Source organism: Equus caballus, chromosome 25 (assembly GCF_041296265.1).
Source record: "Equus caballus isolate H_3958 breed thoroughbred chromosome 25, TB-T2T, whole genome shotgun sequence".
Taxonomy (NCBI): domain Eukaryota; kingdom Metazoa; phylum Chordata; class Mammalia; order Perissodactyla; family Equidae; genus Equus; species Equus caballus.
Window position 1 is genome coordinate 16,875,226 of NC_091708.1, and position 72,089 is coordinate 16,947,314.

Here is a 72,089-nt window from a genome sequence, read left to right on the forward strand (position 1 = left end):
TACTTCATAACATATATCAAAACTGAACCATAGATATAAATATAAATGCTCAAACTATAAGGCTTCTGGAATATTTTCATGATTGTGAGATAGGTGAAGATTTCCTATACAGAATCAAAAAAGTTCTAATTACAAAAGAAAAACAGTGATAACTCAGACTTCATGAAAAGTAGAACTTCTGCTCAATGAAAAACACTGGATGAGAAAATGAAAATGAAAGTTTTACTCATGTGGAAAATAATTGATAAATTACAGAAGGCTTTTATCTAGAATATATAATCTTCTACAAATGAGTAATAAGAAGTTAAACAATCCAGTTAAGAATGGACTAAAGACTTAAAATATTCACACAAGAGGGGAAATCATCCTTTTAATGATAATCCCTAGGGTAAAGCCATGGAAAATGTCATTGAAATTAAACATCTACTTATTATTTTCCAGTCTCTATCTTTGTTCACAGTAGGTCATTTTATGTTTTAATAGTTCTATGATCAATGAAAAAAATACAGGGCAGAGTGATGCCAGCATCATGCTGGATTGAGTTGTTCCCTTTGTCTCTCCTTTCTAAGCTCCAACTGAACAGACCACCCATCATCCAGCAGAGGATTCCTACACAATACAAGAACACAGGAGGATGCCTGAGAGATCCACACAGCTATACATCTAAAGGTGGGTGGTCTGATCCCCAGAAGGCAGTGGAACTAGGTGAGCAGATGCCCCTGCTCCCCAGCAGCAGCTATCTAGATCATGAATCCTCACAAAGCCACAAGTGAGACTGTGAGTGGGAGTGGGGGCAACCTGGTACACATACCAATGCTTTTGTAGTGGTAACCCGGCCTGTGGGAGCACCTACTTACTGAGGTGGCCCCACTTGCATGAACGCTACCCACTGAGCAACAGGGACCTGCCAACCAAGCACAGAAATTGGACCAGACCACTCTCCAAGCAAAGCACCTGGCCCACATGAAGACATCTCATTTTCCTAGCACAGCAGTCCAGTTGAACTTACCAGCCAAATGCAGCACCCCAGCCTGCATAAAACCACCCTGCCTGTGCAAACACTCACCACTGAGTGGTGATGGCTCTGCTTGCATGAAAGTGTCCCCTCCCACTGAGTGCAGAAGCTCAGCTGTACCCACCCACAAGCCCACTGACCAGCCCATGTGAAGGTGCCCCTAGCACAGCAACTCAGGCAGACCCACCTGCTGAACACAGCAGACCTGCCTATGTGAGGATATCATGCCCAGTGCTGTGGCCAGCTTGCACCAATGGAGAACAACCCAACCAGCACAACTACCAGCAGGCAGGGCAGGGTCAGAAAACAGATCCCCTGCAGCTCCCCATATGGTGGCAGTTGTAATTTGCAACCTGATACTACTATGAATACAATCTAAATGGCAGAGAATTCAAAATAGCTGTCATAAAGAAACTCAATGTGTGAGAAGAAAACAAAAAGACAGTTCAATTTGCTCTGGAATAAAGTTAATGAACAGAAGGAAGACTTAACCAAAGATATTGAAACATTTAAAAAAACCCAGAAATTCTGATATGAAGAACACAACTAATGAGATAAAAATAAGGTAGAAACCATACGAAATAGAGTAGACCTTATAGAGGACAGAATTAGTGAATTGAAAGATAGAAATCTGGAAATGCTTCAGGTGGAGTAAGAGAGAAAACTAAGATTTTTAAAAAATGAAGAAATACTTCAAGAAATACATGACTTAATTAGGGAAAGTAACATATGGATTATAGGCATCCCAGAAGAAGAAGAGAGGGAGAAAGGATCAGAGATCTTGTTGAAAGAAATAATAGAGAACTTCCCAACCTGGAGAAGAAACTGGAGTTACAAATACATGAAGCCAATAGAACTTCTAATGACATCAATGAAAAGAAACCTTCTCAAAGTCATATAATAGTAAAAATGCCAAAAGTCAATAACAAAGAAAAGCTATTAAGGTCAGCAAGGCAGAAGTAAACAACCTACAAAGGAGCCCCTATCAGGCTTTCAGCATATTTCTCAGCAAAAGCCTTACGAGCTAGGAAAAAATGGAATGATAACTCAGGCTAGGCTTGAGCTGCCGTGCTAGGTTGGAGGGGCACCTTCACATGGGCTGGTCAGTGTGCTTGTGGGTGGGTCAAGCTGAGCTGCTGCACTCAGTGTTGGGGGCACCTTCATGGGGGCTGAGCCATCACCACTCAGTGGGGAGTGTTTGCACAGGCAGATCAGCAGATTTCTCAGCAGAAACTTTATTGCCTAGGAGAGAATGGAAAGAACCACAGCCACTTTCAATATACTGAAAGACAAAAAATTTCAGCCAGACATACTCTATCCAGTGGAATTATCCTTTAGATATGATGAAGAAATAAAATCTTTCCTGGGCAAACAAAAGCTAAGGGAGTTCATTGTCACTAGACCTGCCTTATGAGAAATGATTAAGGGAGCCCTCCCCCCTGAAACAAAAAGTAAAAAGGTTTTCAAAGCTTTGAGCAAGGAGAAAAATAGACAGAAAAAATCAGAAAACTTCAGCTGTCTATCAAAACAAGTTAGCAAACGTTTAATTATAACACAAAAGATAAAGGGAAGAAAGTATCAAAAATAACTAAAAACACTTCAATTTAGGCACAGACTCACAAGACAAAAAAGAATTTGTGACAACTATAACTCAGAAGAGGAAGAGGAAAGACGTGGAACCTGCTTAGGCTAATGGATATAAGAGGCTATCAGATAACAGACTATCTTATCTATGAGATCTTTTATACAAACTTCATGGTAAGCACAAATCAAAAAATCAGAACAGACCCACAATTCATAAATAATGAGAAAACCATCACAAAAATCACTGAAATGTCAATCAGAAATACAAGGGAAAATAAATAATGGGAATATAGAATAACTGCAAAACAAGAGATAAAATGGCAGTATTGTGCTCTTATATATCAATATTCACTCTAAATGTAAACAGATCAAATTCTGCAATCAAAAGACATGGAGTGGCTGGGTGGATTAAAAAACAAGATTCAGCAATATGCTGCCTTCAGGAAATACATCTCAGCACTAAAGACAAACATAAGCTCAAAGTGAAGGTATGGAAAATGATACTCCAAGCATATGGCAAGCAAAGGAAAGTGGTTGTAGCCATACTTAGACAAAGCAGACTTCAAGATAAAGAAGATAATGAGAGACAAAGAGGGGCAGTATATAATGATATAATGCCATTCCACCAAGAGAACATAATACTTATTAATGTAGATACACTTAATACATGAGCACCACAATATATAAACCAATGTTAACAGATCTAAAGGGAGAAACTGAGAGTAACACAATAATAGTAGGGGACCTCAACATCCCACTTACATCAATGGAAACATCACAAAGAGAGAAAATGAACAACGAAAGAATGCTTTTAAATGAAACAGTAGACAAGATAGACTTAACAGATATGTATTTAGACCATTCTATCTAAAACTGGCAGAATACACACTCTTCTCAAGTGCACACAGAACATTCTCAAAGATAGACCATATGTTGGGAAACAAGGCAGGCCTCAATAAATTTAAGAAGATTGAAATGATATGAAGCATCTTTTCTGACCACAATCCTATGAAACTACAAATCAATTACAAGAAAATAGCTGGGAAAGTCACAAATATGTGAATACTAAACAACATGCTGCTGAACAATCATTGGATCCATAAAGAAATCAAAGGAGAAATCAAAAAATACCTGGAGGCAAATGAAAATGAGAAGACAATATATCAAGTCTTAAGAGATGCAGCAAAAGTAGTACTAAGAGGCAAATTCATAGCAATACAGGCCTACCTCAACAAACAAGAAAAATTTCAAATAAGCAATCTTAAACTACACCTAACCAAACTAGAAAAAGAAGAACAAACAAAGCCCAAAGTTAGCAGAAGGAGGGAAATAATAAAAATTAGAGCAGAAATAAATGAAATAGAGACTAAAAAAAAAAAAAATAGAAAGGATAAATGAAGTTAAGACCTGGTTCTTTGAAAAGTTAAATAAAATTTAAATTCTTTAGCCAGACTCACTGAGAAAAAAAGCAAGAAAGGCTCAAATAAATAAAATCAAAAATGAAAAAGGAGAAATTAAAACAGATGCCACATGAATAGAGAGGATTGTAAAAGAATGCTATGAAAAACCATATGCCAACAAATTGGGTAACCTACAAGAAATGGTTAAATTCTTAGAATCATACAAACTTCCAAAACTGAACCAAGAAGAAAGAGACTCTGAATAGAACAATCACAAGTAAAGAGATTGAAACAGCAATCAAAAATTTCCCCCAAAACAAAAGTCCAGGGTCAGATGCTTCTCTGGAGAATTCTACCAAACATTCAAAGAAGAATTAATATCTATCCTTCTCAAGATTGGATTCTTGCTAATTCATTCTATGAGGTCAATGTTACCATCATAACAAAACCATACAAGGACAAAAAAAAAAAGAAAGGAAAATTACAGGCCAATATTGCTGATGAACATGGATGCAAAACTTCTCAACAAAATATTAGGAAATTGAATACAGCAATACATAAAAAGGATCATACACCATGATCAAGTGGAATTTATACTAGGGATGTAGAGATGGTTCAACATCTGCAAATCAATCATTGTGATACACCACATTAACAAGATGAGGAATAAGAATGACATGATCATCTCAATAGATGCAGATAAAGCATTTGACAAGATCCAGAACCAATTTTTAACAATAGCTGTCAATAAAATGGGTATAGAAGGAAACTACCTCAATGTAACAAAGGCCACATATGACAAACGTAAGCCAACATAATACTTAATAGTGAAAAATTGAAAGACATCCCTCTGAGAATTTGAATAAGACAAGAGTGCCCACCAACACCACTCTTAATCAACATAGTTCTGGAGGTTCTGGCCAGAGAAATTAGGCAAGAAAAAGAAATAAAAAGATATTAAAATTGGAAAGAAAGAAGTGATACTTTTGCTATCTGTGGATGACATAATTCTATAGATAGAAAACTCTAAAGAACCCACCAAAAACTATTAGAAATAATCAACAACCACAGCAAAGTTGCAGGGTACGAAATCAACATACAAAACTCAGTTTCATTTTTATGCACTAATAATGAACTAGTAGAAGGAGAAGTCAAGAATACAACCCCATTTAAATTTGCAACAAAAAAGAATAAAATATCTGGGAGTAAATTTAACCAAGGAAGTGAAAGACACATACACCGAAAACTATGAGACATTACTGAAAGAAATCAAAGAAGACATAAAAAATTCCATGCTCATGGATTGGAAGAATAAACATAGTTAAAATATCCATATTACCTAAAGCAATCTGCAGATTCAATGCAAATCCAATCAGAATCTCAATGACATGTTTCAAAGAAATAGAATGAAGAATCCCAAAATTAATATGGAACAACAAAAGACCCCAAATAGCCAATGTGATTCTGAGAAAACAGAACAAGACTGGAGGCATCACAGTCCCTGACTTCAAAATATATTATAGTAATCAATACAGCATGGTACTGGCACAAAAACAGATACACTGATCAATGGAACAGAATTGAAAGCTCAGAAATTAGACCACACATATATGGACAGTTAATCTTCAACAAAGGAGCCAAGAACATACAATGGAGAAAGGAAAATCTCTTCAATAAATGGTGTTGGGAAAAGCAGACAAGCCACATCCTAAAGAATGAAAGTACACCATTGTCTTACACCAGACACAAAAATAAACTCAAAATGGATTAAAGACTTGCATGTAAGACCTGAAACCATAAAACTCCTAGAAGAAAATGTAGGCAGTACACTGTTTGACATTGGTCTTTTGAGCACTTTTTGAATCCCAAGTCTACTCAGGCAAAAGAAACAATAAACGAATGGGACTACACTAGACTAAAAGGCTTCTGCAAGGCAAAGGAAACAGGAAACAAAATGAAAAGACAGCCCACCAACTGGGAAAAAATTGCAAATTATATATCCAACAAGGGGTTAATTTCCAAACTATGTAAAGAACTCATATAAGTCAACAACAAAAAAAACAAACCACCTGATCAAAAAATGGGCATAGGATATGAATAGACGTTTCTAAAAAGAAGATTTACAGATAGCCAATAGGTACATGAAAAGATGTTCAACATCACTAATTATTAGGGAAATGCAAATCAAAACTAAAATGAGATATCACCTCACAGTCGTCAGAATGGCTATAGTTACCCAGACAAAAAATAACAAATGTAAGAGAGAATGTGGAGAAAAGGGAATCCTCAGATACTGCTGGCGGGAATGCAAACTGGTGCAGCCACTGGGGAGGTATCTCAAAAAATTAAAAATAGAAATACCATACAATCCAGCTAACTCACTGCTGGGTACTTATCCAAAGAACATAAAGTCAACAATACAAAGAAACATACTCATCTCTGTGTTCATCGCAGCATTATTCACAATAGCCAAGACTTAAAAGCAACTCAAGTGCCCATCAGGTGATGAATGGATAAAGAAAATGTGATATAGACAGAAAATGGAATGTCACTCAGCCATAAAAAGACAAAATTGTGCCATTTGCAGCAACATGGATGGACTTTGAGGGTATGATGTTAAGTGAAATAAGCCAGACATAGTAAGATAAACACCATACGATTTCACTCATATGTGGAAGATAAACAAATACATGGACAAAGAGAACAATTAGTGGTTCCAGTGGGGAATGGGGTGGGGGAAGGGTGAGAGTGATAAAGGAGCACATATGTATGGTAACAAATAAAAACTAGCCTATTGAGGGTGAGCGCAATGCAGTCTAAACAGAAACTGATGTATCATAATCTATTCCGAAAATTGCACAATGCTATAAACCAATGTGACTTTAATAAAATAATTTTTTAAAAACCCACAGGAACATGAACAACTGGAAGCTATTTTGAACATACAGCTTTGGATTGTATATATGTGTGTACATACGTGTACTTTTTAATTTCACTCTCTTTTAATCATATGTTTTAAAATAATTGTCATTCATATATTTATTTGATAAGTATTTATTATGCAAACTTTATATTTATAGGAAACTTCATACATTCTCATTATTATAGTAGCAAACACATTAATTGAAGACATATTAACTATAAAAATTGTGTTATTAAATTTCTTTTATTTTCTTAATTTGAGTATTGGGAGAAAAAATAGCATATATATATTTATCAGTTTTCTACTAAATATTTGACTATGAAGCTCTAGTTTTTCTTCTTTCTCTTTCTACTCCTGTCTCTTCCTTTTTCTTATTCCAAACATGAGCAAAAATCTCATTACTATTTAGGGTTTACAAGCAAGTACATAGGAGCACATTATTTTTTCATTAATCAAGAAACTCAGATCAATAAAATTCAGATACATGAACTTTTGGATTTATTAAACTAATTTCCCTAAATATAATAAAGAAATTAAACCAGTTAAGACAAATTGGACTCCTCTCTGGATCACAGGAGAAACTTTATTAAATAGATATAATCTTCTAATGATAGATAAGAAGAAGAAAGAGGACAAAAAAGGAGGAGGAGGGGGAAGGGGAGAGGAAGAAAGCACTTTGGTGAAACAAGTAATGGATAAGAGCTGAAAGTGAGAACTACAAACTTTCTCAGACCTGGTCACACATTGGGGCTGCAGGAGCTGGCATTGAATATATCATGTTAGCGAGACATCCCAAGACTGAAACCTTCTTTTAGTTCTCTTTCAGAGCAGGGAAAGATAGAGATTACATGTTTTACTCTGAGATGAGAAATACTATTTCTACCTTCTTTCATTTCCTCTCTCATTACTTCCATCCCTCCATTCCTCCTTTGCTCTCTCCTACCCTTCCTTCCTTCCCTCTTTCCTCCCTTTCTTCCTTCCTTGTCTCTTCTCTCTTTCTCTTTCTGGTGATAATGAGGAACTCATTCTGTTAGGTAAATGAGAACAGACTGACTATTAAAAACATACCTCCTGCCCAGAGATCATTATCAGCAGCAATATGTAATTCAGTCAGGAAAAATGGAAGATACTATGAAATTACAGACACAAATGTAATTGGATCTATTTAATAAAATGAAAAATACTTCAGAGAAGAGATGACATTGAGATAGACTTGAAATATTTTCTATACTCCATATTCCAAAGTAGTTAATAAAATTCCAGACAGAAAGAATGACATGTATGGCTACCTAGGGATGCAAAAGCACATAACTGAGTATACAATATGACATAATTCTAAATATTTGTTTTATGTATACATTTAAATGTATATACTTGTATATTTATAGATTCATATATAACTTGAAATGTAATTTCAACTGCCAATTTAAAGTTTATTGCAGTTTTGTGTATTTAGTCTTTATATTTATGTATTTATTACATTGTAATAATTTATTATAGATTAATGTATTTATTATTAGGCTGAATACATCAAATTATTAAAATGAAAAGTTTTCAAAGTTTTAAATATGAAGATACATGCATAGGGCTTCTTATGCTCAAACAAAATGTAATTGACAGACTTCAAGTGATATTATTTGATTTTAGTGATTTTTTTGACAGAGTGGTGTTACCAGGATGGAAGTATTTATAGCTTTCTCCCAAGACTTACCAGAAGCTTAACAGTTTGCAAGTTATATTCTCAATTACCATATATTGGTTGATTTTTCTTTTTACTTATTCTAATAAGTAATTGACTTGTTCCAGATTTTAACACTTACAGCACTCTAGCAGAATTGTAGCTGTTTTTAGCCTGGTCTTAAAACTATCTAGCGACCTATCTGTCTATAAATTTGTTATATCAAAAAAGAATAATAACTCACTGAATAGTAAAGAGCTTGAGTAGAAAACATATTGAAGCCCTGGTGATGAAATCCTCTCAATTTAAGTAAAATCAGTCACATTCTCTAATTAAATAAGATCATTTCACAGTAACAAGATTCTGGCTCCTGAAATCGGAAGTTTGACTATGTTACGTTTTACTTAGTAAGTGAATTATTTCTATGACAGCTTAATTCTGCATTGCTTGCTATTAAATATTTAGTTTACATTTTTGTGAGGCTCCCTCAGGGACCTCATTGTGTGGTGCACCTTTGAAAGAAAACACTTCCTAACGATGACACGTGATGTGGAGATGAATACATGTTAAAAGCTGCAGTTCTTAAGAGCGTGAGCTTTGAGGCTAGGTATACCTGTGCAAATTGCCTTCTCCATCTTTACTAGTTGTTACTCTTGAACAAATTGCCATAGACTCTCGAGGTAGTTGCCTTCCTTTCTCCCCATGGGCACACGTAAATCATAATAGCCTTTCCTTCCTGAGTCGTCATTGCTTATTTGAAGCTCACGCCATCCAACAACACAATGCATCCTCTCTCTGCCTGACTGCTGTTATCTATAAACACCAGATCACAGCTCTCTCCTGTTTGAAGACCTTGGTTTGTGGCTTATTAACTTCCTCCCTACTCCAACTCCAGTCTCAGAAATTTAAATATTTACATGTATGAAATATGCAAATCCAGATTCCTCGTTTATCTCTTTATCCTCAATGATATTTTGCACTCTCCACCTCAGCCAGTTACTACTGTAGTCATAATCTGGTTTAGCTATCACTTCCTCTCAAATCTTGATTTCAAGTATCCCAGTCTCTAACTAGTACATTATATCTCTCCTGATAACCTGTCCAAGCATCTCAATGTGAAAAGTCTTTGACCCCATCAAGAGCTCCTTTCCACCACCATCCCCACCCTTGTCACCAGCTGCTAACCTCAACTGGCTTTCTCCTTTTCTAGTTGTGCTTCTATGACTTCTCATTAACATCACCTCTCTTTAAATGCACTGATGAACCAATAGTTGCATAAGATATCTCCATCTGCCTTCTTTACTTTTCTACCAGAGTATATGAAAATTGCTGTAGAAAAAAAAATCACACAACGGATTTAACTGGTTTAAATGACGGATTTATAAATTTAAATTTCCACTAAGACTACACAGCTATCCCACTATTACATTTCTCGAATAGACTTGTTTTGCAATCTCTAACATCAAAGGTCAGCACACTAGTGAGCCAGCCAAATGGTCCAGCTGTCGGTCTTTGTAAATAAAGTTTTATCAGAACACAGATACACCATTCATTTTATTTTCTATGGTTGCTTTTGCCCTACAATGGAAGACTTGAGAAGTTTTAACAGAGATTTCATGGCGCACAAAGCTGAAAATATTTACCATCTGGTCTTTTACCAGAAAAAGTTTGCCAATCACTGCTAATCACAGTTTTATGTCATTTTTTTGCTCCTGAAATTTCCCATGCACCCTCCAGCACTTTCTCCACTTTCATTTAGAAAATCTGTCATACATATGTAAATTTACTCATCTCGTCATCACAAACTTATTTCCATTTCCCTCTATTTTCCGTTTCTTCACTCTAGATTAAAGGAGGAAGTATACTTCTTTCTACAAAAGGCTCATCATACTTTTTGTGCTCTGAGTCTTGTGTTTTCATTATTCTGTCCCTCTCTTTCTATCACACCTTTTCCTTTGGATCTTGATTATTGGAAAAATGTAATAGATGTAAAAGAAGAAAAAGACGATTTTTGTTTGTTTCCTAGGCACAAGACTAATCTTAGAAAAATTTACCTGTATCTATATTTCCTTGTAAGCTTCCAAGTTCCCGGTGACTCTAGAATGCTATAAACCTGAAGGGGACTGATTGATACATGCCATCAGAGTAATCCAAGATCCAGTAATCCTACTTCTTCTACTTCTCCCATGAACAGTTCCACTTCTCAGTGACATTGATCTCATCTAGACTCAAAAGGAAAGAAAGCTGACTGAATTACTTCATACGAGTATGGAAGGCCAACAATTTCTCAATTGAGAAAGATGTTTCATTTGAAAAGAAAAGACTTGTTATTCAAAGGAATTTCTAGCTAGTGGAACTTTTGGAATAAGACAACAGAAACTACATTCTAGGCAATGTAAGGTGAAATTTTATTTATCTATCTATTTATTCATTCATTCATTTAGCTACAGGAGGGGTGTCACATAGGCCTTTACAGGGGCATCTAATTATAACCACTATCTATTTCACAATAAAGTAAATTTTAAAAATTATTATTGCAACAACAACAGGAGCAGCATCAATGACTAACATTTACTGTTTGTTAGACACTGTGCTAAGTACTTTATATGTTTTATCTCAGTTGATCAACAACCCTATGAGGTAGGTATTCTCAATATGCCATTCTCCCCATGAAGAAAAAACAAGGTGCGGACAGGCAACTTACCTAAGATCAGTCAGTTAGCAAGTGGTATTGTAAATCAAGACAGTCTGATTCCTGAGTTTCCTATATTTATCATTGCACTATATTGACTCCTACATCTCTTATGAACTCACCCAAACCACCCAACGTCACCAAGAAAGTGATTTCAGGACGTCATCAGTACCCAGATTCGGAGAGAGTAAAAAAAGGGCTCTGAATAAGTATGCTAGGGTTATAATAACAATAGCTAACATTAATTGAACCCTTAACATGGATTTATTCATTTAACATTCACAATAAACTCTTTGAGGTAGATAATTTTATTCTATTTTTTATGTTTGGAGAAATTAAGTCACACCCAGATTAAATAACTTGCTCAAGATGACACAGCTAGTAAAGGAATCATGAATTGAAATCAGTCTGATTTCCCCAGCCCAGTTTCTCAGTCTCTGTAATACTTAGCTGTATCATGCCTTGAGTGTCACATTTTATTTTTGATTCATAGTCTTAGAAACTTAAGGTAATGAATATTGAGATTGAAAACTACTGATTATATATATATATATATATCTCATATAGATATCTGGCCTCCAGTGGACTATGTTGCAACACTGTTTTCTCTAGATCTACATACAATGTCACCCAAGGCAGAAAATGACAAGCAGTGTGATGGGAAAGGGTCATCTGGGAAAAGGAACTGATCTGAGTAGTTGAAGTTTGTTGTCACAGAGAATTACAAAATGCCATTCTGGAGGGCTTTGAAGAGCAGAAGTCATGGCTAAATTAATTATCTTTTTTATTCTACAAGAAAACCCAGGGAAAGTAGTATTATTGTCATTTGGGGAGATTAAAAGACTAAGCCAACAATAAGTAGTGGTAAAAATTTAAACACAGCTCTAACTCCAAATACTGATATTTTAATATCTGAAGTGCTCTCAAAAAATGAAAAAATAGCTAAAGAGACCATTTTAGGATTCATTAAATTTATAAAGTAAACAAAAACTGAATGGAACAATGAAAGGAGAAAGATAAGACTTTACAAAAAAAGATTACATTATCATTGCACCACTCTTAAAATTACAAAGGATTCAATCAGATGAATTTTTAAAAACATCATAGTAAGTAGTTTATAAGAATCATGTTTCGCAATTCATGGTAAATCAATAAAACTTTGGAAATAAAAAAAACATGAGGGAAAATAACAAGAATTATTTTACAGGAAAATTTAGGAATTCTACTCTGTTCAATTTAGAACACGACAATGTCCTTTAGGAGGTAGATAGACATATCAGCAAACTAGGTTTTTGTTTTTATTTTGAAAGGCGTATAGGATGAGCATGTAGCATTGTAGCATAAGTTAAAGACAGGTTCTTACATAAAAGGGAAATTTAGAGAGGAATATGATAAATATGTGGTAGTTATATGTGGAATGGAGGGTGGGGTATAAAATTAAGGTCCATGAAATGGTAAAAATGTAAGTGAGATCAACTGAGACTTAACCAACAACCTAAAATTCCCTGGGAATAATAAAGAAAGTAGCATAGCGTCCTAGGTCAGAGCATGAGCTTTAGCATCAGATTGCCCAAATGAAAAATCTTCACTCTACCATTTTTAAACTGGATCATAGTTTCTAAAGTACCAAATCTCTCTGAGTCTGCTTCTTCATCTATAAAATGGGACTGGTAATAATAGCATCGACATCATAAAGTTGATATGCACATTGAGTAAGATAATATATGTAAAATGCTTGGCTTCATGTTTGGCATATGATAAATAATCAGTAAATTGTATATGTAGAGAGAGAAATCACTGGGGCAAGATTTGGCTTGGCTGAGCACTCCCTCACTTTGCCTAGATATTCTTCCAAGAATTGGAGTGAAAGTAGAATCTTAATTTACAGAGAACAGGGTGATTATGGTCTGTGATAATGATCCTTTTGAGTCTGAAAGGAAAAGGAGGTCAGGCATTCAGGCTACTGTTCCCCTGTTAGCAATACCTACTTCCAGGAGATCTGTATTCTGGGGCCTCTTATATGCTCACTCTCTTTCTTTTTCTCCATCTCACACATGCATGCACCTGTTATGTATCTATTAGTTTACAGGTCGGTTATATTTCTGTATGTGATTCGACTCTGAAATTTATCCAGCATTCATTGAACATATACTTACTGCACGTCTACTACTTCATCTTCTTCTCCTCCTTCTTCTTCTTCTTTTGCTGAGGAAGTTTCACCCTGAGCTAACATCTGTGCCAATCTCCCTCTATTTTGTATGTAGGTCACTGCCACAGCATGGCTGCCAATGAGTGGTGTAGGTCCAGCCTGGGAACCAAACCCAGGCTGCCGAAGTGGAGCACATCAAACTCAATCACTCAGCCATGGGGCCGGCCCTTGGATGTTTACTTCTTGATGGGCGTTATACTAGGCTCTGGGGAGCAAAACAGATAAGGTATGTGCTCCCCTGGTGCTTCTAATCTGGTAAAAAAGAGAAAAATTTAAAAATAAAATAAGTATATAATATACGAAGTAGCTACATGATCCTGAAGACAAAGCAAGGGGATGGAGAATTGTGAGACAGAGTTTGTTCATCTAGGCTGATCAGGGAAAACCTCTGTGTTAAGGTGAGGTATGAAAATATGGAAAGCTGAGGATGGGCTTGGCTTTTAATAATATACACAGAAACATTTAAAATAAAAGGTCTTTGAGAAAAGATTGAAACAGTCATTCAGAGAAAAGCAAGGTATCATGGGGATTAAGGTCGTAATAAACTCAGTTCTTCACATGAAGATTCCCAGTTTCAGTCTCTCATGGGGCCCAGCTATGTTTCCTGACAACACATCATTCCATTGTTTTACCCTTTGTCATTAAGCTGGCTGTTGATTATTTGCAGCCAAATGTTACATGAATATACAGTCACATTTACATAGGTAAATAATGCTCAATTTGATTTGCACTTCATGGAAGGCTCTTATTTTCAGGCCAGGGTTCATGGAGACATACTGAGAAAGGGACACGAGTGAAAGACATTTTCTATTATTCAAATCTTCCCTTCTCTTTTAGTCCTTCTTCAGGAAACTTAGACTGTACTTGAGTCTTCGATTCTCCTTTCCTTTAGGATGTTCTCCTCTCCACCAGCACCCACCCCCTCTCATACCTCCCACCACCCCCCACCCACCACACATGCACGCATAGATTTCCTGGGCTCTCATTCAACTGGACGCCTTGTTGGAGTAATGCACCAGTTTTTCAGACTCTTCCTGAAATTTTTTAATCATAAGATGGCCATGATTTTTTATTAATCAATACATTTTTAATAAGAGGTTAAACTTAAAGTAATCTAAAATTCCTTCCTTTACTATACCCTCAAGGGAATTTGGGTAAAATTAAATAAAGTTAGTAAAGAGCTCCAGTGCAATAAATTGAAATAGGATATTTCCAGCCTGAAGATGGAAGAGGAAGAACAGAAAGAGCAGAAAGGGTTCTTTGCCGTTTTTCTCTAGACTTGGTTACCTGAGTTTTGGTCTCTCAACTAAATGACAGAAGGGAAATAAATCTGGGAAACTAACTAAACACTATCCTTTAATATATGTGTAGAATAGGGCACAGAAATTCAACTTGAAACCTATTTTTACCAGCAAAACAGGTAATAAATGTGAGACCAGGTGTCTTTGTTTTGTCTCTCTTGAAATAAAAATTTCCTTGTTCTTGGCACATACTAAGACTTCTATGACCGTTATCACCCTTATGATCATCTCTATCATCCTCACCATCCTCCTCATCATCTTTGGTATGTGTTAGCTGGGGATAAGGTTTCAAGAAGTAGTAATAAGGATCAAAGAGAAAAAGTTTTCAGGAAGCGCTATGAGTTAATTAAATGGATGCAATTCCAATTGAATGCAATTTTCCGATGAACCTCTGAAAGTGAAACACCAGAAACTTATTGGGCTTTTTAACACCATAGATTACCGAATTTATCAAGACATTGTCCCCACAAAAATAATAACGCTACATTATGCTTTGTAAAATTTTATAATTTTACCTAATACTTCCACATATCTACTTTTTACTAAATATATGAACAATATTACGAGGGTTATTGTTAAAATTAGAAGTTCAACTTTATAGGGAATATTGCCCAAAAATAGTAATAATAATGATAACAATTATTACAATCACCATAATAATTTCTTTTTTGGAGTTCAAATGTACCAAGCATAGTTTTAGTTTATCCATATTAAGTCATTTACTCCTCACAAAATCCTATGAAACCAGTATGGGGTTTTTTTCTGTCCATTTTACAGATGGGAAAGCTGAGGCAAAGACACATTGAGTAACTTGCCTAATGTCTCAACAAAGTGGAGAACCTCAGATTTTCACAACCAGGCAATCTGGTTCTATAGTTGATGCCACATAGATGAAATATGAATACCAAAACCCCAATGGTAAAGACACAAGAAGCTGCAGTAAAGTAATTTAAACATTATGTAACTCCAGTTTAACTAAAACAGTAACTCTCTTTGGGACTCTTAGGTCGTGCTTTCATTCTACTCACTCAATAATGGCTACATAATATGCTTTGGGTGGGGATGAGGTAAATAGGCAACGACAACCTTTTCTGAGTAAGTAAATATTTTATTTTAAGATGGATAACAGGGGCCAGCCCCGTGGCCGAATGGTTAAGTTTGCGCGCTCTTGCTGCAGGCAGCCCAGGGTTTCGCAAGTTCGAATCCTGGGCACAGACATAGTACCGCTCATCAAGCCACACTGAGGCGGCATCCCACATGCCACAACTAGAAGGGCCCACAACTAAAAAAGTACACAACTATGTACTGGGGGGCTTTGGGGAGAAAAAGGAAAAATAAAATCTTAAAAAAAAAGATAGATTTAATAGATTCAAGTACTTGTTCAGACACACATTAGATTTTTCTTTTGTATTCTATTAAAGTTCTTTGAGCCTCATCAGGAATAGTGGAATTATGATATTATCTACATTTAGGGTTGCTGTGAATCTTAAGTGAGAGGAGGTCTGTGGAGAACAGGGTGCCTAGCCTGTAGCAATTGTTCGATGGAAATAAGCACTTTTCCTTAACCCTTAGTCAGATTTCAGTTTTAGTAACTAAGCTCCTAGTAAAACTTGAGAATAAATGTAATAAGATTTTTATAAATGATAAAGTCCTATGTGAAGTCCTACGAACTGCCAATCAATATTATTATTCTTATCATATTAAGCCTTGTTAAGTTTAACAGATCATGGTGTTAATATGCACAATATGTTTCTGATGCTTTACTTTCAGAGATTGTTCAGTAGGGAACCATAACCTTTTGGAATATGTTCCTTTTAATTAACTCATTTTTATCTAAAACCATTTGCTTCTCATTAGACATTACTGTTAATTCCTGACACTAGTGTTGTCTAAGCCAACAGTTTTTTTTGCCAAGTTATCTGAGCAATTCCTCTTCTCTCTCTTCTTTTCTAGTTATCCTTTTATGCCCTTGTCCAAATTTTAGACTATGATAGGAATGTTCCCAGAATATTACTAAGCATTTATAAGCTCTTCTAAATTTACATGAGGTTCAGGAATTTTCTGACAGGTGTACTGAGAAATGCACTCATTAGAAGTACAGAATATTGGATCTAGAATAAAATTTAGACATATATTAAGTCGACATTATCCATTTACTGTTAATTAAACTGATGCCTAATAGTTCTATAATGGAGACAGTCTAGCACCATTATGAACATATCTGCATGTCAAATCCCAGCTCCACCATCTCTGGCTGTGGGTGCCTGGGCCAGTTACCTAACCAGTCTTAAATTATGTTCTCCTCAGCATCAAAATAATAATAAAAGTACACTCACCATAGGGTTGCTGTAAAGATTAAACAAGATCATATAGGCATCTGACACATATCAAGCAATAGGCAAAATTTAACTAATATTATTTTCATTAATAGTATAGATTATCTAGCTAGTATTACAAAGCACTTTTGCATATATTATCTCACATATGATAATCCTGTTATTTGATAGAGAAGATGGCATAAATCTCACTTTATTGGTAAAATCACTTGTTAGTAAATAATGAGGCTGGGACTGGTACTAGAATCCATATTTCCTGCCTTCTAATCCTTTTTGTACTTTAAGTATTCACTCACATGTCTTTTGACTCAGTTTCTGGACACAGTAGTACATTCTGCAGATATCTAGACAACTCATCTAAGACAAGTTTCTTCCCTATCTTTCAAGCCAAATGTTCATGATTATTCCTTTCACTTGACTTTTCAATGTCTCTGCAAGAGTTGCTCTTAACTGAGAGGCTGGGGCACAAACAAGAGTTAAGGTTGACTAAATAAGCCCTTTCATATATCTTTATTACCTACTCAAACCAAGACATGGGAGAGTCTTGCTAAATATTTTGGAAATAAATATCGTTTGAAGCTAATGACTAATAAGAAAAAAAATACAATGGAATTAATCCACGCAACAAACATTTTATAGGGACCAAATGAATATTTTTGCTAAGCAGTTCATTCAGTTGGAACACAAGTTTAAATTGTTGAAGTCATGATGACGTCCATAAAAGAATTTCTCTAACCAAACCTTTATGAATGATATAATTTTAGACTCTATTTACTATAAATGCTCTTCTAAAAAAATTCCATCAGTGTTCCTAATTACATTTAAAGGCAAGACTCTAAGTACCCATGGTTAATGCAATTCTGGTGATTCCATGTTTTCAGGTAACTCTGAAACCGGGAAGCACAAGACATTTTTCAGCAGAGTTCATTTTCATGAGACTGCATAACAGCTTTGCTGACAAAACAGGTTCTAATAATTTGTGCCTGCAAGGCTTTTTTAAGTCTTTCCATACTGAATCACTATGTAGCTGCGAAAATGCTTTTCTGTATGAAAAACGGCCCAAATTCTACTCTCAGTTATACATAGAATCTATGAAAACACTGAATATCCAATAGATAAACAGACACATTTCATGTTTCAGTTAACAAGAAATCAAATATTGATAATCTCCAGGGAAACTCAAGAGACTATTCATAGAGTACACTCAACTGTAGTTACATCAGATAGCCATCCATTTGTAATCATCCAAGAGCTCACATCTCAAAGCAGTATGCATTTATTTTTATATAAAGTAAGTCAAGACTTGACCCATGGTGTGTAAAGTGAAAAGCAATGCCAAAAATCACATTGCTGAAAAGAAACTTGATTATGAATGGAAGGATATTTGAGCCCAACTATTTTTCCTTAATCTTCCTTAAATATAATTGATATACCAACTTTATTATTAAAAGTGTTTATGAATATATAAAACATACCATTTGAAACATGCAAAAAGTTGTCTGTGAAAATATGTAAAAAATAATATGTCACTGTCATCAACATAGATAAATTTGTAGGGGAGTCCAAAGTTATGCCTTGAGTGTGTGTGTATTTAATACAAATTGTTTTATATACTATTATATTTAAATAAATATATATTTATGGTTTATTATAAATGTATATATTTATTAACAATAGACATTTATTAATTTATGTACAATTATATATCATGTAAATAATGCAAAAATGAAATATGAATGCATTTTATGAATAATACATAAATAATATGCTCAATTGAAAAGTATAAACCACCCATGTATCCTCTAGTGGTGAGGGAGCAGGTGCTGATGTGTGGGGTTTTCTAGAATATACTCTAACCAAAAGGAAAAGAATTTAAATTAAAGAAAAATTCACAAAGTTGCATAATAAGGCAATGGATGGTAAATACTAGAGAGCATTAAAATAGAATTGTCTAATGTAATTTGAAAGACAAACTTTATATATATGGAAAATAAATAAAAGACGATAGATGATAGCTAGAGAGACAGATAGGTAGGTAGATAAAGGCATCTAGAAGGATACCAACCAAACTTATAGTAGAAAGAAATATATTTGGAAAAAACTAAAATGGAATAAGGACAGATGTTAATTAAATAACAACTATAGAATTGTGCTAAGGAAAACTAACCAAAAAGTTGCCAAATTCTGTAACTCGAAGAATTAACTCCACTGAACATGTAAGAAAGAGAAAATTTTCGTGTAATATAAGATCTTCAAGCTCATAGAGAACAATATAAAAATTTCCAAAACTATTTTATGAAGCCAGAATTAACCTAGCTTAAAAATTTTTAAATTAGAGTTGAAAAATAAAAACTACCTTCTAATCTTATTTGTGAGTTCAGATATTTTTTAAGGCCGACATATAATTATTAGCAAAATATACCCATCATATGGAGCTGTCTATATGGCAAACAGTGATTTAAATTGTGAAAAAGATAATCGTGGAGCTGGCCCCATGGTCGAGTGGTTAAGTTCGCGCGCTCCGCTGCAGGCGGCCCAGGGTTTCCTTGGTTCGAATCCTGGGCGCGGACATGGCACTGCTCGTCAAGCCACGCTGAGGCAGCGTCCCACATGCCACAAGTAGAAGGACCTACAACGAAAAATATACAACTATGTACCGGGGGGCTTTGAGTAGAAAAAGGAAAAAAATAAAATCTTTAAAAAATCTTAAAAAAAAAAAGATAGTAGGAAATAGGGGTCACAGAAATGGTAGTAAACAGTCTAAGGAGACACATAACCATCCAAAATTGACTATGGCAGATAATTTCTGAAAATAAAGAAAATTATGATTGTGAATTTGAAATCTTTTGGAAAGTATTATGCACAACAGTATTTGTTGGCAATGTTTTGAGTAAACGAAAAAAAAAATCTGTATTTCTTGCTTGGGCTCTTACAGGAAGAAGAGCAAAGAGCAGCCATGGAAGATAAGAATACTGCTTATGAGCCAGAAAACAATGGAGAATTATACTGGGGAATGGACCAACTTATGAGTGGAAATAAAACAAGAACTTTTTTACTCAAATACTTGTGATAAAGGCAAATCTTGAAAGAGTGAGGGAGTTTATGTCATCTACTATATGGAGAGGAGCCATAGAAAAAAGAATATCCAAAGATGGCTCAGTGATATAAAAAATTTTATTAATATAACTTTCTGCATTGATAAATTTAAAAATATATGATCTGAAAAATCTTGTCATTTAAGAATAATTATTAAAATAAAAACCTCTCAGTGAAACACAATATTCAATTTAAATATGCTATCATCACTATAATTCATAACTACAGATTTTAGGGAATATAATAAATCATGAAGAGGAACTAAGACATAATTTCGAAAAAAATGGCAAAAATATTTATGAATTGAAGGTGATACGATTATCTACTTGAAACCTGGGGAGAATCCATTTAAAACAATTATGACATTTCACATGAAAGTAAAATGCGTATTTACAAAATAAATATATGAAAACTGTAGTTTTCTTATATATTGTAGTTATCCTGTAGAAAAACCCAATTGAAAACAAGACTCATTTCATAATAACAATAATTCTCATGAACAATATCATAAAAACTAACGAGTAGCCTGAATCATCAATATAAGGGAAGCTACACATACATTTTTTTAAAGACACAAAATAACATCTGATTGATTCTCTAATGAAAAACCCAATATTAGTGAGATGTCAGTTCTGTGTAAACTAATGCGATCTATAAATAAATACAATTCTCATATAATAAGTATTTATTTTATGAAATTTCAGAATAGTTTTACATTTAGCAGGAAGAATAAACCTTTGAATACAATCATTTTTAAGTAAAAAAAAAGAAATCAAGAGAAACTTGTTCCACAAAGTACGAAAATATTACAAAGATATAATAACTGAAATAAAATGCTTCTGGCACAGAGATTAGCAGACCAAGCAACGGAATAGAACCGTGAGTCCAGAAAGTTATAGATTTATGTATGAAAGTAGTTTTTGAAATTTGAATTTCAAATCAGCATAGAGAGAAAGGATTTTTTAATAAATCATATTGTGATAACAATCATTTGAGATAATAAAATGAACATAGCATCCTTTCTGTTCTTGAATGGCTTCAGACTATGTTCCTATCACTGAAATATCAGCTTTCGACATCTCTAGTCTAGTCTAGGATGACTGGAATCACATGACCCCTACAGAAGTCCAAATCCTGAAACCATAGAGGTTTCTCATGTCCAAGGCATCAGTTGTCACATAGGCAGCATATTACTCTCTACTAGATTGCATATGTTATCATTCACAACTGAAAATATTAAGGGGAGAAATCTGATACTTTTTTTTAGTTTTTTACTTTTAGGGAGAAAGTGAGAAGTTAAGCTCAATATATCTCCTTATTTACAGAGGGTTGAGTTTGAGTTACATTCATTCATTTAAAAATATTTGTCAGGGCCTACCTGGTGGCTCTGCTTTGGGAGTGCAGAGTTTGCAGGTTTGGATCCCAGGTGAGGACCTACACACTGCTTGTCAAGCCATGCTGTGGCAGCATCTCACATGCAAAAATAGAGGAAGATTGGCACAGACATTAGCTCAGGGACAATCCTCCTCAAGCAAAGGAGGAAGATTGGCAACAGATGTTAGCTTACGGACAATCTTAGTCATAAAAAAATACATATATACATATTTATTTTTAATTTTAATTTTTTCGGATGTACATCATATTTCAAATTCTGGATACATTATACCATGTTCACCACCCGAACACTAATTAGAGTGCATTCCCTCACATGTGACCCTAATCACCCCTTTTGCCCTCCCCCTTCCCCCCTCCCCAATGGTAACCACCAGTCCAATCTCCAATGCTATGTGTTTTTATTTTTTGTCATTTTTATCTTCTACTTATGAGTGAGATCATATGGTATTTGACTTTCTCCCTCTGACTTATTTCACTCAGCATAATACACTCAAGGTCCATCCATGTTGTCACAAATGGCTGGATTTCATCATTTCTTATGGCTGAGTAATAGTCCATCGTGTATAAATACCACATCTTCTTTATCCATTCGTCTCTTGATGGGCACCTAGGTTGCTTCCAAGTCTTGTCTATTGTGTATAATGCCGCAATGAACATAGGGGTGCAAGTATCCTTATGGCTTTGTGTTTTGAAGTTCTTTGGATAAATACCCAGCAGTGGACTAGCTGGATCATATGGCAGATCTATCCTTGAATTTCTGAGGATACTCCAAACTGCTTTCCATTGTGGCTGCACCAGTTTGCACTGCCACCAGCAGTGAACAAGAGTTACCTTCTCTCCACACCCTCTCCAACATTTGTTGTTTCCTGTCTTGTTAATTATAGCCATTCTGACTAGAGTGAGTTGATACCTCATTGTAGTTTTGATTTGCATTTCCCTGATAGCTAATGATGTTGAGCATCTTTTCATATGCCTGTTGGCCATCTGCATATCTTCTTTGGAGAAATCTCTGTTCAGATCTTTTGCCCATTTTCTAATTGGATTGTTGGTTTTTTTGTTGTTGAGCTGTACGAGTTCTTTGTATATTTTGGATATTAACCCCTGATCTGATATGTGGTTTGCAAATATGTTCTCACAATTGTTAGGTTGTCTTTTCGTTTTGTTGATGGTTTCCTTTGCTATGCAGAAACTTGTTAGTTTGATGTAGTCCCATTTGGTCATTTTTTCTTGTGTTGCCCTTGCCCCGTCAGATATGGGACTTGAAAATCTGCTGCTCAGACCAATGTCATAGAGCGTACTGCCTATGTTTTCTTCTAGAAGTCTCATGCTTTCAGGTCTTACATTCAAGTCTTTAATCCATTTTGAGTTGATTTCTGTGCATGGAGTAAGGGAATGGTCTACTTTCATTCTTTTGCATGTGGCTGTCCAGATTTCCCAACACCATTTATTGAAGAGACTCTCCTTTCTCCATTGTATGCTCTTGGCTCCCTTGTCGAATATTAGCTGTCCATAAACGTGTGGGTTTACTTCTGGGCTCTCAGTTTTGTTCCATTGATCTGTGTGCCTGTTTTTGTGCCAGTACCATGATGTTTTGGTTACTATGGCTTTGTAGTATAATTTGAAATTGGGGAGTGTGATACCTCCAGCTTTGTTCTTTTTTCTCAGGAATCCTTTGGCTATTTGGGGTCTTTTGTTGTTCCATATAAATTTTAGGATTCTTTGTTCTATTTCTGTAAAAAATGTTGTTGGAACTTTGATAGGGATTGTGTTGAATCTGTAGATTGCTTTAGGAGGTATGGACATTTTAACAATGTTAATTCTTCCAATCCAAGAGCACAGAATGTCTTTCCATTTCTTTGTGTCTTCTTCGATTTCTTTCAGCAATGTTTTATAGTTTTCGGTGTACAGATCTTTCACCTCTTTCGTTAAGTTTACTCCTAGGTATTTTATTCTTTTTGTTGCAATTGTAAATGGGACTGTATTCTTACTTTCTCTTTCTGCTACTTCTTTGTTAGTGTATAGAAACCCAACGGATTTTTGTTCATTGATTTTGTATCCTGCAACTTGACTGTATTCCATTATTACTTCTAAAAGTTTTTTAGTAGACTCTTGAGGATATTCTAGATATAAAATCATGTCATCTGCAAAGAGTGACAGTTTCACTTCTTCTTTTCCAATGTGGATCCCTTTTATTTCTTTTTCTTGCCTGATTGCTCTGGCTAGGACTTCCAATACTACGACTTATTGTTAAATAAGAGTGGTGACAGTGGGCATCCTTGTCTGGTTCCTGTTCTTAGAGGGATAGCTTTCAGTTTTTCTCCATTGTGAATGATATTTGCTGTGGGTTTGTCACATATGCCCTTTATTATGTTGAGGTATTTTCCTTCTATACCCAATTTATTTAGAGTTTTTATCATAAATGGATGCTGTATCTTGTCAAATGATTTCTCTGCCTCTATTGAGATGATCATGTGATATTTATTCTTCATTTTGTTAATGTGGTGTATCACGTTGATAGATTTGTGGATGTTGAACCATCCCTGCATCCCTGGAATGAAACCCACTTTATCATGATGTATGATCTTTTTAATGTATAGCTGTATTCGATTTGCTAGTATTTTGTTGAGGATTTTTGCATTGATGTTCATCAGTGATATTGGCCTGTAATTTTTTTTTTTTCTGTGTTGTCCTTGTCTGGTTTTGGTATCAAGATAATGTTTGCTTCGTAGAAGGAGTTAGGAAACCTCACCTCCTCTTCAGCTTTTTGGAAGAGTTTGAGAAGGATAGGTATTAAGTCTTCTTTGAATGTTTGGTAGACTTCACCAGGGAAGCCATCTGGCCCTGGAATTTTATTTTTTGGGAGGTTTTTAATTGCTGTTTCGGTCTCCTTACTGGTGATTGGTCCATTCAAATTTTCTACATCTTCTTGATCCAGTTTTGGAAGGTTGTATGTTTCTAAGAATTTATCCCTTTCTTCTAGATTATCCAATTTGTTGGTGTATAGCTTTTCATAGTATTCTCGTATTATCTTTTGTATTTCTGAGGTGTCCGTGGTAATCTCTCCTCTTTCGTTTCTGATTTTATTTATTTGAGCCTTCTCTCTTTTTTCCTTGGTGAGTATAGCTATGGGTGTGTCAATTTTGTTTATCTTTTCGAAGAACCAGCTCTTGGTTTGATTAATTTTTTCTATTTTTAGTCTGTATTGCATTTATTTCTGCTCTGATTTTTATTATTTCCTTCCTTCTGCTGATTTGGGGCTTTGTTTGTTGTTCTTTTTCCAGTACCTTTAGGTGCACTTTTAGATTGTCTAATTGGGATTTTTCTTTTTTGTTGAGGTAGGCCTGAATTGCTATAAACTTCCCTCGAAGAACCACTTTTGCTGTATCCCACAGATTTTAGCATGTTGTGTTTTCATTTTCATTTGTCTCCAGGAATTTTTTTATTTCTTCTTTGATTTCTTCATTGACCCAATCATTGTTCAGTAGCATTTTGTTTTATCTCCACATTTTTGTGGCTTTTTGGTTTTCTTTCTGTAGTTGATTTCCAGTTTCATACCTTTGTGGTCAGAAAAGATGCATGGTATTATTTTGATCTTCTTAAATTTATTGAGACTTGTTTTGTGGCCTAATATGTGATCAATCCTGGAGCATGTTCCATGGGCATTTGAAAAGAATGTGTATTCTGTGGTTTTTGGATGGAATGTTCTGTATATATCTACTAAGTCCATCTGGTCTAATGTGTCCTTTAAGGCGAGTGTTTCCTTATTGATCTTCTGTTTGGATGATCTATCCATTGGTGTAAGTGGAGTGTTAAAGTCCCCTACGATTATTGTGTTACGTCTATTTCTCATCTTATGTCTGTTAATAATTGCTTTATATATTTAGGTGCTCCTATGTTGGGTACGTAGATATTTACAAGTGTTATATTTTCTTGTTGGATTGTTCCCTTTATCATCATGTAGTGCCCCTCTTTGTCTCTTATTACAGTTTTTGATTTAAAGTCCATTTTGTCTGATATAATTATTGCTACCCCTGCTTTCTTTTCTTTTTCATTTGCGTGGAATATCTTTTTCCATCCTTTCACTTTCAGTTTGTGAGTGTCTGTAGGTCTGAAGTGTGTCTCTTGTATGCAGCATATACATGGAGCTTGTTTTTTATCCAGTTGGCCACCCTATGGCATTTGATTGGAGCATTTAATCCATTGATATTTAAAATAGCTATTGATAAATACGTATTTATTGCCATTTTGTCACTTCTTTTTTTTGGGTGTTTTAGTAGTTCTTCTCAGTTCCTTTCTTTTTCTCTTGCTCTCTTCACTTGTGGTTTGACAGCTATCTTTAGTAATATGCTTGATTTCTTTTGTCTTACTTTTTCTCCTGCTTGTTATAGGTTTCTGGTTTGTGGTTACCATGAGGATCCTATTTAATATACTATGCATATAACAGTCTATATTGAGTAGACTCTTTAGCTTGACCTCTTTCTAAAAGCTCTACTTTTTCACTCCCCTCCTCCCACATTATATGTTTTTCACATCATATATAGTCTTTTCTTTAGTGTGTGTCTATCCATTACCCTCTTATCACTGAAATAGGTGATTTTAGTACATTTGTCTTTTAACCTTCATATTATCTTCACAGGTAGTTGATCTGCTGCCTTTACTATACTTTTACCTAACAAGTGATTTTATTTACCTGTTTTTTCTTGTTGTTGTTTTGAGGTTTTTTAATAATTTTTTTCTTTTATCTCTATTTGTGGTCATTGCTTTCCCACTTAAATAAGTCCCTTCAGCATTTCTTGTAGAACTGGTTTCTTGGTGATAAACTCCTTTAATTTTTACTTGTCTGGAAAGCTCTTTATCTCTCCTTCCATTCTGAATGACAGCCTTGATGGATAGAGTATTCTTGGTTGTAGTTTCTTTCCTTTTAGCACTTCAAATATGTTGTGCCATTCTCTTCTCGCCTGTAGGGTCTCGACTGAGAAGTCCGCTGAAAGCCTGATGGGCTTCCCTTTATATGCTACTTGTGGCCTTTCTCTTGCTTCTTTTAGGATTCTCTCTTTGTCTTTAATTTTAGACATTTTGATTACAATATGTCTTTGTGTGGGCCTCTTTGGGATTCTCTTGTTTGGATCTCTCTGTGCTTCCTGAACTTGGATGTCTGTTTCCTTCCTCAGGTGAGGAAAATTTTTCTCTATTATTTCGACAAATAAATTTTCTGCCCCTTTGCCTCTCTCTTCTCCTTCTGGGACCCCTATAATCCGAATGTTACCACGCTTGATATTGTCCCAGAGTTCCCTTACACTGTTCTCATTCTGTCTAATTCTTTTTTCTCTTTTCTGTTCTGCTTGGGTGATTTCCTCTAGTCTTTCATCTAGCTCACTGACCCATTTTTCTGCTTCCTCTATTCTGCTATTGAGTCCCTCTAGTGAATTTCTCATTTCAAGTATTGTATTCTTCATTTCTGATTGGTTCTTTTTTATATCTTCCAATTCTCTGCTGATGTGCTCACTGTGTTCATCCATTCTTCTCTGCATATCTGTGAGCACCCTCATTATAATTTGTTTGAATTCCTTGTCAAGGAGGTCACTAGTTTCTGTTTCACTTAGTTCTTTTTTTGGTGTATTGTAGTGTTCCCTTGCTTGGAAAGTATTCCGTTGCCTTCCCATTATGCCTTTTTCTCTGTGCTGTTTTCTTTGTATTAGGTGAGTTCGCTATGTCTCCTGATCTTGGGGAAGTGGCCTTATGTATGAGATGCCTTCTGAGGCCCATCAATGTGCTTCCCTCTTGTCACCAGACCATAAGAACCACGAGTGCCCCTTTGTGGGCTACTTGTGTTCCTCTGCTGTGGCAGGGTTGCTCCCACTGCAGGTACATAGGGAGTCTGATCTTTCCTCCCCTGGCCAGCTATTTGTAAATCCGGTTTGGAGGGGCCTCAGCACTGTTGGCTACAAAGTCTATTAGCACACTCTTATTGCAAGTGTCCTCTTAATTGGGTTGGTACCCAGTGTAGCTGGTTGCTAGGCTTAGGGGCGTACAGTTGTGATAGGCCTGAGGCCAACAAGGCTAATGTCAGTTCTTTTAGGAGTGCAGCTGAGTGGGGCTAGCCCTTGGCATGGAGGCACTCAGTTGTTTCAGGCTTTGGAAGGATACATATTTTTTTTTTCAAATGCTTAATGTATATGAGCCAGTGTTTTAGTTTCTATGGTTTTATTTTGACCTCTTAGAACTTATATTCTAATTCATAAGTTATAAACTATATCAGCAAGTTAGTACCTCTAGTATGTAAAGAGAGTAGTAGGGCTAAGAAGCGAACCTGGGATGTCAAACTTCAGAGACGACTCTGCAGTATATCCTCTCGTAAACAAATACCACCATCAAAACGGATTGTAGCAGTAGCAACCACTGCGACACACTGCAAAACTCTGATCCTTGAAAGAGACAGACTTCTATTCTTGATGTTTACAAAGAAATAGAAGTGTGTCGGTATAGTTAAGGAGACGTTGAGTCTCAGGTGCCTATGTCAATGAGAATTCCAAAAGCAGATGACAAATGGCTAATTATAACAGAATCTAAAGCACAGTAGAGAGAATGGGAAATAATATATATGGACATTAGGAAATATTTAGTAAGTAGAGAACGTAAGGGAAGCTACAGGAATAGCTACTTCCTTGCTTATTTATTTCAACTTCTGCCATATATTCTTTGGAATCAGCAGGTCAGTATTCTGCCTCAGATGCTTCAACTTTCACAAAATTGCCATGTTTACATGAGGTCCAGTAAGATTTACCTCTAGTGAATGTCCTTAGTTAATCAGTACAGAAAAATTATATGGATATGTTGGACTCTGTGAAGAAGATATGTTTTCTAAAACCTTGTGATTACCCAGCATTATTGCATAGTCTTCTGCCATGCATCCTGGGAAATATTTTGCTGTAGAGTTAGCAGGAACATAGTCTTAGTAGGTTGATTGAGCTGGAACTGCTTCCTTAACAGCTCCATTTCCACACATGGCTTAATTTAAATCCTTCAATAAAAATACCTATGGCTACTTGGTAAAGACTCAGTGATTTACTTCAGGGTCTATTATCCTCAAGTCCTGAACCACTTTTCTCTGGTTGGTTGCCTTAAACTCAGCTTCTTCCCTAATGCTGTCACATTTGAATGAACTCCAGACATTGTATTTTTGTGATTACCTTTAGCTCTATACTTTGCAACTTAGAAATTGTATGTGTCCTACTTCCTAGCTTTAACCCAGGCCATTGGGACTTTCCTATAGACTTTCACTTGTCTTTATAAAAACAGATCTCTAATCTGGTTTTTAGAGCTACATATTAGTTTGGAAGTCAACTAGAAGGTAATTTCCACAAGAGCATTACGTTTATAGTGATGTATCCCAACATCTGGAATAGTGCCTAGTTGTTTGGTATATATTTGTTGACTGAGTAAATGGATATGGAATCTGTGTTGCAAACCGAATCTTCTGAAAGTTGCGCCATGAATTAATGGCAGAACAAAAACCAAAACCTGGTTTGCTGCACAGGTACTTTCTAATAGACTTCATTGCCTATAGTTTTCTTTCTTATTCTGGTGAGAAAACCAAATATATTTACTAAAATGTTTAATAAACCAATGAGCAGTAATTAGGGGGAGTTTAATGTACTAGGAGTTTGAGTATAAAGTGTGAAAATGTAGTATCCAGCTTCCAAGTTGGCTCTAAAGATCCCACCTCCTGGTATGTATGATCTTGATTATGGGCTACACTTAGTGACCCACTTCTAGTGAACTGAATGTGTAAAAGCCCCCTAAGAGACTGAGTCAGAATCACCGAGCTTCACCTGGTTACGCCACTATCAACTTTCTGACTCCTCAGAATCTGCGTGAGATAACATATGTTTTTGCTTTGAAGGTCTAAGTTGTGGGTGATTTGTTAAGCAACAATAGATAACTGATAAAATACATTTCTATAATTTTGCTACCGTTAACAACCCAATGATAAAAGTAAAATTGCTATACACACGTTATGTATATATATCTCTCTCTCTATAATATCATATATAATATTCAGTTTGGGCTCATTATATATTACATGTGTTATATCATATACATCTTTAGAGAGAGGGAATTTCTATCTCTATATCTATTTCTACATATAAGATACATTTTCTAACTTTCAAGGCATTTCATGGTAGATAAGGACAGATAACATCCTGGTGATATTCTAAACACTTACCGCCCATTGTCGTGCTCTATCTTTGAACATATTGGCTCATCTTGGCATGCATTACCACAGTCACATGTGTAGAAGTTAAACTTGACACTTTTCCATATGTGGAAGACAGATGTGAATGTAAATAGAATTATACATTTTTTTTGTTTGTTTTAGAAGTGGATTCTAGTCACCTACAGAAGACATTTACCATGAATCATTATAGACTTATGAATTGAGCAAAGAAAACAACATTAATAAACCAGCTTTTTAAATTCTAGCTATGTCACTAATTATTTATGTGACAAGAGCAATGCAACCTATCATTTGTGCTCACCTAATAAAGTGGATTTTAATTAAAAAGCCATAAGAGAGTTAACCATTATGACAATAAACTAATATAATTTATGAGGGATGTTTTTGTTTTGTTTTTAAATATGCTACTAATCAAACAGGAATTTACTTTGCTGTTTGAAAAAGTTGAATTTAAACAGATGAATGGCAAAACATGTCTCATTAGCTGTCAATAATAAGGCAAGGAAGGAGTTCATACTCTGTTCCACAGGAGAGCTTTGCAGAGGATACAAACAAGAGCTTCTAATACAGTTTATGTTGCGGAATTCTCAGAAAAGCCCATATTTTTCTTGTCACTATGCTAGTAAGGTACTCCTTGAAATCTTTGGTAAAATCTTTTTCTGGCTCATCTGCCTCTTCATTTTTGTCACAGTCTTATGCACATTGAAATTTTGAGGTATTCAGATTTCCAATGCCCCTTTAATCTTTCATCGAAGCACTCTATTCTCAGTCCTAAATCCCACCATGTCCCACCTCACACTCACTCACACAGAATGTTATGCTCACTCCATCTAATTTGTAAAGTTGGAGGAAAAAAGGCCAAAGATAGAACTGTCAAAATGGTAAAGTCCCTCCATCCTTCAAGTGGAAGATATTTTGGTATCTGCAAAAAATATGCTTTTTTTCTTTTTCTCCCCTCCAACAGAGGTTCTGCCTTCCAAATAACACATTTACAAGCATGTATTTCCCAGAGCCTTTTTTTGTGTACTTCTTTTCCAGTGGCTTCACATAACCGAATGACAACTCAGGAGATTCTTTCAAACATGAAATTTAACATAAATACCGAGGTCTCCCAGAGGCTCTTTCTTTTCCATTTCTGGGCAAACAGGTCCCCTTCCCCCTGGCAATCTCCCAGAGTCGAGAAATTGGCCAGGACAAGAGCAAAGTACTTGCCATAGCTGTGCCAATGCAAGTTCAGAGGTCTCCCCACAGAATGTAGGGTCTGATTTTTCAAAATTGCTGCTCAAGGAGTGTCCCTAGGATGATTCCAGCTTGATTTGGGATTATGGGTATTATAGGAATCCGACGTTTTTGTAATTTATTGAAAATCAAAAATAAAATGTCCAATGAGGCAGCCAGCTCACAAATTCTAATGACAACTGGTTTCAAGATTCAATTGCTAACAGGGCAGAAGACCTGACATTAAGAAACAGAGAGCACCTGTGGAGCTCTTTAGGTTAATAATGGCATCAACACAGAGGGGGCATCTCCAAAAATTTGTGAAATGTATTCTGGAGTCATCCAGAATGAAGACTTCACTCTGCTGTGCTTTAGGATTTGCCTCCCTGTGCTCCTGGATGTCACTCAAAAGTTACAATAACATTTTACAGTATTTGCCGGAGTGTTTACTGCAGACATCATATGTAGTCCACAGTAACCAGAGCTTAAGCACAAGTTGAGAGAAGTGCCAAGGAGTGGGAAAAATGCCTTGAAGGATCTGTCGATCACCAATGCTGTCATCTTATGCCTTGAACTTAGACAGTCCCAGATGTTTGGATGCAGATACTGGAGAAGAGCATCTCCTCTGAAGGTGATGGAATATCCAAGGCTGCTAATCAGAAGTTAGATGGTTGATAATGCCTACAGCAAAAGAGCTGACTTCTGTTTCTTTGCTGTAGAGCAAACTGCTAATATGCTTCACCACGTCCTCAGTCACCAGCTTGGAAGACAGCTTTCTGACTTCGGCTATGGTGTTTTCCAAGACCTGCATGAAGATCGTGAATCCTTGAATTTCAATAAAGTGCTTGCAGGCAGCTAGAGACTCATTCTCAAGATTCTAAAGTGCTTTCAAAGTAAACAAGAGAGTGACATCACCTGAATTCTCAGTAGTCTTTTGTTTTACTGTTGCTACAAGTTCCCTAACTGCCATGAAGAGCTTTTCTTTAGGTTGTTCACTTTGCTTTGGTGGGAGCTGCATGGCTAGAATAAAGGGGGGTGCTCACTGCCATTATTTGCATATTGGGGTTTGCACTTTCAGAACCATCTCATAACAAACTTGGCAGTATTGAACTTGTCAAATGGAACATCCACAAGAATGCTTGTCAAGGCATCACCTCAAGGACTCAATCAGTTACTTCCTGAGGGGAACTCCAGTGCTCCGGAAGCTTAGTGTTCCATCAAGCCTTTCAGGACACAATTTCTCCAGGGTGGCAATCAGGATATTCAGGTAGATTTTAACCAGAGTAGGGAGATGTCTCTTCCTGCAGCATGCAGCAGCCCAGGGCATCCTTTTGAGCAGAGAGAGGGACGATGGTCTGGGACTAGAGGCCTGGGTACAAGAAGTGAACCTTGGCGACCCTTGCCCTTGGGGCATTGAGAAGGGAGCTGGCATCAAGCTGGGCCTGGGTCCCTGTGAGAGGTGGTGTGGGCCCACTCTGTGGGCAGGGCACAGAGCTTTCCTACTGGGAATGTTTTGATATCTGCCATATTGAAATGATAGGATACAATTTTCTTGATCTAAAGTAAAATTCAAGACTTCTTATAGAAAGAATTAATTGAATAACTGGAATAAAATAATGAGAAACTTCAACAAAAACTTATTTTGATACAATTTAAGATATTTAAGTACATCAAATAAATTTTAAATTATCACCACTGAGGAAAGGGGAGGGACACATAAAATGTGGCAAGGCAATGGAATAACAACCACAGAGTTTAAAGGGAAGAGATTTGGATCAAATAATTATGGTTCCAAGGGAATGTTTCAAATCAAGAAAATAAACAAAACACAACAGGAATATAAAAAAGATAAAGATGATAAAAGAATAATAGAATTGTCTCAATAATAATCCCTAATATGGCTATGAAACCATGCAAATGTTCTTAAAAACACTGAAAGAAAATACATTAATTTGAAAAATAATTTGCATCAAAAGTTACTGACTATACCAGCAAAAATTCTAGGTAGTATATTTGCGTTCAGAGAGATGGATATTTTCTTTTTTACTGGGATGATTTTTATTTTTAGTAAAAATTGATACCTAGTCTCAAAAAAGATTGTACTCATATATTTATATAAGGCTAACATTTTATTCCACAACAAATTACCCCACAACCTAGTCCCTTAAAAAAATCATTTATTATCTCACACAATTTCTGAGGGATCAGAAATGAAATGAGAAAATGTAATTTGAAAATCAGTGGAGAAGAATAAAAACAACCAAAAAAACACCCTTTTTATGATGAAACAAGAATTAGCGAAGGGAATATCAGGGAAGTATGCAATACATAAATATAATAATTTGATCAAAGCAAGATGGAGTTAATAAACTTTGATTGGATCCAAAATCAAAATCTAACAATATGCTGTTATAAAGGAAAATGAGGGAAATAAAGGTTAAAAGTAAGTATGAATTAAGGAATTGCCTGCTCTCATTGTTAGTCTTCACAGCCACTCACCAACAGCAAAAATAGAAGACTAAATTAAAACAAATAAGTTGAAGTCTTTCTTAGTACCTAAGAAGTGAACTATTAAAAATTGTTGTAATACTTTTGTTTCCAGTCCCCTAAATAGAACAGAATAGCAGCTAAATGCCCTGCAGCACAATAAAGGGGCCCTATTGATCAGAAGGATGGGAGAGGGGTTTTATCTAAAAGAAAGAAAAATACAACACTTTAGAAAATTAGATCATTTTATGTAGGACTAGAGAAACTGAAAACCCTCTACTGGTAGGAACAGTATTTTTTAAACTACAGTTGAGATCCTAGGTTATTGCTTTGTGTTGAGCTACAGTTTTTTGCTCCTCATTCCACTGTGCCTGTGTGTCTGGGAAATGACAAACATTGATGACCATCCAGTGGAAACTCTGGGCATTGCTTAAGCTAGTGGACTAAGTTTTGGGGCATTTTCTGTTGAAAGGATCAAGGGATCAAGCTATCTTCTTGTGAGCAGGGAAGTAATTTTCTGAAAAGAGAAAGGTATCATTTGGTGTGAAAATATAACAGTCATCCAACGAATAATTATTGAGTGTTTTACCTAAGGCTTCGCAGTAAGTGCTTAGGATAGAGTGGAGAACGAGGTCTATAAGGTTCCTGTTCTTCATGGTGCTGACTTCCATTAAAGAAGCTCGGAAAGTGAACACACAAAGAATCAAATAATTGAGGGTTACAAATACAGTGAGTTACTAGGGAATTTACCTAAAAAGAGTGGTTAGGGAAGTCTTCTCCAATGATGGGTCATTTTACCAAACTATAATAATGAGATACAGCTAGGTATATAAAATTTGGGGCGGGGGGGGGGGGTTTCGTTTGGGAATTCCAGACACAAAGAAGAATACATATAAAAAAGTCAAATTGTAGAAATAACCTTGGCTGTTTACAAAACAAAAAGCCAGACAGGGAGGCTGTGGAATAGCATTAAGGGAGATAGTGAAGAGTATAATTTTGAGAGAGAGATAGTAGCTACCACATGTTCAAATGTTATTCAAGGAACAATCAAAAGCCATTGGAAAAGTTTAAGCAGGTAGAATGGGGATGATAACTGGGAATGACTGGAAAATGTGGGGCTGCTAAAATTCTTTCATTTAACTTATTTATTATTGTAGCTCTAACCAGGGAGGTAAGAGGAGATATGAAGAGAAATGGAAAGACTTGTCAATGGATTAGATGGGGGTAATGGTGGAGGAAACAAATGAATATGTTGACTACTAGGTGATTTGACCTGACAAACTAGTTGAACGGTCTTAGCATTCGTGCATACAAGAAAAACTGGGGAAAGAAGTAGTCTTGAGGAAATGGAGGGAGAGAGTTATAATTTTGTTCTGTACATTTGTAAATCTGATATGCCTATTAGATGCACAAGTGATGATGATGTTTAGATATACAAATGAATAAAGTTGAACATAACATAAAATATATTAAATTAATTTTTGAGGAGGATAATTTCTGTCTTAGCTTTATTGAATACAACTGATAAATAAAATTTGTATGCATTTAAGTATACAACCTGATGTTTGATATATGTACACACTGTGAAATAATGACAATTAAGCTAATTAACATATCCGTGACCTTACATAGTTATAATTTTCTTTTCTTTCTTTTTTTTGTAGAAAGAATGCCTAAGATCTACCATCTTAACAAACTTCTGATTTCACTTATACAATACTGTATTGTTAACTATAGTAACGATGCATAGTACATCATATACATTCACATACACATGTATGTATACATATTTACTATGCATATATAATACATTACATATACTATGTACTATATGTACTATGTATTACACATACTATGTACTATATACTTAGCATATGTCATACATATCATCATATATACATACATGTATATATGTACGATGTGTATATTACATTATATATGTTATGTACTATATATGATGTACCATACATACACATATGTTGCATTAGATATCCAGAACTTGTTCCTCTTGCATAACGGAAACTTTGTACCCTTTGACCATCTCCCCATTTCTCCCTGCTCCCAGCCCTTGGGAACCTCCGTTCTACTCTGCTTCTATGAGTTTGACTATTGTAAATTCCTCATGTAAAACATTTTTGTATATCTATGATGTACTCCAATAAATAGAGTGTAGGTTAAGTTTCAACTTAATATTTCTATAAGTTTCCAAAGTTAATTTAGTTATTTTCTGATGAAATTTATTAAATTTAGAAATTAAGAACAAATGAGAAAGATCGCCCCACTCGCGATTAATATTCTAGGAAACTGTGAAACAATCTCAATCATTCTCAAGGAAGAAAAGGTATTAAAAGTTGAACTAAAAAGTATTCAGAAATAAATGTCAAAGAGAATGTATTAGATTAAAACTTAGGGAATTCAGCCAATGTCTACCAATGGAAGGTATACCTCCTTTAATTTATTGAAGAGTGAATAAAAATAAAGTAATACTCAAGATGCTTGAGAACAAAACAAATAAACCCATAGGAAATATGCAACTAATTTATAGTAAAGGCATTAATGAATTAGAAAACAGCGAGCTTGATAACTATATGCAATTTCAATTCCTTGAAATAGTGAGTACATAATAGTGTAAACCAAAAAGTAAAAACTTTATGAAGGCTAATTAAAAAACACACAAAATTTATGAAAACATATCCACATTTTATGAATGAAATGTGTGATATAACTATATATACACTATGTGTATGTATATACACATATATATGTATATGTATGTATGTATATATACATACATATCCATATGCTAAGTAGTTATATTAATAATATAGAAGTTAGAGGAATAATAATGACATAAAAGAGTATAAAATGGGGAAAAATAAAATGAAAAATGATACTTAATTATGTAAAAGACAGAAACTGAAAACTCAATTAGTAATTCTAGGAGGATTACAGATACAACTGTAATCTAAAAGGTTCAGAAAATGTTAGGCTGTGGATTTTTAATAAGAGAATATTAACAAGTAAATTTGACCTTGAATAATTAGCAAAACTGAATAAGCTAGAATGAAAATAAAATGTTTCAGCAATTCACTTTCAAATACAACATTGGTTTAACACGATTTTTAAGACAAAAGCTTTTACATTTATATTTAATACATTTAACAATAGTTTAGCTCACAGAGTCTAATTCAGATCTATTAATAATAATCCATTGTGAATAAAATGGAAGCTCATAAATGCAGGCAGAGAACCCATCCTTTGCACTCATGAAAACTGTTCACAGAGTCACTACTTATTCACATTCTCACCTTTAATCGTGCATCATTTTAGAGAGAGTTCAAATATTGGTTTTAAAGATTTTCCCCCTCTGATATCTTAAGTTTTTTCCCACTCTTATTCCTATGCATTATTATAAAGTTACATAATTATTTTTTGTATTGGGAAAAAGGCAACACTCAATTTCAAAGAGAATGCAATGATCAGGGGAGAGACTGTACGTGTAATTCCAACACAGATTGAATTCAGGAGTGAGGAAATCAAGACCTTTTAACAAAGGTGAGAGCAGGGGACAGGAATGGTTAGGAGAGAAAACAAAAACAGGCAGAAAATAGAGGCAACCTTGTCTTGAAAGAGGAGGCAAATTCAAAAACACACAGGTGAGCTATAAAGACATAGATAGAATTGAAAGGAACAGAAAAGAGATATGCTGTAGCAGAATAATCCCTGAAGTATACACGTCCTCATCCCAGAAACATGTGAATATATTACTTTATATGGCAAAAGGGACTTCCCTGAACTGCGCTACATTTCAAAGAGTCATAAGAGCAATATTCTTTGCACCTCTTCTCTGAGCAGTGTAATGTTTTGGAAATAAGTGGGATGGGGGAAAGAGATGCAGGAGAGCTCCACGCCTTTCCTATAGTAGCTGTTATTCCTCTCCCCCAGGCCTTTACAAGAGTTTTCTGAGGAATCTCCTCAGTCTTATTTGTGAGCACTTGTTTTGGTACAGTGGAAAAGAATTTGTGAGTAGGTTGAAATTACCTTGTCTCTGAGGTCACCGTACGTTCTTTACACTGTCACTAGTTCCCACTCAACCTTTGGTAATATGTTAAAGTTTTTAGCTGAATTCCTTTTAGTGATATCCTCTGTAGTATGATCCAAGTAAGAATGTGTGCATGCCCTTTATATCATTAGAGGCAGTCTGTATTTAGATTTTTAGGTCAATTGCTCTGAAACCTAAGAAAAGAATGTGAATTGTCTGGCATTATTTGTGTGTGTGTAAATGAAAGAAAAACCTTCATTCCTAGCAACAGCAAGGTAATTAAGGTTTTGTATTGGTCTGTTTACAATTGTGTATCTCCTGTATCTATGGCCAGCTTTCTCACTCATAAAGGTCTGCTCTGCACTCTCTCTCTCTGTCTCTGACTCTCTCTCTGGAAACTTTGAGGATTACTTAATCATAAATATCTGTGTATACTCTAAGTATATTTAGTAAAGACAGATTTACCCCCAAAAGAGAGAACATGTATAAGATTTAAATAACTTTTAAAAAACAGTTTTTATATGGTGTGCAGAGGAATGAGAATATACAAGAATTTTCATTGATTTGTATAATAATTATAAAAATGATCCTCAATCTATGTGGAATTGGGGCTAATTTCTTGGCTTGTCCAGAGTTTCATAGCCTTCTTAGAAATACGGAGGTTTATGTGTGCATTACTTTTATGTTTCCTTAATCAAAAGGAAACAGGAAAGTCCCAGAGAAACAAAAAAATTGGGTAAACTCAAGAAGTAAGACTCAGCCTGAATGCTGACGAGCTATTGAAAAACATAGAGTTGCACCCCCTAAGTTAATTCACAAAATGACGAGTCTATTACCACAAAAGAATAGAATATGATGAGACAGAAAGAAATCTATCTATAAACTATGCTTGAGTTCCTTAGTTGGGTAAGATTAGAGGTACTACAGTATAATCCAGCTGAGGTGGATAGAATGGTTCTTTGTTCTAGACCTTAGCATATGAGCTAATAATAGTAAAAATGTATACATTTCTAACCTTACAATAAAGTTATAAGCTTAGGGGACCTATAAGGCCTCCAGACAGGCATTAACTTTTAAGTTTTAAAATAACATATAGTACTAGTTTTGTTAAAGTAAGGAGATTGTTGTGAATTAATCAATATCTCTTGTCATGCCTATGCAAATGAAATTGGTCAAATAAAGCATAAAATTAATGATATTTGTTTATAAAATCACACAACAAACTTACCAGATGGAATTCATGTTTTAGGGCACACACTTGAAAACTAAAGGACTATGGGAACAAACCTAACACATTTTCCTGCCAACATTAGCAATAAGTGTGAACAGCATGTCCCTTGGTGGTAAGTGAGTGGAGAGGACTTCGTACTCTGAGATAAACCAAAAATAACAGAGTTTTTCTTTTAGTTCCCAAACAAAGTAAATTCCTGAGCTTTTCCTGCAAATTATTGTTTCTCTAAGGAAAACAATTTTGTCACTGACTTTTTCAATGCTGACATCTGAAGACATATCACCATCTTTATCAATATGTGTAGGGGAAGAAGAACTGTTCCTCTACCCTCCATATTCTTCTGGTTAGTCTAAGAATTAAATTGACAAGAGACAGAATAACAGGAGACAATTGAACAAGTTTAATAACATGTACACATGGGAGAAACCCAGGAAATGTGAATAACTCACCAAAATGGTCAAAACCACCACCTTAAATACCATCTTCAACTAAAGGCAAAGGAGGATGTTGGGGATACTGGGTTGGGACTTCAGAGAGGAGGAAGGCAATTCCCATGGGGATGGAAAAGCAAATGTTTGGTAAACAAATGTTGACCATGCCTTGTAGAGACAATGAGAGATGGAGAGGACTTTGATTAACTGGCCCTTGCTGGGTTCCTCCCTGTGTATCACACCGAGTTTATACTGTATTATAGTTATCTTACAGTACTAGCTTCTTCCTGGAACAGGCCTTCTATCTTAAATTCTTTTACGCAGTTGGGGGAAGGTTGAAATTTCTTCCTGGGTCTTTTGTTCTTAAAAAGTAATCCAGCCAAAGAGATACTTTTTGGGGTGGCCAATTCTGATCCCCCACATATGATAATCCTGAGAAAATGGGTTTTTCTCAGACCTGAATAGACTAAATGGTAATATTGTGTTTTTCCTTTAAATGCCTCATATATTCTTTATTTCATTATTCAGTCTTAAGTGAATTTGCATTTCTGGTAAACAAACTTCTTTTTTCTAAATTCTTTGTCTGTTTGTTATCGTTCACACAAAGTTAATCAAAGTTCTTCTCTGGGATATTTCAAGTTGGAATGAAGGGAAGAGAGGCTCCTTCACACTGGAGATGAAGTTGAGAATGTGGGAGTCAAGAAACAACTGCTGGAACCCAAAGTTTTTACACTCACAGTTGAAAAAAGCAAAATAGCTGCAAGAAAGAAGCAGGTAGAAAGAAGCTGAGGCTGCAGAAAGCAGACCAGTCTTGACAGGATTAAAACACCTACATCCAAGTATCCCAGACTCTTTACTCAACCCTGTTCATCCTTCAATATGGTCATATTCGGGCCGGCCCGGTGGTGCAGTGGTTAAGTTCGCATGTTCTGCTTCCGTGGCCCAGGGTTCACCAGTTCTGGTCACTGGTGTGGACATGGCACCACTTGGCAAGCCATGCTGTGTTAGGAGTCCCACATATAAAAAGTGGAGGAAGAGGGGCACAGAACTTAGCTCAGGGCCAGTCTTCCTCAGCAGGAAAAGGAGGATTGGCAGCAGATGTTAGCTCAGGGTTAATCTTCCTCAAAAATAAAAACTATATATGGTCATATCTCCCTTTTGGCTTAGGCTAATTCAAGTTTCTTTTTATCCCTTACAAATGAAAGAGGCCTGACTAATCAAACAATATGGTACACTCAAAGGTATATGAAATGTTGAGAGTAGGGAAGCAGTTCCTGGGGTGGGGAAGTCCAAGAAGCTAGTTGGACCTTGTGTCATCAGGTGGATGAATAAAACTGTTGAAACCGATTTTGCCAAGGGCGAGTGTTGTCACTAAAGACTCACATGAATATTATTGAAATAGAGGCTTTATGTCTGATGTGATCAACTTTCATTTCCCTTTGCAAGTTCAGTTTGGCCTACTAGGAAAAAAATACGGTTCTGAGCCAAATTATTGATTTTTTAGGGAGAAGTTTATTTTCTGATAATTCTAATTGAAGAGATACAAGTTTTTGCCTGAGTGGGTCAAGTGCCATCTGATAGTGGGTCACTTTTATTTTTGTGATTCAGTTTTTAATCTTCTTTGACAACTATCTCATATTGCATTTAGGTATCTCAGATTGATGTCCCCAGCATGTGTGCTAATTGCAAAATTGTTTTTCCAACTCTTACTCTATTCTATGTGGATAACTTTAAGGTTCGTTAATCTCCCTGCACTTTGACTTGGTGCTAAATTAGCTGTTGGAAGCCAGATGATTGACTTAACTTTTGTCACTATTGATTTGTCTGTCTTCTTTTTACTAGATTGATATTCACTACTTTTAATTTGGTGAAGATTTTTCCTTCTCATCAAATTGATTCTCCTAGTTGTTGATTGGGAAACTATAATATAGTTTCTAATATACTCTTATATAGGAGTATATCCTAATATACTCCTTCACCTTAAGCCCTTTTTACTTAGATTTTATCTGGGAAAGATTTCAAGCTGTTTAAAAGGAGGGCTATTTATCTAATAGTTAAGGAGAATAATGATTTGGGAAATGTATCATTGAGTCACATGTGTGAGACAAGAACGCAAAATATCTTCAAATATATAGTCTTTTTTGTTATGTTCATATTAATGAAGATAAACAAATTTCAGGATAGAAACACTAGTGCAGTTCTCTTTTACTTCTGTTGTTTACATTGGATAAAATATTTCTCAACTTCCCAAGTTTATTTATAATTTAAAATTTTATTGTTGAATTTTCCTGCTAACATTTCATCTTTAGAAATAATACAGAAGAGTAATAAACTACTTAATTGGCTGAGGAGTCAGCTCTTGGGAGCCTGCAACACTCCAGGGTTTTGTAATTTTTTTCCCTCTTAAAGAGAAAGAGGATAATAGTTGGCACAAATTAGCAAGGACAAAAGAATGGTGTTGAAATTCGGAAGTCTCAAATTGTGGGAGTGGAATGTTAAATGAGTTTTGCCAACCTTCCAATTTAAACTAGAACTCATAACTATATGCTCTTTGATCCAAATGCCCTGAGGGAGTGAAGTCATTATACATATCATTATGCATAAAAGCACATCAGAAAGTTTGATGCTTCTTTGGCACACTAATCCCATTATGTTGCAAATAGACTTTCTGATGAAAACACAGGATAAACCCTTAATACTTTTTCCTTTAGTTGCCTTTTTTCAAATTGAGTTGCTTTAATAGGCACCTTAATAGTGACATACTGCTCTTTCTGGCTTTTTTTTTGAAGTATCATACAGACTCAGTAACTTTCACTCGTGATTCGCTGTGTCAACCCATTAGAATTCTTATTATTTTTAATCCCTAATTTTCCCAAATATTTTTCAGTGAGGGCTTCATTAGGGTCTGCTGTGTCCATTCGACTTAAGCTATTAATTTTTGAAAGTTTGTTTTCTCATCTGAGAAGATATCCCAGGCTTGTCTTGATCTTTTCTGTTCCTAGACCTAGAATCAACTAGTGTCTCAAGGAACTTGGGTTTCTTTCAGTGATGAATGGTACTAGTGTATCTTCTATAGTTTGTATGTCTTGCAGTTTCTACCTTGTCAATTGGCTGCTATGTTAGCTCTAAAGTTGTTTATTATTATATCTTCATGATTATTTAGAGAGCTCATCAATATAAAAAGCCCTTTTTGAACTTCAAAAAATGTTTTTAGTGGGTCCAATTCTACCTCGTATGATACCAGTATCATGTCCTCTCCTTCCTTTTGAGTCTGTCTGATATATCTTTGTCCATCCTTTTATGCACATTATGTTGTGTTAGATGTGTCTCTTATATTCAGCATAGAGTTAAGTTTTCCTTTGAACGCCAACAGGAAAATCATTTTGTTTGGTTTGATGTGTTAAGTCAACTTATATTACATGATATGACAAAGTTTTTCCTAAATTCTGTCATATTATTTTGCTATGCTTAATATATATATTTACACATGAAGAGAAAACCTAAAATAATGTATATAAATTAAACATACTTAAATGATGTGGTCTCTTTTCTTTACTCTTGGTTTGTACTTCCAAATTTAGGACCATTTATCTTTTTCTTCTCATGGCTACTTATATAAATATACATATATATTATATATAGAATATGTAATATCTATTTCTCTTCTTTAATAACAGCTTTATTGAACTATAAATCCAAATACCACAAATTTATCCTTTTAAAGTGTATAATTCATTGTACATTATTTTTCAAGTTTCATTCATGTTGTGTAGCATATTAGAAATTCTTTTTTATTGCTGAATAATATTTCACTATTTAGTTATCTCATGTATTAGTTCATAGGGATTTGATTGTTTCCATTTTTGGCTACTATAAATAATGCTGTTAAAAACCATCATGTACAAGTTTTCCTATGGACAAATGTTTTCGGTAGTCCTGAGTGTACAGCTAGGAGTATAATTGCTAGGTAGAATGGTAACTTTATTTTTAACATTTTGACGAATTGCCAAACTCTTTCCCAATGTCATTACACCATTTTACAATTCTACTAGAAATCTACGATCCTTTAAAATCTCCATGTCCTCTCCCAACTTGTTTTTCTTGTAGGGAAGGAAAAATAATTTTCCCTCTACACTTCTAGGTTCTCAGCTGAGACAATCCTGTAATAAAAGAGAGATTAAAAGGAAAAAAAAGCAAACTGAATTTTGTACATTTGGGGCTCCAAAGATATGAGAGTCAAAGAAGTGACCAAAGTAGATAGCTTTTATATCTTTTAGACAAAGAAACAATAAACTTGAGAAGAACTGACAAGACAAAGTTTAGGCCTGGGGAAGTAAATTAGTAAATAAGTAATAAGCTTTGTTTGTACAGCCTTCTCAGTGCTGAATTCCCTACCTCTGGTGATAAGGATGTCTTTCTACATCCTGGTACAGGAAGAGGATTTTCACATGGGAGATTTTCTGTTTTTCTGTTTTCAGGAAAAGAAAGGAGGGTCAGTGGGTCCTTCTTGCACTGTTTCTTAAGTAACATTAATTTGAAATAATCAATATGCCAAAGTGGCATATTTTGGAGCAGTCTGCCCTAAACCTCATCAATGCTTATATTTTTTATTTTAGCTATCCAATTAGTAATGGAATGGTATCTTAATGTGGTTATGATTAGCCTTTCCCTAATGACTAATGATGAATATCTTTCATATGTTTATTGACCATTTGTATACCTACTTTGGAAATGTTTCTCTTCAAATGCATTTATAATTGGGTTATTTTTCTTTATAATTGTTCAACTGTAAGCATTCTTTTATTTTCTGCACACAAGTTCCTTATCATATCTATGATTTCAAATATTTTCTCCCATTCCTTGGATTGTCTTTGTTTTTAGTTAATATACTTTATTTCTTAAAACAAATTTAGGATTACAGAAAAAATGAACAGAAAAAGCAAGAGTTCCCTCCCCCTTATTTCCCAATTATTATCCAGTTTCCTTGGTTATTAACCTCTTACATTGGTGTAGTATTTTTGTTGCCATTGATGATCCAATATTGACACATTATTATTAACTTAAAGTTCATAGCGTAGGGGTGAAAGACATTTCCTCTGCCTTCTCTGGGTTTATCTGGCCAGAGAACGAATTAAATTCACATGAGACAGAATAGCAAGAGAAAATTAAACAAAGCTTTATGAAGACCATGGCCTGGGGCCTTTCTTCCTGAAGGAAGAAAGGGCACTGAAGAAATGGGGTGCACAGAGTGGTTATATAACCCCAAACAGGATATTTCACATATAATTGAAATGTCCCTCCCACAATAGTCACAAGATTGCCCTGTTGGCTCAGTGTTTGATGGACACAGCAGATAGGTCTGCTGTCTCAGTGGGTGTAGCAGGAGGCAAGTCTATTGTCTCAAGCTGGGTGGTCACAGGTGAGGCAGCAATCAGTTCCTAGCCTAAGGAAAGATGCTTAATCCTTAAGGAAATGCCAAAGTTGGGAGGGTGAGGGAAGTTGCACCTTTATCTCAAGGGCCTTTGTTCTTGCCATAGGGAATATCTAAAGCAGATATTCAATTCGTGCTCAATGGCCACAGTCAGGCCCCTTTGGAAAGACAAGGTCAGGCCAAATTAGGTTTACACCAAATGGCTTCCTCACGAACTCCAACACATCCCACTACTTGCTATCTTTACCAGTCAATGCACACATGGGACAAGCCCAGGCAAGCCGAGCAACCCACCAAAATGGCAGAAACCACCACCTCAAATACGGTATCCTTAAAGACAAAGGAGCATGTTGGGGGTGGGGGGAATCAGTTACAGGAGGTTACCAGACAAGCACAATAAACAAATGCAGATTTAAGTCCTTGCCTTCCCTATTGATTAAGAGTTTCTAGAGACAAGGTCATCTCCCCTTCTTCCTGGTAGAGAGGGAGATATGTTTACAGACGGAGAGTTCCTTTACAATGTAAATGTCTCTTACAAAGGGTAAGTAAATTCTACTTTTCAGTTGCTTTCCTGTCTGTAAAGTAACTAGCCTCAAATAATCATTATGCCAAAGAGACATATCTTGGGGTGTCCAAATCCAGGTCACCACAATAGTTTATGATGAGGATTTTAGGCTGGTTAATTTTAAAAACCTACAGATGAGAAGCAGGCTCCGAGGAGTGGAATTTGCTTGCCCCTTTGTTGCAAAACATTTACATTTCTAAGGGAAACCTCTATCTGTAAAGATGCCTCCCTCTCTGTGCCAGGAAGAAGGGGGATGGCCTTATCTCTAGAAACTCTTAATGCCAGAGGCAAGAACTTAAGTTGGTTGCTGTCTGGCAATCTCACGTAACTGATTTAGGGTGGTGGCTTCTGACCTTTACTTAATCTAATTTGATTCTTCTCTAAAAGTCATGGGATCACCCAATGACCAGACCCCATCTGCACTGATACCATTTTAATTGTTTTCATGTTCTTTTCTTTGTCTTGTAAAGAGATGAATCACATACCTATGCCTTAAATTTAGCTCTAACCCTCAACTTGGGGCAGCAGAAGCTCTGACTGCCCATGGGTCCTGTCCCCATGCTATTCTTTTCTCTAAATAAAACAGCACTACTGCCAGATCTTGAGAGTCCAAGAAATCTTTCATTCAACTCCTCGGCTCACTGACCCCGCATCATTTCACATTAGGGTTTACTCTTTGTGTTGTACAATTCTACAGGTTTTGTGAAATGTGTTATGTTACATTGTTTTAAAATATACCCAGGATTTTGATTTTATTCAGGTATGTTGAAGCCAACAGATCAGGGGACAATTGTCATAGAAAAGATAGCTCATTACAGATTCCAAGAGGAGGGGAGCATGCCACGTCTCACAGCCCCACACAAGACAACACCAAGGTCAGTTGCAGGTGAAAGAAAGAGAACAAGGGGAACTGCTGGAAAGACTTAATTTGTGTTTTTGGGGAAAGAATGGGTGAGGCAGGATAAGTAGGCTGACCTTGTTTAGGATTGACTAGTTTGAATAATTTCAGGGGCTCTGGAGTGTAGGGCTATGGGGTGTAGCTGTCTGAAGCTGTCTGAAGCCTGACCCTGTGAGGATTAGGAGAGGGAGTTAGCATCACAAGTGTGAGAGCAGAATAAAGTAAGAGCGCAGGTGGGGTATGGGCTCTGGACTGATTAGTTTGCATAGAAGAAGCAGGCTCCCAGGGTAGTCTCTTGCTATCCCTAAGAATATACTAACCCTGGGTGGAGTAATCCATCTCTAATTAAGGCGGGTCCCAGATGTCAAAATATTAGATAGAGAAACTAGAAAGTATGGTTAATAATATGTATCTACTATTACAGTATCGTACAGAATAGTTGCACTGCCCTAAAAATCTCCTGTGCTCTACCTGTTCATTCTCCAACTCCCTACAATCCCTCGCAACCACTGATCTTTTCCTGGTCTCTGCAGTTTTCCCTTTTCCAGAGTGTTGTATAGCTGGAGTACAGTGTGTAGCCTTTTCAAATTGGCTTCGTTCTAACAGCAATATGCATTTAAGGTTCCTCCGTGAATTTTCATGGCTTGATATCTTATTTATTTTGTCATCAATGATATTCCATTGTATGGCTGTGCCACAGTTTGTTTATCCATTCACTCATTGAAAGACATCTTGATTGCTTCCAATTTTTGACAATTAAACTGGTATAAACCTTCACATGCAAGTTTTTGTGTAGACAAAACTTTTCAACTAATTTGGGTAAACAGCACGATTGGTGGTTCATATGGTAAAAGTAAGTTTAGTTTTGTAAGAAACTTTCTTTCAAAGTGAATGTACCACTTGTCGTTTCCACCAGTAATGAATGAGAATTCCTGTTGCCTCAATCTCCCCAGCATTTGATGTCAGTGTTTTGGATTTTAGACATTCTAATAGGTGTGTAGTTAAATGTGCATATCCCTGATGACATATAAGATTGAGCATCTTTTAATATGCTTATTTGCCATCTGCATATATTTTTTGGTGATGTGTCTGTTCAGTTTCTTTGTTTACTTTTTAACTGGGTTATAAATCACATCTTTCCTGGGCATGCACATAGCCCAGCAATGTGTGTAGCAATGTGTGTAGCATTCTACATTCTCAGGAATATATCTGAGCTTTACAAAGCTTGCTATGGTAATCTTATTACATAGCTTTCCCTATGAAGTGTTTTAGCCAGTCTCTTGTTAGCCCCAAATGTTATCATCTCCTCAGGCAGATTCAATAGTAAACAATAGCCCTTGATTGTTTTCTACAAACACCCTGAAGGTAGGATTGTTTACATTGAGCGCACTCTGAAGTAGATCAAATAAAGACAATCCTTAAGAATGGAGCATTTCCAGGGAGCTACCAGACAGGTCAACAGTAACAATTATGTGGTTATTCTGCTCTTTGTAGTGTTCAGAACACATGCAGTCCCTCCAGTGTCCAGGCTGCTGTTTTTCACAGCTACTGTGGTTGTGAGGTTTTTTTTTAAGGCCACTGCAGAACCAGGAATGGGAGTTGGGAATAATGCAAGTCAAAACGCCACAAAGTTTACTGTTCTTACCAGGATCCAGCCATTTTTTGAATAAATTCTCCCTGGATTGTTGCAAACCTTTAGTTAATTTCAAGAGTTATGAAAAAGTCAGTTTTGTTTTTTGCCAGAATTCTCATTGCTTTAATGGGGATGTAGATTTTAAGAGGTTCTTACTCTGCCATTCTAGAAGGGCCTTTCCTTGAATCCTTTTTATAGAATCTAAATTTATTGTAAAAGTTTTTATATTTTTAACCTATGTCCTCCATTATTCCATATTTTGAATTTATTCATCATGGTTATTTAAAAATCTTGTCTACTAACTCCTATGTATAGATCATTTGTAAGTCTCTTTTTAAATTTTATTGTTGTTGTTGTTTTTTGCTTTTCATTCATATAGTCTTGTCTCTTTGCAATACCTAGTATTTTCTTATCTGGACAATGTACCATTGTATATACAAAATTATAGAGTATCTAGATTATATTATCTTTCCCTAGCGGCAATTCATTCTTTCCTATTCTAGGCGAATAAAGCAGGACTGAATCACATTAATTCAATCAGACAAAGTTAGCTTAAATCTGGGTTCCAATTTTGGAAAAGTTCTATTTACCTCTAGGTCACCTTTGCTCCAGAGACGTAGCCCTCCACATCCTTTAACAACCTTGTTCACTATCAATCTTACCCACTGTCTTAAACTCTAAATATTTGTCAGGAAAAGCTCAAATTTTCATTCCAGGCATCATCTTTTTGGACCCTGTCCAAAACCGAAATCTGTCCCCATGAGCAAAGTAGCTGCACTGTGTCAGCTCACTTTTTTGATATTCTCACTTCTACAAAATCTTTGCCTCTCTATTCCTCATTTCAGCAGCTTTCTAATGTCTTTAAATAGACTTTTTCATTTGTTTCATATTTTATAGGCAAACAATTCTTGTTGTTTTTGGCAGCAGTGTTTTCACAATCTTATGTGGAAGTGTTACCAGACCAAAGTATGTCTGCTTCTTGGTGAATTGAAATCAGAGCCTTCACCAGAAGTAGTTGTCACACAAAGTAAAATTTACTTGCCACAAATAAGGAGACCACATGGGATAATTTCCAAAGCCATTGCTCCCAGAGCACAGGAAAGAAGGGACTATTTATTTTGGATGGGGAATGAATATTCAAAAGGAAGAGGTGGGAGCATTCACTGTGCCCCAATGACAAGAGCAAATGGCCTTAAGATGAAGATGCAAATTCCCCCACATTGGCATTTCCTTAAGGATAAGCATCTTTCTCTAGGCTAGGAACTGATTGCTCTGCTCACCTGGGGCCACCCAGCTCAAGACAACAGACCTGCTTCCTACTGTGCCCACTGAGACAGCAGACATAATATCTGCTGTGTTCATCAATCGCTTTGCCAACAGAGCAATCTTGTGACTATTGTAAAATAGACATTTCAATCATATTTGAAACATGCTCTTTGAGGGTATATAAACACTCTGTACACACCACTTTTTTGATGCACTTCTTTCCTTGGGGAAGGAAAGCTCTGGGCTAAGCTAGTCCTCAAATTTGGCTCATAATAAACTCACCCCAATTTTCATTTATAGATTGCTTATGGGTTATTGTCATTGACAGTATTCACTTTCACAGGTTCAGGTGGAAAACATGTTCCCACATGCACCACATGTTATGGCAATAAGGCTTAGGATCCTCCTGGGGCAGAGAGTTTAGTATTAAAGTGAAGCGAAGGTCACCTCTTGGGCACTTTTTTGGCCCATCTGCATAGGTGTCACTCTTGTGTTGGGGTTTGCACAGGTTCAGGGTAGTTGGTGATTGCATCTCGTAACATAGCAAAAAAGAAAAACAATTTGGAGAAATAGTTAAATACTTCTGAAACCTTCCTTGAGTTCCTTCCTGCAATTAGTTGGTGACAAAATCCCCCTTCTAGTTTTATCTTGTGCCTTATTCTTGAGAAGTGTGGGTCAAAGGTCTATCTTCAATAGCTGCTTCCTGCTGAGCTTAGGTTTTGTCATAGTGAGTGGTACAGGAGCAGAATTTTTCCCCAGCTAATCTAAGACAGCTTTGTACATCACCAGGCATAGCTCCAAGTGGTTCATATCCTTATGTAACAACCATGTCTCCTCAATGTGTTTAGTCACAAACTGTACCAGACAATTAAATATGCAGAGTCCAAAGAGCAAGAGAAGAACTATAGCCACTATGAGGCCCTAGAGGGGGAGGTCTGGCTGGCTTCTTTTTGTTAGCCAAGTGTCCTTTTCCAGTAACCTGGCTGCACTCTCTTCTATAGTGCCACTAGTATTAATATGGAGACAGCAGGAGATATTAGCAAAGGAGCAGCCTCCTCCCTGGTCTGCTATGAAGTGACAGAAGAACACAAAGCACCAATTACTATATAGCTATCTGTAGCATTCACAGTAAGTTAGCCATTCTAACTTTTAATGGTCCTACTGGGAGTAGGAGTGAGTCATCATAATCTCTTTATCAAGAGCAAAAGTTTAAGAGAAGGTTAATGAGGATGCAGTAGTTTTAATTTACTTTTTATTACTCATATCAGAGTGAGTTTGATTTTCTGAAAACAATTATTATTATGAGGATCATATATAGGAAGAAAGGGTTGGGAGATTTTTCTCAGATCTCAGAGACTAGGTTTTATGTTCACCTCTCCCAACCCTCTAATAGCTGAGTGCTCTCTATGTCTCATAGATGCTTACAGAAATTCCCATTCAACATGTGCCCTGTGAGAGTGTTTCCAGAGTTCTACTTAGATTTGGTATCCTCAGCATTCACAGCTTTTTCTTGCCACCTAATCAAGTTGTTTTGTGCAGATTCTGCTAATTTCAGGGTTTCTACTTTAGTTTAGTCTTCTGACATATTGTAAAGAAAAGTATAGAACTCATGTCATTTCACCCATACATACTTCAGAATATATTTTGGACACAAACAAAAAGTCATTATTGTATCTAAAAAACATTAATACTTACTCCCTGCTATTCCCTAACTTCCAGTCCCCATTAAATCTTCTCAGATGTGTAGTGTGTTTGTTTTTCCTATAACTTATATTTATTTAGTTTTTATAAGATTTCTGTTTTCAAGTTATGTTTATGGTGTATTTTGGAGATTTTTATTTATTTACTGTTGCTTTATAATATTTTTAGATATAGATTCAAATGTAAGCTACTGCCATACTCCTACACACATTATGTGATGTGCATTATGAGGCTGAAGCATGTGTTATTTTAAAGATGGAAAAACTGAGGGGGTATGGGTTAAACAATTGCATAGTTTGTAGATTGCAGGCCTTGGACAATAATTCAAACTTTGGAAAGCAAGACCAGTACTCATTTTAACAAAATAAAGGATAATATATTTATAAACTGTTGTTATGAGAATTTTTGTTGTTTGTATATTACCTGCATGCATATGTGTGTGCACACACTCACACACATACATACACACAGCTTCTACACTCCACATTTTCCACAGAAAGTACCACATTTTCCAATTCATTCATGCCAATATGGACAGCTTTATTTCCTAAATTATAACATATTTCACTTATATTCTATATTGATTGTCATACAATGGATATTTTCCTTTCATAAATAATTAATTTCAAACTAATAAATATTCAAATCTCAGTGAAATCACACTTGTAAATTACTATTTGGTTGACTTTGAATGTGATATCATAGATCTAGTTTTCCTTGGCTCCTTTCTCTTTTTGGCCTCAAACTGACGTATTTAATATTCATCATTTTTCAAAGAATTTTTTTCAAAGGCTAATGGAATGTTGTTGAATTACATTAGTGAATTTTTACAGTTAGGGCAAAATTATCCTGCAAAATATGCAATGATACACAGAACTAGAAATAATAACTTCTACTTGCAGCATTTATCTTCATTAAAACTGTCTCTTGGAGTCAACAGGAAATATTTCACGCTGGAATTTTAGATTATGATGGCCAATTTTATTTCATTCTCATTTTGATTTTCTTTATTTCTTATTCTTACGTAAGCCACTAATTGGAGCAATATGTGTTGCTCATGTATTGGAGAACATGCTAGCAGTATCTTCAATAAATTGATTAGAAATGAGTTTCAGGGAATTAATATCATTGTTTAAAACATTTATAAATCTAAGTTATTACTGACTAATTCTATTTGGAATTACGAAAACAGGTAAAAGTTAAGTAAAATTTACAGAAATTTACAAAATGATTAAATTGTGCTTTTCAGCAAATCATATTATTATTTTTGTCTATAGATATTCCAATTTGAAATTAAATTTTAAAATATTGTTACTGGTTTTGAGATCAGAAGATACGTGTCCTGAGGTGCAACTATGCTAACTTCTGGCAGTATGATCTCCTCTCCAGCAAATTACTTAAATATTTAATTCTTGTGTCTTTAATTATAAAATAACTAAAAATATAGAACACTTCCTATTTCAATACACATGCTTAGATAGATTATTTTATTTAATTCTGACAAAACTCTAGGAAGTAAGGTATTAATATCTTCATTTTACAGATAGGGAATAAGTTACCAACAGTAACTTATTATGTATGTATGTGTGTGTGTAACTTATTATTTTGATGTAATTTTAGACTTACAAAAAAGTTGCAAAAATAATGTAGAGGAGCAGAATTTGCTACTCCAAAATATGTCTCTTTGGCTTGATTACTTTTAAGAGCAAAAGACTCAGAAAGATACTTTGACTTTCCTCCTAACTGCCAAAGAGAATTTAAGATAGAATATCTGTTCCAGGAAGGAGCTAACACTATAGATAACTATAGTGTAATATGAACTAAGTGTGGTAGGGAGAAACCTAGCAAGGCCCATTTGATCAAAGTCCTCTCCATGTCTCATTGTCTTTGCAAGGAATGGTGAACATTTGTGTACCAGACATCTGCTTTTCCAACTCCATGTGAGTTGCCTTCCTCCCCTTTGAAGTTCCAAACCACTAACTCCAACATCCTTCTTTGTCTTTAGCTGAAGATGGTATGTAAGGTATTGGCTTCAGCCATTTTGGCAAGTTACTCAATTTTCCTGGGTTTCACCCATGTAAACGTTATTAAATTTGTATGACTTTCTCTTGTTATTCTGTCTTATGTTGGTTTAATTCTTAGATCAGTCGGAAGAACCTAGAAGGGTAGAGGAATACCTATTCCTCCCCTACAATAATACACAGACTGATATCTCCTCTACTCAGATTGATAAGTTAATTAAAATTTTCCCCATTGGTTTTATCATTTTCTCCCTCTCTCCCTCTTTCTACATCTATGTCTCTCTCTATCTTTCTCACTTTCTCTCTCTCTCTCTGCCCCAATATTTGATTGTGTATTATCTTTTTTCTGACCCATATGACTGTAAGTTAGAGACATAGTGTGCCTATAACCCTTACTACTTCAGTGTGCATTTCCTAAGAATGGGGATTTTCTGTATATAACCACAATATAATTATCAAAGTCAAGATATTTAATAGTGATACAATGCCATTATCTTACTGTTTATCTAGCTGAGTCTGCATACAAATTTCTTCAATTGTTCCAATATTGTTCTTTAATGTTATTTTGTTTTCCAAGTCCAGGAACTAATCCAGAATCACTAATTGCATTTACCTGTTGTCTTTCTTAGTCATTTATTACATGAAACACTTTATCAGACTTTCTTTGTCTTTCATTTTAAAACCTAGTATAACTGAAAAAATAATGATAATCTATGACTTTGAGAAAGCTATAAAACTTTAATGGAGCTCACCTTCCTATTAATAAAATGGGTAGATGTGATAATTAAATGAAGGACAATATATATTAAGCATGCAGCAAAACAATAAATCAAAGATACCATTTAAAATTATACTAACAGCAACATATGTGATATGCTCAAAATAGAATTAACCAGAGACATTGATTTTATTTGAAAAAATATGTATATAAATGGTTGAAGTTGGGTTTTATTTGGAAAAATAATTTCTACCCTTTACATTATCCTCTATACTTCTTGTTTAAATTTGTGTGTTTATATTGAAATTTAAATTGATTAACACCTGATTGACTAACCAACACATTTTCAATCTATCTCTCTGCCTTTTGATTACCTTTTTCCTTTAAGTTATTAGATTATCTTCATATTAATTACTATCTCTCACTCATAAATTTAATTTGAAAAGCTGATCTTTTGTGTTACCTCACAAATAGTTATTCAAACATATCCTTGGAGAGTATAGCAGGGTGGTTAAAAGTATAGATTGCAATATTTGATAATCTTGTCTAAAATCTCAATTACACCATTCCTACCTGTGTGAGGTTGGTCAAGTTGCTATTTCCTTGTTTTAGTCTCCTATACTTTAAATTGAGTTCCTTCCCCCATGAGGTAATGAATAGTAAGTACTCAATAAGTGTTCAAAATAATTATTTCTATAGTTTATGAAAGGCACTATTAGGTGGAAGTTAAGATTAGATACGTTGGACTCAAGCACAAATGAGTCAAAATCCTGATAATCTACTTACTAACTTTGGATGCCTTATGGTAATTTTATTTAGTCTGTTGGTATCTCAATACCCTCAATTTAAAGTAGAAATAATAATACTACCTATATTATAGAGCTTTGGGGATATTTAACTGAAGTAATGCACATACTGTGTTAAGCACAGAGCACAACTCATGAAAAGGGTGAGTCAAATGTACCTATGGGCTACGTTTTCCTCCTGTGAGTTCCATAAAGATAGGTAGTTTGCAAGAAGTTTTTTGAACAAATAGAGTTATATAATAGGGAAATATATTGCCTGTGAATGTCCTGACATTGAAATTACTTGATCAGAACCTTTAAGATATACTATAAAATCCATTTCTTTGGTTAGGTTTGTCTATCTATGAAGTCTTTCTTCAGTTTTAGGATTTTATGAAGCTATGGGTTTATGGCCAATATCTGAAGACTAGATGGACTTCATTTGTGGAGAATTTTACTATCCTAAATAGCCTCATCAAAAATTTTAATACATGTTAATATTACATTTTATAATATCTTAAAATATTGCTCAAGGATCTTTGTTATGTTTTTAATTATTGTGCCTTACTCTTCTAGGATATGAACAGCATACATTGTGTGAGGACACAAAAACTGTCTTAATAGTTTTGATTAATATTATAGCCAACTAAATATTTATTTTGTGTTATATAAAGCAATATCTAATTGTGAAAAAATAGTATTAATGATAAAAATAGGGAAAATTTGCTGAGAACATATTTTTGTTAAGCACTATGGTAAGTTTCTTACACATATTAGGAAACTTATCCCTAAAAAAATGTTATGTTAATATGAAGAGTTTCATTATCACAATTAATAAAACAGGAACATGAATTATTAAAAGATTTTATAACTTGCCAAAGCAAACTGGTAATTATTCAGAAAAAATTCAAACCCAAGTCACCTAATTCTATAAACCATCATTTTCCTTCTATAAAAGATTTTCCAAAATTTGTTCCATCAATGGACATTTTTGAACAAAAGTATTTCATTGCCAAAAACTCTTTGAAAACATTACCTACTTACACCATAATGTTAGAACTTTTTCAGCAGTCAACACAAATCAAATAAAATTAAATATAAAGAAATTTATTTTTACACATACCTAGAAGTCCAAATGTGGGGCAAGTTTCAGGGTTGAATTAAAATTCTTAAAAAGATATTTTGGTTCATTTCTCAGATTCTCTCTCCTAACCTCCTCTGATTCTTAGCTTCATCTTCAGGTCAGAAGTCAGAGGAATGTCTCACACCTCTTGCCAACAATATTCAAAAACAAACATATAAAAAGAGTACAGTGTTTCTTCCTGGAGATCTATCAGGAACTCAATAGCAGAGTAGATGATATAGAAGAATGGATCAGTGAGCTAAGCGAAAGACTAGAAGAAATCACCCAAGCTGAAGAGATAAAAGGAAAAAAAATTAGACAGAATGAGAACATTCTAAGGGAATTCTGGGACAATATCAAGTGCAATAACATTCATATTATAGGTGTCTGAGAAGGAGAAGAGAGAAACAAAGGGGTAGAAAATCTATTTGAAGAAACAGTGGCTGAAAATTTTCCTAACCTAAGGAAGGAAACAGACATCCAAGTACAGGAAGCACAGAGAGCTCTAAAAAAGATAAGCCCAAAGAGGCCCACACCAAGACACATTATAATTAAACTCTCCAAAATTAAGGATAGAGAATCCTAAAAGTTACAAGAGAAAGGCAATAAGTGACATACAAAGGAAATCCCATAAGGCTATCAGTGGACTTCTCAGCCAAAAACCTACAGGTGAGAAGAGAATGACATGACATATTTAAAGTGCTAAAAACAAAAAACCAACAGCCAAGAATACTCTATCAAGCAAGGGTGTCATTCAGAATGGAAGGAGAGATAAAGAGCTTCCCAGAGAAGCAAAAACTAAAGGAATTTATCACCAAGAAACTGGTTCTACAAAAAATGCTGAATGGACTTATTTAAGTGGGAAAGTGATGACCACAAGTAGGGATAAAATAATTTTCCAAAAAACCCAAAAATAATCCAGGCAATAAAATCACTAGTCAAAGGTAAAAATATAGTAAAGGTAGCAGATCAACCACCTGTAAAGATAATACGAGGGTTAAAAGACAAAAGTAAAATCACGTATTTCAAGATAAGAGGATAATGGATAGGCACACACAAAACAACCGATTAGGTATGATTTCAAAAACATAAAACGTGGGAGGTGGTGCGTGGAAAAGGTAGAGCTTTTAGAAAGAGGTCAAGATAAAGAGTCTATCAGCTCAATATAGACTTCTGTATACATAGAATACTGTATAGGATCCTCATGGTAATCACCAGCCAGAAACCTATAATAAGTAAGCAAATAAGTAAGATAAAAGAAACCTAACAGGGGCCGGCCTGGAGGTGCAGCAGTTAAGTTCGCACGTTCCACATTTTCAGTGCCTGGGGTGAGCCAGTTTGGATCCTGGGTGCAGACATGGCACCACTTGGCAAAAGCCATGGTGTGGTAGGTATCCCATGTATAAAGTAGAGGAAGATGGGCCTGGATGTTAGCTCAGGGCCAGTCTTCCTATGTGAAAAGAGGAGGATCGGCAGTAGTTAGCTCAGGGCTAATCTTCCTCAAAACAAAAAAAAAGAAATCAAACATATTACTAAAGAAAGCCATCTAACTACAAGAGAAGAGAGCAAGAGCAGAAGAAAGGAATACAGAAGAACTACTAACACACCCAGAAAAAAAGTAACAAAATGGCAATAAATACATATTTATCAATAGCTACTTTATTTGTCAATGGAATAAATGCTCCGATCAAAAGGCATAGGGTGGCCAACTGGATATATATGCTGCATACAAGAGACACACTTCAGACATAAAGATGCTCACCAACTGAAAGTGAGAGGATGGAAAAAGATATTCCATGCAAATGGCAAAGAAAAGAAAGCAGGGGTAGCAATACTTTTATCAGACACAGTAGACTTTAAAACAAAAACTGTAACAGGAGACAAGGAAGGGCACTACATAATGATAAAGGGAACAATCCAACAATAAGATATAGCACTTATAAATATCTATGCACCCAACATAGGAGCACCTAAATATATAAAGCAATTATTATCAGACATAAATGGAGAAACAGACGGTAACACAATAATCCTAGGGGACTTTAACACTCCACTTGCACAAATGGATAGATCATCCAAACAGAAGTTTAATAAGGAAACACTGACATTAAATGACACATTTGACCAGATGGACTTAGTAGATATATATAGAATAGTCCATCCAAAAACCACAGGATATACATTCATTTCAAATGCACAAGGAACATTCTCCAGGATTGATCACATATTAGGCCACAAGTCTCAATAAATTTAAGAAGATCAAAATAATACCATGCATCTTTCTGACCACAAAGGTATGAAACTAGAAATCAACTACAGGAAGACACTCAGAAAAGCCACAAAAATGTGGAGATTAAATAAAATGCTATGGAACAACGATTGGGTCAAAGGAGAAATCAAAAAATTCCTGGAGCCAAATGAAAATGAAAATCAACATGACAAAATCTATGGGAAACAGCAAAAGCGGTTCTAAGAGGGAACCTTATAGCAATTCAGAACTACCTCAACAAACAAGAAAAATCCCACATAAACAATCTAACAGCACATCTAAAGGAAATGGAAAAAGAAAAACAAATAAAGCCCCAAATAAGCAGAAGGAAGGAAATAACAAAAATTAGAGCAGAAATAAGTGAAATAGAGACTAAAAAACAATAGAAAAAATTAATGAAACCAAGAGCTGGTTCTTTGAAAAGATAAACAAAATAGACAAACCCTTAGCTAGACTCATCATGAAAAAAGAGAGAAGGCTCAAATAAATAAAATCAGAAATGAAAGAGGAGAAATTACAACAGACAGCTCAGAAATACAAAAGACAATAAGAGAGTACTATGAAAGGCTATCTACCAACAAATTGCATAATCTAGAAGAAATGTATAAATTCTTAGAAACATACAACCTTCCAAATATGGACCAAGAAGAAGTAGAGAATATGAACAGACCAATCACCAGTAAGGAGATTGAAACAGCAATCAAAAACCTCCAAAAACAAAAAAGTCCAGGACCAGACGAATTCCCTGGTGAAGTCTACCAAACATTCAAAGAGGACTTAATACCCATCCTTTTCAAACTCTTCCAAAAAATTGAAGAGGAAGGGAGGCTTCCTAACTCCTTCTACGAACCCAACATTTTCCTCATCCCCAAACCAGAAAAGGACAACACAAAAAAAGAAAATTACAGGCCAATATCACTGATGAACATCTATGCAAAAATTCTCCACAAAATACTAGCAAATTGAATACAACAATACATAAAAAAGATCATTCATCATGATCAAGTGGGTTTCATTCCAGGGATGCAGGGATGGTTCAACATCCACAAATCTATCAACGTGATACACCACATTAACAGAATGAAGAATAAAAATCACATGATCATCTCAATAGAGGCAGAGAAAGCATTTGACAAAATACAGCATCGATTTATGATAAAAACTGTAAATGTAATGGATATAGAAGGAAAATACCTCAACAAAATAAAGGCCGTATATGACACACCAACAACAAATATCACTCTCAACAGAGAAAAACTGAAAGTTATCCCTCTAAGAACAGGAACCAGACAAGGATGCCCACTGTCACCATTCTTATTTAACATAATATTGGAAGTCCTAGCCAGAGCAATCGGGCAAGGAAAAGAAATAAAAGGGATCCAAATTGGAAAAGAAGCAGTGAAACTGCCACTGTTTGCAGATGATGTGACTTTATAGATATAAAACCCTAAAGAATCCACTAAAAACCTTTTAGAAATAATAAATGAATATAGTCAAGTTGCAGGACACAAAATCAACACCCAAAAATCAGTTGCATTTCTATCCGCTAACAATGGAGTAGCAGAAAGAGAAATTAAGAACACAATGCCATTTACAATTGCAAAAAAAGAATAAAATACCTAGGAATAAATTTAACCAAAAAGGTGAAAGATTTGTTCACTGAAAACTATAAAACATTGTTGAAAGAAATCAAACAGACACAAAGACATGGAAAGATATTCCATGCTCTTGGATTGGAAGAATTAACATCATTAAAATGTCCATACTTCCTAAAGTAATCTATAGATTCAATGAAATCCCTATCAAAGCCCCAACAAAGTTTTCATAGAAACAGAACAAAGAATCCTAAAATTTATATGGAACAAATAAAAGACCTGAATAGCCAAAGGATTCCTGAGAAAAAAAGAGCAAAGCTGGAGGTATCACATTCCCTAATTTCAAAGTATACTACAAAGCCATAGTAACCAAAACAGCAAGTTCTGGTATAAAAACAGACACACAGATCAAGGGAACAGAATTGAGAGACCAGAAATAAACCCACCCATTTATGGACAGCTAATATTTGACAAGGGAGCCAAGAACATATGATGGAGAAAGGAGAGTCTCTTCAATAAATGGTGTTGGGAAACTGGACAGTCACATGCAAAAGAAGGAAAGTAGACCATTATCTTACACCATGCACAAAACTCAACTCAAAATGAATTAAAGACTTGGATGTAAGACCCGAAACCATGAAGCTTCTAGAAGAAAACATACGCAGTATGCTCTTTGACATCGGTCTTACCAGCATATTTTCAAGTAGCATGTCTGATGTGGCAAGGGAAAAAAAAAGAAAAAATGAACAAATGGGACCACATGAACCTAAAAAGCTTCTGCACAGCAAAGGAAACCATAAACAGAACGAAGGGACAACCTAACAATTGAGAGAAGATATTCGCAAACCGTATATAAGATAAGAAGTTAATACACAAAATATAGAAAGAACTCATACATCTCTCAACAACAAAAAACCCAACAACCCAATTAAAAAATGGGAAAAAGATCTGAACAGAGATTTCTCCAAAGAAGATATACGGATGGCCAACAGACACATGAAAAGATGTTCAACATCATTAGCTATCAGGGAAATGCAAATCGAAACTACAATGAGATATCACCTCACTCTAGTCAGAATGGTTATAAATAACAAGACAGGAAACAAGAAGTGTTGGAGAGGATGTGGAGAGAAAGGAATCCTCTTTCACTGCTGGTGGAAGTGCAAACTGTTGCATCCACTATGGAAAGTAGCATGGAGTATCCTCAGAAAATTAAGAATAGAAGTACCATATGATCCAGCTATCCAACTGCTGGGTGTTTATCCAAATAACTTGAAAACACAAATGCATAAAGATACATACACCGCTATTTTCATTGCAGCATTATTCACAATAGCCAAGACTTGGAAGCAACCTAGGTGCCCATCAAGGGATGAATGGATAAAGAAGATGTGGTATATATGCATAGTGGAATACTACTCAGCCATAAGAAATGATGAAATCCAGGCATTTGTGACAACATGACTGCACCTTGAGGGTATTATGCTAAGTGAAATAAGACAGAGGGAGAAAGTCAAATACCATATGATCTCACTCAGAAGTACAAGATAAAAACAGCGACAAACACATAACAACAGAGATTGGATTAGTGGTTACCAGAGAGGAAGGGAGGAGGCGGGAAGGCTAAAGGGGTGATTAGGCACATGTGTGTGAGGATGGATTGTAATTAGTCTTTGGGTGGTGAACATGATGTAATCTACACAGAATTCAAAATCTATTACGATGTACATGTGAAATTTTATATAATGTAAAGCCAATGTTAACTGCAATAAAAAAAGAGAAAGGCTATGAGAAGAATAATTTTAATAGTTTGCTAATATACATTGAGGAGGATGTTACATGAGATAAATTGGTAGAATATTTTCATGAGCAATTTGGCAATTTCAGTAAAAATACAGATTTACATACCCTTTGGCCTATCAATTTACCCCCTAGGCATGCTCCTTGGAAACACTTTCATGCATGTAGATGAAGTTAGGGACAGGGACGGCAGTGTTTATATTATTCGAGTTTGTAAGGGCAGGGTTGGGGAGTAAATGAACTAGAAACTGAAGGCTATCCTTCTAAGGACAGGAACCAGAGAAGGATGACCACTTTCACTACTCTTATTTAACATAGTACTGGAAGTCGTAGCCAGAGCAATCAGGCAAAGAAAAGAAATAAAAGGGATCCAAATTGGAAAAGGAGTGGTGAAACTGTCACTCTTTGCAGACGACATGATTTTATATATAGAAAACTCTAAAGAATCCACCAAAAAACTTTTAGAAATAATGAATAACGTCAAGTCGCAGGATACAAAATCAACATAAAAAAATCAGTTCTATTCCTATACCCTAAGAACAAAGTAGCAGAAAGAGAAATTAAAAACACAATCCCATTTACAATCGCAACTAAAAGAATAAAATACCTAGGAATACACTTAACCAAAAAGGTGAAAAATCTGTATGCTGAAAACTATAAACATTGTTGAAAGAAACAGAAGAAGACACAAAGAAATGGAAAGATATACCATGCTTTTGGATTGTAAGAATTAACATCATTAAAATGTCCATACTTCCTAAAACAATCTATAGATTCACTGCAATCCCTATCAAAGTTCCAACAACATTTTTCACAGAAATAGAACAAAAAATCCTAATACTTATATGGAACAATAAAAGACCCTGAATAGCCAAAGGATTCCTGAAAAACAAGAACAATGCTGGAGGTATCAAACTCCTTGATTTCAAAATATACTACAAAGCCATAGTAACAAAAAGAGCATGGTACCAGCACAAAAACAGACACAGAGATCAAAGGAACAGAATCAAGAGCCCAGAAATAAACCCACGCATTTAAGGACAGCTAATATTCGCCAAGGGAGCCAAGAGCATATGATGGAGAAAGGAGAGTTTCTTCAATAAATGGTGTTGGGAAAACTGGACAGTCACACGCAAAAGAATGAAAGTAGACTGTTCCCTTACACCAAGCACAAAAATCAACTCAAAATGGATTAACGACTTGAATGTAAGACCCGAAACCATGAAACTTCTAGAAGAAAACATAGGCAGTACGCTCTTTGACATCAGTGTTAGAAGCATATTTTCAAGTACCATGTCTGACCGGGCAAGGAAAACAAAAGAAAAAATGAACAAATGGGACTACATGAACCTAAAAAGCTTCTGCACAGCAAAGGAAACCATCAACAGAATGAAAAGACAACCTAACAATTGAGAGAAGATATTTGCAAACCATATATCAGATAAGGGGTTGATATCCAAAATATACAAAGAAGTCATACATCTCAACAACAAAAAAAACAACAACCCAATTAAAAAATGGGAAAAAGATCTGAACAGAGATTTCTCCAAAGAAAATATACGGATGGCCAACAGGTGTATGAAAAGATTTCATCATTAGCTACCAGGGAAACGATAATCAAAACTACAATGAGATATCACCTCACTCTTGTCAAAATGGCTATAATCAACAAGTTAGGAAACAGCAAGTGATGGAGAGGATGTGAAGAGAAGGGAACACTCGTACAATCCTGGTGGAAGTGCAAACTGGTGCAGCCACTATGGAAAGCAGTATGGAGTATTCTATCATCAACAGCTTAAAGAAGCTATCTCTGATTCCAATGTAAACGATCCTGTTGATCACATTCTAGAGCCTGGTGACTGACTATTCTGGAAGCAACATCAGACAAAGAGCCCTCAAGTCTCATTGGAAAGGATCTTAACAAGTGCTCCTACCTACTGACACTGCTGCAGAACTAGAAGGCAATTAACCTTGGAGATACATCTCACAGCTAAAGACGTGTCCACCTGACATCCAGTCCTGTACAAATCCTGGAAACTTCCAAATCAAATTGTCTGGGAAGAAAAAATGCCAAGATATGAGTGAGACAGCTTTCCCAAAATGACCAGGCCAGGTCTGTATACCTTTTACTTGTTGTTGCTTCTTCCCTTATTTTCTCCCTCTCTTTCTTGGAAAGACAATATTCTTATCTGCGTCTATCTTTTGGACCTTATACAGTTTGAGTACTTTTCTCTTGGCTGGGGCTGGGGACTGCCCAACATGACACAATGATCCGCAATTTAACCAGGAGAGTTAACGGCATTGCCTGGGCCATAGCAAGGACCATACAGGTGCAACAAATGTTGCACCCTTGCCAGCGTTGTACTTGACAACTGGATTATCTTAGATTACCTTCTTGATGCTCAAGGAGGGGTCTGTACTATTGCTAACACCTCTGGTTGCACTTGGATCAAGACTTTGTCATAGGTTGAATTAGAAAGTGCCAAGCCCTTCAAATTTGCCAAATCTTTAAAAGGCTACTCAGATTTTTCCCCCTACTGGTTTGACTTTAGCTTTCCAGATCTTTTTAGTTGGTTACTCTCAGATCTGGGGCCACTTTTAAGATTGGGTCTCCAGGTCCTCACCTTACTGTTGGTTTTAGGACTAAGCATCTGGTTGCTGCTTAAAATAGTTCTGGCTTGCTTCCACAAATGTCTCTAGGAAAGTCCTACTGGGATCATGATGGCTTAACATCTTCAGAACCTTGGCTGGATCCCTGCCCTGCATGGCCCAAGTTACTCAATTGGATGTCTGAGGCCCACTAAGCCCAAGAGTTCCTCCATGGGACTGATGGACCCAAGACAGGCAGAACACCTCAGCATCAAAATGGGACCAACACCAAATTGATCGTCAACCTTGCCTGTGGCAGATTTTGATCAAAAGGAAAAGTGTGGAATAAAATGAAATTTTAAAAAAACCCCTGAGAACCACTCTATGTGGCTAACCAGGACCTAAAAACAAACTAGAGTCAAGTGGCCATCATGGGACTGGGATGCGGTCACATACTCTGTTCTCCAAAAAAAACTAAAGAATGCACTCTTGAGCTTTGACTCTGCAGAAGTTCCTAACTTTACAAAAGACCCTAACAGCCACCTGGACTTAACCAATAAAACTGTGACCTGTGCCAACCAATCAAGACTAACCTGGCTTGCATTCTTCATTTTCATAAGTATACCTGAGTGGGAACCTGGGAGGGAACTTTTTCTGTAACTCAGCCCCCTTTCTTTGTTCTCCCAGAGCCTACTTTTGGTTTACTGCCAAAGGTCATGTCTCCCCCATTTGCCAATTGTATGAGCAATAAAGCATTCCTAACTGGATTCTGTATTCCAGAGACTTTTGTTGACAATATACACTAATATAATAAATGTTTTGAGAACTCCTAAATTTAAAAAATCTCATTTAATTTCAAATATCTCAATATTTTCTCAAATTATATGACTATGGTTCCTTGTTTTATAGGGTAGATATTAGTGTATCAAAAATGGACAATAATGTCCATTGCAAAAATTTGGATATATTCTACTCTATTGTAATGATTTTTAAAGTAAATGACAGGAAATAGTAAGTGTAATTGTCACCTACAAGACACCCCACCCCACACATAAATATTGGCAGAACTCCATAAGATCTGGTCAAATGTCTAGAAAAAGTTATTTATCACTTTGTCATGGTACAGCATCATATTTGTATAGTGACTGAAATATATCTTAACAATGGTCTGACTGAAACTAGATAAAATCACAAAGATTTAATAATGATCAATTAGGAACTTGGGAACAAATCCACAAAACTAGTTTAAAATTTTTCCGTCATTAAATCTCTTCAATGTGCTATCTCAAATAATATTCCCTGCTTTGTTTTCTTTCTTATTTGCGTTTGGCATTGTATTGAATGTCTCTTAATCAGAAATTATAGAAAACACTTTCTACCCAACATACCTTCTGCTCATTGTCTAGAATGTGTCAAGAAAAGAAATCTAGGAATGAAAAAGTTTCTGAACTTGCGATGACTTGAATGGAGAAAATGTGTCAGATTCACACAGTGCTTTTGAATATATTATCTGGCTTGATACTAACAGTAACCCTGCAAAGTAGATATCTTTGTCATCATTTTGCAGTTAAGGGAATTTAAGACACTTTACTGTCATTTTCAAAATGCAAAAACATATTTTGTGATAAAGATTAATCTAATGAAGGCTTATAAAAAGAAGTGATTTATCAAATAATAAATTCTAGATCTGGGACTAATATAATTCTATGAACATAAAATTGATATTTTTAATGCCTGTTCACAGTTGATCAACAACCTATCCAAGTTAGTATGAAACCTCTTCTGAAACTCAGAACATTAGTGTACCTGATACCTCTCACCCAGGATGCTGAACAGAAAATTTATATATAAAAACAATGATGACTGAAATAAAACATACTATAACAATGACTATTGATTACATACTATATACTAGATGCTTTATGCACATTATACATTCTTCTCATAATAACCCTACAGGGCTATTATCATCACCCATCCCATGATAACTGAGGATTAAAGAATTTAGTAATTTATCTAAATCCTTAGAGTTAAATGTGAAGACATAGAAAAGTTTACAATCACAGGATAAATCCTTGTCTAGAATAGTAGTCTATCTATCTACAAGTTATCAAATAATCTTTTATATTAGATTTTGATGAATTTATCAATTAGCACTAATTTTAAAGGAGTTAATTTAAAGAAAAAACATGCTTTCCCATGTAGTTTGGACATAGATATACTAACTAGGTTTCTTAATCTCAGAACAATTGACATTTTAGATCAGATCACATTTTTGGAACAGGCGAGGTTGACCTGTGCATTTTAGGATCCCTGGCCTCTACTCATTAGATGACAGTAGCAGTCCCCCTTCTCAAGTTGTGACAACAAATAATATATTGAGATATTGCCAAGTGTTCCCCGGGGGTCAAAAGAATCTCTTTGGTAACCACTGGATAATACCTACTCTAGAAAGGAGAAAGAGAATTACTCAGTATATGTTTAACAAAAAGGTGAGAGAGAAAGTGGGAGGGAAAGAAAAATGATAAAAGAACAGAAAAGTCATTTGAGACAAAATTGAGATATATAATAAGAATAAGATTCAAATAAAACTGATGAAATAATTTTCATGAATTTAGGTGAAGTCAGCTGACCCTCTGTGCCAGTAGAAACCAAAGGTTTGGATGATGGACTCAGGTTTTGTTGCACATTCATATTACAAGGATACTTGATATAAAGGCAAATTCCAAAAAGTCACTGCCAGAATTTCTAATTCAGTCTGCCTCTCTAATAACACCAGCAGAACCTCACGTAATTCAATAGGTAGAAATAAGAATGCTGTGAAAGGAGTCCCTTTGAGTAGTTGAGTTTTAGATATCAGCATCATCTCTAGTTGATGGTGTCTTGTAAATAGAAACAATTGCTGAAAGATCCAGTTACAAAAACTTAGACTCCCCATTACGGGGGAGGTGCTGAACAGCTTAGATATTACTGGGCAAAAACCTCACTTTACAGACGAAAGAACTAACATAAATTTTACAGCGAGTGCTATAAATTCTCCTTACTGATACAGAGACCACCTGAGGGGAGATTGAAAGATTCTTCATTCTATCCCACTGCACACATTCTGACTTGCAGATGTGGTACCTAAGTCTCACGGAAATTGTACAGTCATCCTTCTCTCAGGATACCACTCCTTTTTTAAAGTGGGCAGTATGTACATACAAAGACATAATAATCTATTTGCAATTGCAATTTCAGAATCTCGTTGTATGAGGGATTCGGAAAGATAATGTGATTGGAAGAGGGATCTAGGAATTTGTGTGTGTGTGTGTGGAGAAGCTGATGTTTTTATTTCCACTGTTTATTTGATTGGAATGGTTTGGGAGAAGTGGCAGAGATTATTGGGAAGATAAAGACCCTCTCTAAGATACTGTGTTTCAGTTTGAGTCCTCCAAAAAACAGATACCAGAATGGAAATAGATGTGCAAGAGATTTATTGGGGAAATATCTGTGAGGGACAAAGGGGAAGAAAAGCCTCAGTGCACCAATGTAGTAGTGTATCCAGAGGAGTGAAAACTGGGGCTGTGAGTTGACTGCATCTTAGCCTCTCTGGAAGGATGGAAGCACATTTCTGTGGTTGCCACATGACCCTTCATGCGGGTACACTTTTTCTCACTGGCAAGAAATACTCGAGCATTCTAGTAACTTTCAATCATTGATTAATGAGATAATTTTTAATTGTACTTTACATTTTAAATTATCTGTATTTTCGATATTCTTTAAGTGAACAGCTATTCATTTTTATTAAGAAAAGTTATAATTTCTAAAGTGGTATTTTTCCACTCAAAATTATTTATAGCTTTCCAGGTATGCTACAAGTTGAAATTATTCTTTATACTCCCTACAGTTTTATGTAGAAACTTTTTGCTTAATATTCCAAGACAAAATATCTATGTAATGTGTGTTCAATGTAAAATAGACATTTCTTTCCATTTTCAATGTGGCTGATTTCTAGAGCGAAAGAAAAAAAGTTGATAGGTTTACGTATATTAATACATTGCTTTGTATTTTCTACATATTTTTTAGGTTGCGTACTGAGTAAAATATTTCTTGGGATTATGGCTTCTGTTGCTTTTAAATATACTAATTAAGTTTATTGTGTAAACTAATCATATATTTTATATTGGCTTAGAATAGAATACATTTTGGCAATTCTTGTTATTTTCAGAATATATAATGAAAATGATACCATATCAGAGTTAAGAAGGTGTGCCTTTTTAGGACACTTTTGCATATACCATATTTTTCAAACTTTCTTTTATAAATGTCCTAATTATACCCAAAATTGATATTTCATTCTATATAAATTTACCTCACAAAACAAAGTTAATGAATACTTACTATTTTGTTTTTCTATTCAGCAAGTAAACCTTTTTACTACTGTTAAAGTATTCCCTGTAGTATATAATCTTGCAAACTTCAATGGAGGCAGATATGTCTGTTTTCAGTGTAGAAGTTAAAAGATGCCAGGATTTCTAGACTTGTTACCACACATTCTGAGCTCAAGAATGTGAACTAGATATGGTCAATCAAATGCTCTTACCTGGATCCTTGAATATGGAATAAGTGAAGGAGTCGTTAGAATTTACTCATGATGTAGCAACAATGATGTTCAAAGGTGTTGACAGGGTCCTGCAGATTCTGTACCATCATAACTAGACTCGTTGATAAAACATAATTGTTGAAACTTTCTTTTTATTTTCATTCCACTTATTTGATACGACTGATACTGTGTCCCCAGCTAAGTATTCAATATTCTTTCAAACAAATTTCTCCTTGTTTCTTAACTCTTCTGTTGTCACTTTTTGTTGCATTCAATCAAGGACTTAGATCAATACCGATGATGCATAAAGCCAACAAATCCTCCAGAGAGAAGGAAAACCTGGGTTTAGTTGTCAAATCCAGCTAAGGGAGAAGGAAGTAAGTATTGCATTAAAATTCTCAGGTGGAAATCTGGAAATCCATGTAAAAAAAGGCTGAAATGGCTAATTAAATTATTATCTATAGTAACCTGGTATCAAATGTCCATGGCAAAAACAGAGGAAGGTGGGTGGCGAATGTTAGCTCTGGGCAAATCTTCCTCACATACACAAACACAAAAATGTTAGTGTGACCTTAGGAGTTTGCTTTAATTAGTTTACCACACAACCGTGCCATGCATATATACATACAGCACACTATACATAACACAAATATGAAGTAAAACATATGCAGATACATGTGTAGATATATGTATGTGCTATATGTATACATGCTTATGCACATTTTTATCTATACCCATATCTGTTCCTCCATCTAATACTAGGAAAAGCTTTAAATATTTGACCCTCTATTAATGTTATTCTTTATCAGAAGATGATTTTGGAGCATTCATTGACATCTTTAGTAAGAGACTTACTTTCACAAAATTAACAAAAATACCAAGTTATGATAACACAAGAATAAGCAAGAGAAATATAATAAAATAAAATGAACTTGAAAAAAAATATACTAAAAAAACAAAATTTTTAATTAATATTAACAAAAAGTAGAAAAAAACTATTGAAGGTTTTACCAAGAAATAAAAATGATATAAAATTGGTAAAACCACAAAAGCAAGAGACATTAAAAATTATTCCCTAACAGCATGTTTGGTAGTCAGAGTGAAGCCTCTTTAGTCATATGGGATAGTGATAATGGAATAATTTAAATGTGAAAAGGTAGGGTGCAAAGTAATATATAACAGAAGATATGATAAATAATTGTAAATAATTAAAATTACCACATTTTAAATTTAAATTCATGTTGGAAACCATGAAGAAATAATTAATACACTTGATGTATTTTCTCAGAAAACAAACGAACAGTACATTTCATAATTCTGATAGATTTAAGAGAGAAAAACGGAGATCTGTTTAGTTTGATTCCTGCTGTTTCAAGTGACAGATAATCTATCTCAAACCAATTTATGCAAACAAGCGTATCTTTCTTTTCATGTAACTGAGAAGTGTAAGATTTTGTCAACCTTCAGAACCAACATATTGCTCATAAAATTTTATTTGATGAAAAACTGAAGAAAACATCCTTATTTTGCTAAGGAACATCTATCAGACCCCTACATCATAGATTATATTACTGAAGAAACATTAAATGGAATCTTGTTAAAATCAAGTACAAATTATGGATTTAGGCAATTGAATTTATATTTCAACTTTGTTCCTAGCCCACTAAAGGAAAAATAATTTCTTAAAGGACATTAAAATATTGAAATTTAAAATGTTATAATATTCATTATTTGCAGATGAAATTATTTCCTTATAAATCCACTAGAAGCAATTAAGAAGTTTATAAAAAATAGTAAGAAATATAGGTAAGATTACCAGATAATAAAAAATATTTTAAAAAGTCAACACCTTGCTGATAAGCCAGTATTAAATAATATATGCTTAAGTATAAATTTGTTTAGTGAATGGGCTATTTTTTTAAGCTCTCCACATACACAAATTATATTTTTATTTGAGACACTTTCACTTTTCTTTATTAGTGCTGTTTCCTTGGGTATTTATTTTCATGTTTGTGATTATTGAGCCTCTCTTTTATGAAACCTACTTTTATCAAATATTTGAGGATTCTTTGTTGTTGCTTTCTCTGTCATTTGGCAATCCTGTTACCAGAAGCATTTTCTCAATCAGAGACATTCAAACAATTGAGACATAAAGGCAGGATGTGCTATCCGTTTTTGTACACTGGTTTCCTAAGTCTTGAAGGTCCCTTATCTCTTTTGGAGTTTCTTTCTATTATTTTGGCCCAGGAATGAAAATCACTAGAATTTGCTATTCATCCCAAGTGAAAGAGGTGAGTGTTATTTTCCCAGCTGCTCTAAATGAAGTAATTACCTGTTAAATCTCTTATACTTTGTATTAGTAGATTCTGATCTTGCACCACTCACAAATCCTTAGTAGTCCTTTTCCATTAATGCTCCTGGCTATGATTTCCTCTGGTCTTGTTTCTCCATCAAATAATCCACATCTGCCTCTTAATTTTTATGAATATTTGGGGAAAAAGCTTGCTAATGCTATTCTTTCTTACTTTTCATCACCGTTGTGGTTATATATAAAATTATATATTCTCTCTTTTCAAAAGATTGGTATATCTTTTGTATACCACCAAAATGTTTGGTGTCAAAACCATCTTATTTCATACTTGGCAAAATTTAGTCCATTAGTTACAAAATGTTTTTACAAAAAGCTGTATTTAAGCATCCATGTATATAGGCCTGTTTGTGATATTATTAGAAAACATGCATACAAATATATCTGTGCATTTATATATATTTCACATGCATACATATAGTCATATGAGCATATACCCATATATGCACATGTGTACATATACACACATATGAGCACACAAATATGAATTCAAATATTCACATACATTATATTTTTGCATATATTTCTATATTCACACATACGATTACATATACATACATTTATTTATATGAAATTATACACACAAAGATATCTGTACACACGTATTCACCTCCATACGCATACATACACATATGCATGTGTGCCTATACAAATATGTACAGAAACATGTATGTCTACATGCACATATATGCACATGCCTATTTACGTACACATGCATGTGAATGTACATGTACACACTGAGATAGATACACACAATTATATATACATATATGCCTATATCTTCACACACATACATGCATTCACATACGAATCCATGCCTATGTATGTATGTATAAATACATGCATATAATTTACACAATGAAATAAAATTATATGTACAGTTTCATGACAGCTGTCTTATGGGAAAATATGTTGTGAACATATTTCCAGGGCTGTAAATATATCTCTTTGCTAACATTGAAATTATTATGTGCTATTATATTAATAGTCATCTAATAATTTATACAGTAAACTTTCTATTTTTTAACATCCATACTTCCTCTAATTTTTCACTTCAATATGTGATCCCCTTAGAAGCCTGGTCCTGTAGTCACACTACATGGGACGTCAGTAGTAGTGGCGGTTGTTCTTGTAATAACAATGCCCTCAGAATTTAAGGAGTAAGATAAGCAAATCACAAAAACAGTGGCTAATGTTTAGTAAAACCTCAGTGATTTTAGGTGTTACTATAACTATTTGTGTTATCCAAGTATATATACATTATATATGTATAATGTATATATACTATATATAAATATAAACATATATAATTCTATTCATTAATTTATGATTCTATAATAGCCTATTCATTTCCGTATATCCTTATCCTTTTTCTTTCATACTTTCTTTCTTAATCATTCTAGTTTTTCTTTAGCATAAATTGAAAGATATGCCATCATTTTTGTTTGGAAAGACTTAAGAGTAG

General features: G+C 35.1%; 1 pseudogene; it reads right to left on the reverse strand.

Moving 5' to 3' along the window:
- Positions 1-31,306: 31,306 nt before the first annotated feature.
- Positions 31,307-34,229, reverse strand: LOC106782586 (protein zyg-11 homolog A pseudogene; annotated as a pseudogene).
- Between the last annotated feature and the right edge of the window lie 37,860 nt (positions 34,230-72,089).